The sequence below is a fragment of the Neovison vison genome, chromosome 11 (genome assembly GCF_020171115.1).
Source record: "Neovison vison isolate M4711 chromosome 11, ASM_NN_V1, whole genome shotgun sequence".
Lineage (NCBI taxonomy): Eukaryota > Metazoa > Chordata > Mammalia > Carnivora > Mustelidae > Neogale > Neogale vison.
The window spans coordinates 153,220,090-153,292,178 of record NC_058101.1 but is presented as its reverse complement, the minus strand read 5'-3'; the positions used below and the strand labels follow the sequence as shown (position 1 = coordinate 153,292,178).

At 41.6% G+C, this 72,089-nt stretch overlaps 1 protein-coding gene across 1 annotated transcript; it reads right to left on the bottom strand.

Annotated features, from left to right (window-relative positions):
• Positions 1–49,485: 49,485 nt before the first annotated feature.
• On the bottom strand, positions 49,486–69,022 carry PRSS55 (serine protease 55). The gene is made up of 5 exons (XM_044268076.1): positions 68,968–69,022; positions 63,677–63,869; positions 62,073–62,323; positions 60,498–60,640; positions 49,486–49,803 (listed from the first exon to the last, which is right to left on the bottom strand). Exons 1-5 carry the CDS (start codon positions 69,020–69,022, stop codon positions 49,486–49,488), a joined length of 960 nt encoding a protein of 319 aa, XP_044124011.1.
• Between the last annotated feature and the right edge of the window lie 3,067 nt (positions 69,023–72,089).

Here is a 72,089-nt window from a genome sequence, read left to right as displayed (position 1 = left end):
GCTCAGCTATGATGAGAGCTCTATTTTCTAGAAAAGCTTCTAGTCCCCATGAGAGAGGTGGCAGGAGGCAGAAGAGCAGTTTCCTGTGGTTGCAAGATTCAACCTGATTTTCCTACCGCAGAATTTAGGCGGGTTTTCTACCACACACTGAAGCTTGTATAGATGCAGTGTGGACACTCCCCTTCTTTTGAGCTCTTTTCTGAGAGGACACATGTAAGTAATGAAGGTGAAAGAAGCAGGCTGCTTTGGTCCTTAGGGAAAATTTTAGAAAGATTTCCCAGGAAGTATCTTTGAAAAACTGGAATGGGAGATCTCTACTCCCTTAACTGAAGTGCCTATGACTTCTGGGAAGCCTGTTTCCTTCCAGAGCTGAGTCTTAGCTCTGGCTGCATAGTAAAGTCATATGAGAGGAAAAGGCAAATATCAGACAGCCACTCTGGAAAAGAGTTTGGTGGTTGTTTCTTATAGGACCAAACATGCAACTACCAGGTGACCCAGCAATCTCAAGCCCTGGGTATTTATCCCAGAGAAATGAAAATTTGTATTCCCACGAAAACCTGTTCGTGAATGCTCCAAGCAGCTCTATCCATCATAGCCACCAACTGGTAACAATTCATATGTCCTTCAATAGGGGAATGGTTAAGTGAATGGTATGTCCACACCATGGGATACTGGTCAGCAACGAAGACAGTGAGTTATCAACATAGGCAATGAAATGGAGGGATCTTAAAGGAATTATGCCAAATAAAAGAAGCCCATCTCAAAAGCCAGTCTCAATAGACTGTCTTATTCCATTTGTTTCATTCTTGAAATATCCAAACGATAGAAATGGAGAACAGATTTGTGGTTACCAGGGCGAAGAACAGGGCGGGTGGGTGAGGCTGCAACGGGATGGCATGTAAGAGTCTCACAGGGATGGAACGGCTCTGTGTCTTGATTGTGGCGGCGGTCATGCACGTCTACACGTGGCTAAGACTGCACAGAACCACACACACACACACACACGTGTACAATAAAACTAGTGAAATCTGAAGAAGTTCTGTGGATTATAGCAACGTCAAGGTCTTAGATTTGATATTGTCCTGTGGTTACGATGATGTTACCCCTGGGGGAAACTGGGTGAAGGGGACCCAGGACCTCTTCTACAGTATTTTGCAACTTTCTGTGAGTCTATAACTGTTTCAAACTAAGAAGTAAAAACCACAATCAGAAACGAAGCATTCTGAGCTTCAGCTTCACCGTCCAGTCGGATATTTGTTAAGCAGACACATAAGACAAGGTCAAGACCTGTCTAATACAATGTGCCATCAATAATGGTGAACAGTTATATCTTAGAGCAAAGTGAAAGGAAGAACAGATAAAAGGTGCCATCTCCTAGAGAGCCCTGTCCCACATGCCAGAAGGACAACATGGTGACAAAAGGGGCCAGATGACTGCAACCAGGGATGTGGGACAGTCTCACACCAGCTCCTTCCAGGCTCCCACCTCTGGACTGCCATCCCATCACAAGACATCTTGCCAAGACTCAGACCAGCTGAGCCTCACACCTTACCTGCATGGCCTATGTGGACCTGTGCAAGGTTGCCAGGGTACCTCGGCAAAGCCCTTTTTCCACTACTCTTTCAAAGTGGGCCTAGGCACCCAATAGTTTAAAAAGCCTCCCTGTATTCTGCCAGGAAGCTGGGCTTGGAAGCCCAGATGGAACTCTGTAAGCAGAGGCCCAGAGGTTTACCTTCTGGCTCCATGGGGGCCAGGGTCTCAGGCAATTCATTCTCTGCTTGGACCTCCTCACCTGTAAAAGTGGGGATGGCTCACCCTTGAAAAGGAAAGCCACTGGTTGGAGCATTAAGGACTTGCTCCTTGGGACACTCCAGTATTTGCTGTTATGAGCATAGCCTCCTCAGTGTCAGAGAAATGCTTAGGAGAAGAAAAAGGCATCCTCAGTGAATGCAGGTGCCAGTGAGGCTTTCTCCCGGACAAAGGCAGAATAATGACAGAACAGGAAGAGAGGGGGTGCTTTGGAAAGAACAGGGCACCTGCCAACATATGCCACATCTGCGTGTCCATGAATAGAAATTTCCAGAGTAATTCTTCTCTTATACCAGGAGAGTCTTTGCATACATACACATAGATCTGAAAGAAAAACATCATGGTCTTCACCTACACTTGGAAATAAATTGGAATGAAAACCCAGATCCCAGCTTATAAGCTTTTTCCTTTATTCATTCAATGGATTCATTTGTTCATTCAATCATTCATTCATTCTTTCAATCCACAAACACTTTAAATGTGTCTCATAATTATTTGGTACTCTTAAAGCAATGTTCAACTTCTCATTTGGAACTGCATGCTCAGGCTTGAACTCTGGGCCCTCCAGACAGCCCAGATACTTACTTGATATGAATTATCAAGGATCTGAAATATATGGAAATAACCAAGGGCACTAACGATTCTGGGGGCCCTGTGAAGGAGAACGAGGAACTGGGCCTGGGTTATCTAGGGAAGCCTGGGTCCTCCTAGTTGAACAGTAGCCCTTGTCTAGGACTCTCCAGAGCCTTTTCTGTGCTAACATGCATTGTGTATCCCTAGCACAGAGATGTAGCCAGAGGAATTCCCTAAACCCGCCTGAACACAGAGCATGTCATGAGACACTTGGAACACTCCTTGGGAACTGCTATCTGATGCCAACGACAAGATCTGTTGGAAAAGGGAAAAGATGGGGTCAGGCAGCAAGGTGAAAGGCAAGGGACATGTAAAGGAGGACAGAGGGTCAGTTGGGAGATTTTTATAGGATTTGCAACAAGTGACCTAAAAGCAACAGGAAGATGTCCTGTCTGTTTAGAAGAGGAGACTGTTTCTTCCCCCTGGGGCCTGGAAGACTTGGGGACATGGGTTAGAAAGAAAGACTGGCTTAGAAGGGAGGTCAACTCAGGAAAAACCAGAAAAGGAGTGTAAATGTCACAGCTATTGGATTGAGATCCTGTGAGAGAAGGGACAGCTCCAGAGGGGCTACAGAGGCTTCCTCAGCTGAGGAGCTCCTAGACTTAGCTCAGGTGCCATGAGGCCTGACTTCCTCTGAACCAGAATGCTCCCTTCCTGGCAAACCCCATTCTCCCCGGCAGTCCCGCAAGCACGAACATCTGCCACCTAGTGGCGGAGAAAAATACTGCATGACAGCGGATTTGCATACTGCAGATAAACATTTTCTCAGATTTCATGTGGGTAATGGAATCTTATTTAGTGCAAGGCATCTGCTGCATAACTATGAGTTGCTGATCTGTTCCAGATGATAACATCAGTACATTTGCGAATAGGACTGCTTGTTCCCAGAGCTGAACTCCCCCATTCATCCTTCTGTGTTTAGGCCCTTGGATTCCCAGGAATCCAAAAACCCTCAGAAAAGGGTAGTCCAGGAGTCGATGTCCCAAGCTGCCCCACCAATTCTGGGGTCCACTCAACGAGTATCTTGTGTCGTGTCTTTGTTGTCCTCCAAAGCCCTCCTGCATGGTAAGAATCTGCTCCTAGTACAGGTGCCTGAGTTAGGGAAAGTCCTTCTTGACTCTGAACTCTCATTTCTTCATGAAAATTGCCCAGTTATAGAACTATCAAATTATATTCCACTGTGGAATGCTAGGATACTTGAAGGCACTTCAAGTTTCTAGTTCCTGGGTTTTCGTTTCATTTTTTTGCCAGCGTATTGGGAGCTGTTCTTTGTGGCCACCGGAAACTATGGTTTCTCTCCTTGGTTTTCTCACTGGTGAAAGCACAGCATGAAATTCAAGCCAGTGAGGAGAGTTTCTGCCTCTCTCTCCTCTCAGAATTTTCCTCTTCTGTCTCTCCTAAAAACGTGTCATTTGATTGGCCTATAAAATCTTAAGGAATAATCCATGGAACCACCTGGAACAATCCATGATTATGAATCAAGGCCTTATCAATGTTTTTTTTCCTCTATAAATCTTTCCCTTCTTCCCTCCCCCAGCAGCAGAAGGCTTGGTCCAGGACACCATTATCACACTCGCCAGCCTCCTGCATGGTGTCTCTGACATCCATCCCTTTGCCAAGAACTTTCTGTAGGGAGCAGGGCAAAGACACCCTGTTGGGTGCTGTGGAGGTGTGGAGCATAACAAATAACACGGAGGACATGGGGAGATGGAGAGGAGAAGGGAGTTGAGGGAAATTGGAAGGGGAGGTGAACCACGAGAGACTATGGACACTGAAAAACAACCTGAGGGTTTTGAAGGGGCGGGGAGTGGGAGGTTGGGGGGACCAGGTGGTAGGTATTGGGGAGGGCACGTATTGCATGGAGCCCTGGGTGTGGTGCAAAAACAATGAGTACTGTTATGCTGAAAAGAAATTAAAAAAAAAAAAAAGAAAAGAACTGCAGTCGAGAAACTGATGTCTCTCTGGTACACACACACTGCACTCCAAGAGGCTGCGAGACTTCGCCTTCCCCTGCTAGAAGAGCAGAGAGCTTAGGCTTTCCAAAAGCAACCTAGCACTCTGCACTGGTGGGGGCTGTGTAACAGCAATGGGAGCAGAAATCAGATCCCTGAGAGGCAGGATCAGGTTGAATGGTTATGTACCACAGACCTGCCCCACATGAAGCCCAATGGCCATTTCATGCTGGCCTCCCTACCAGCTCCAATACTCTGGCTCTGGATATGGCCAGCAAGTGGAATAATGGAGGCAGTCAGAAAGCTTATGGCTGAGGACCAAATCAGTCTGGGAAGTGAGTTCCTGCACCCAGATATTCTCCAGGGTGAGCCAGAGGAGCATGAAGTAGAATAGCTCTAGATAATCAGAACGGACAAAAAACAGTAGACACTCCATCTAGAATCCCAGGAAGGCAGCTGGCATTAGGGAAGTTTGCTAGAAGGACATGGAGGATATGGATATGGAGGACCCACTAGGGACAGAAGTACTTGGACAGAAGAACCAAGACATCTCTAGGAGGCTGAGTCCGGGGATCATTTGGACCCTAGTCTCCTCATCTGTAAATAAGGATAATGATTGGATAATTATGGGGGTTAATAACTGTAAATGGGGATAGTGATTAAAAGAGTTCAGGCACATGGAAATATCTTAAATGGGTGTATGAATTTCCTATGGCTGCTGTAACAGATTACCACAACTAGGTGGCTTCACACAATGGAAATTTGTTCTCTCGCCATTCTGTAGACCAGAGTCTGAAATCTGTAACCCTGGAACAAAGGAATAAACAAACAAATAAGCAAAAGGGGGAAGTGGACCCATAAGTACAAAGAATAAACTGATGGTTGCCAGAGGGGAGGGGGATGGGATGGGCAAAATGGGTGAAGGAATGTGGGAGAGGCTTCAGGTTATGGAATGAAGAAGTCATGGGGATAAAAAGACAGCATAGGGAGCACAGTCAGTGATGTAATGGCATGGTATGGTGGCTGATGTCAGCTACACTGGAGGTGAGCACAGCGTAACATATAGAGTTGTTGAATCACTATGTTGTACACTTGAAACTAATGTAACATTGTGTATCAATTATACACACACACACAGACACACTTTATATATATATAAAATCAAGTCAAATCAAATCAGTACCTGCACGGAAATCAAGGTGTCAATAGAGCTGTTCTCTCCCTGGAGGCTCTAGGACAGCTTCCATTCCTTGCCTCTTCCAGTTTCTGGGGCTGTGGGCGTTCCTAAACTTGTGGCTGCACGACTCCAATCTTCAATGCTGGCATCTTCTCACCTCTCTCTGTTCTGTCTTCATAACAACCACTCCGTTGTGTGGTCAAATACTCCCCTGCCCCCTCTTATAAAGACACTTACGGGTCCACTCTGATAATCCAGGATAATCTTCCCACCTCAAGATCCTTACCTTACTCACATGTACGAAGACCCATTTTCCAATTAAGGTTACATTCATAGGACCCAGGGATAAAGAACTGATGTCTTTGGGAGCCACTGTTCTCCTGACCACATGGGGATGATTCTAATTCATGCTGGCAGAAGTATCACAACAATATCATTGTTGTGAAGGTTAAATAAGACTAAGTTCTTGAAAGTGCCTGGCACTATGCAGGGTACATAGATGGCACCTAGGAATTGCTCATTGGCTTTAAAATGCAGGCTGGGGGGCGCCTGGGTGGCTCAGTGGGTTAAAGCCTCTGCCTTCAGCTCAGGTCGTGGTCCTGGGGTCCTGGGATCGAGCCCCGCTTCGGGCTCTCTGCTCAGCAGGGAGCCTGCTTCCTCCTCTCTCTCTGCCTGCCTCTCTGCCTGCTTGTGATCTCTGTCTGTCAAATAAATAAATAAAATCTTAAAAAAAAATAAAATGCAGGCTGGGACGAACATGGACTGGCCACCCCTTACAGAAGGACACAGAGCACCAAAAGGAGCCCAGTGTTAGGATTAGGCCTGCACAGGGGATAGGATAGGAGCTAGAGAATTAGCCCCCAGTTGGTGCTACCTAGGAAGTCAGTGCAATGGCTCAGTCCAGTTGGAGACAGATAGGGCCCACAAAATGACAGGGGCATTGCAAGTTCCTGAATAATGGCCCTGCCTGGCCACAAGTCTTCATTTTCCAAATTCAGATTTGAGCTAAACAAATAGTTCCTTCTTTACAACCATTTCAGAGCTTGTCAGGACTTCAGGTGGAATTCAGGTATAGATATTACTTTGAATCAGACCCCAGAAGACTTACAAAGTTGGGAGATCCGGGCATCCACTGGAAGCCAAGATGCTAGGCTGGGAAAGCTAACCTGACCTGTTTCTTGTAGTGACCATGTGGCCAAGTTCTTCCTCAAGAAGTGGTGACCCCTGGCTCTGGAACTCTGTCTCATTCTGAGCAACTGGGGTGCTAGCAAGATGTTGGGCTGCTTTTTTTGGATCTCAAGGTGGAGTATAAGGCCGAAAACTCAAGCTCAATTTTATGTGCTCCTATTATGGACTGAATTTGTCCCCTCCTCCCACCAAATTCATATGTTGAGGCCCCAACTCTCACTGTGACTGTATTTGGAGATAGGATGTTTAAGGAGGTAATTAAGGTTAATGAAGTCATTAGGGTGGGGTTCCAACCCAACAGGACTGATGTCCTTATATAAAGTGGAAGAGATACCAGGGGTGTATGTGCACAGAGGAAAAGCCACGGGAAGACACAGTGAGAAGGTGGCCATCTACAAGTTATGAAGTCTCACCAGAAACCAACCCTACTAGCACTTTGATCTGGGACTTCCAGCCTCCAGAACTATGAGAAAATAAATTTCTATTGTTTAAGCAACCCAGTTGATGGTATTCTGTTTAAACAAGCTAATCCAAGCCTCCTTCAGGAACCAGGGGTCACTCAATCCTCTTGTTACTACAAAGCCTACTTCCCACAGTCTGGTTGTTGACGCTGTTTCTGGTTCCACCCCAATGTGGCCTGTGTCTGGCAGTCTCCTTCTCCTCCATGGTTGTGAGTCTTTGTGGATCTCCTCAGCTCAGTGTCAGTTGTTATGTAAGGTGTGTTACTTAACTCTGGGGTGGGAAACCCTCCTGAGCGAAGAGGAGGTAATTAAAACAGGAGGTGGCTCACAAGCCAAGAGGTGGAGGTAGGGTGCACCAGCCCCTGGGAAAAAGTAGCACTGGTTTTCTCCTGGAGCTGGGGTGGGCAGCACTCACTTGCTTTGGGGGGCTCTTTCCCAGCTTTCTCCAAGTTCAGGTAGGCTGTGGAGTTGGCTGAGCTGGCTGTAGGTTTGGCCTGACCACAGCTGGGATAGAACCCCTTTAGTCCTGGGCACCTGGCAAGGGCCAAGCCTCTGGCTATAGGGCCCTCGACTTTGGATTTGGAGCCTTCAGTGAGTAGAGCATTTGATGTGCAGTGGTCATCCTAGCTTGGGTCCTTGTTGGGACTTCTCTCAGTCAGGACAAGTTTTTTGTTTTTTGTTTTTTGTTTTTTTAACCAGATTCTGGGCTTTCTACTAAGCCATAGGCCTGAATTCCTCTAGCCTATGAAAAAAACTCTTAGAAATGGGTGGAAGAGGGGAGGAGGTGGACCCAGTAAGATTTACCTTTGGTGAGTCAGGGAATTAAACTGACCCTATGGCAGGGCTCCATGACACTGGAGGTTCTAGAACTCAAAATTAGCTGAGACCTCATTGCTTAATTCTGGTGGGGACCCTAGAATCTGGCTGGCAGCTCTGGAGGTGTTGGGGAACATCAGGCCCCTAGACACAGTTGAGCCCAGGTATGGTTTCCTGGGTCAAATGCCCTCAATTCCGAAATTTTCAATCTCAACCAGAAGCTCCCACAGCAACCTACAGTCAGCACCAGTCACCCAGCTTGGGTTCTGCATTTTCTTGGTCTTTCAACCCCGAGAGAAACTGGAGGCATGGGATTTTAGATAGATTTCAATGGAATTTGTTAAGAGTCCAGAAGTTTTCCAAAACCATAAGTTTCTATGCTCATAAGAGGAGGGCAGAGCTTGATTATGCCTTCTTGCCTGCTCTGCCTCCGCCCAGCTCTCCATCCTGGCCACCACCACAGGTGCCCTCAAGTTCTCTCTCCACAGCTACCTGACCTCTTTCAGACTCCGAGATTCACCATATTCTTTCTTCCTGAGCCCTTTGCGGAAAGTTCTTTCCTTCATTATTCTCTGACTCATCCCTTTCTATCTCAGTTTCAATGTCACTTGCATGGGAAGCCTTCCAGGATATCCCACAGGCCAGATCCTCCTCTGGTCTCCTTCCTGTCACCGGTTCTCTCTCCAGCACCACATTTATTGCAGCTGCAACCGTTTTGAGATGCCCACACCCATAGATGCAATGCACAGAGTAATGGCTGCTGCTTTTTGCTCACCACCTAATTGCCCAGCACCTAGCCTGTGGAAGGTTGCTCAGCAGGCATCTGTTGAATGGGTGAAAGACAAAATGGAGGTTCTTAAGGACACACAAAATGGGTAGTGTAGGCAGGGGTGAGCATTTAGAGTGAAAGAGATTATAATTAGAACTTGTCCCTCCCTTAGATCCTTTTTAAAAATAATTGTTGGTTTCTTTTCCGGATGATGCAGTGATACATATTAATGTTTTTCAATGTGTGCATCCTAGTTGGAGGAACTGGAGGCTCAGAGGATGCCATGGGGACAAAAACCATGAAACAAGGCAGGAGGAGACTTCAGAGCCCCATTCCCTAGGGTGGGAGACTGCTTGCAATTCTGAGCCAAAGGTTGGTTGGCTGCACCGGGCTTGCATTTTACTGGGTAGTTCTCAGCAACCTCATGGGGATAGCCCAGGAGTGTCAAGTCCAACTTGCTCTCTGTGCCCTTGGATGCATTATGAGACCTCTATGTGTCTCCTTTTCTTCATTTGTCAAATGGATATCAATAGTAGGGCGCACATCATATGGAGTCATATGGGTCATATGGAATTCTGAATGAGATTTTATAGCACACATGGTGTTTAACAGCACAGGTAATCTGTGTTCAGTAAGTCCCTTTATTACACTAATCACTATCCAAAGGTTCATTGAAGCAGGCTCCTGGCTCCCTCTCTTGCCATAGACCATAACCAATAGAGTCATAATCGTGAAGAGACCTAATTCTCCTTATCAGTGCAACATGTTCCTTTTCCAGGTAATTGTGTGAAGTTTCATGATTTAGGCAGGAAAAATGACCCCATTAAAACATTATGAGGCTCCTTCCATCACAAATCACAAGTATTACCAGAATGGAGAGGCTTTACTTGATTTTTCCATTCCTTTAGAAAGAAGAAGTTCTTGAAGATTTTCAATTTGAGACTATGCCTAAGAAATGTGTTTTCTGCCTGGAAAACTGGCTTCTGTTGAAGAAGAAGAAAACCACAGAATTTGCAGATGAAAGGCATGGGGTCCACATCGCCCTTGTTTGCTAGCTTCCTGGGTTCAGATCTGGTGAAGTGGGAAAACAGCTTTGAGCTTCCAAGCTAATGTTTGGTAGATTATAGTAGGAGGTATGTTCCCTGGACTCCCTCCAGCCATCACCATCCTTGCCATTATTAACACTCTCATGCTTTCACTCTCTCAAAAAAAGGGATTTCTTAAAAGTTCCACCTTTAGGACATCAGTAAGCTGGAAATGGGATCTCTGAGTTAAATCAAACAGTTCCTACCCTTTATATGAAGAGGAAGATGAGGAGCTTCTTCAGGAGCCTCTAATACCTTTTCTTCTAATGCACGAAGATATTCCCTTTTGCACAACTCACATTAAGGCTTACTGAGGCAAGTCAGGAGAAGGAGACTTTTTTCCCCCCAGTAATCTTCAGCCATTTTCTCCAGTGCTCCACCAGTTTGTCGCTCCATACTGCCATTATCCAAATGTGCAATGGTTCTGTTGTTTAACTGTCCCTCTGGGCAAGAACATTGGAAGGCAGGGATTTTGCAAAGTTCTGCTTGTGGAAGTTATTCGTTGGCATCTACCAAACAAACACATGGAAAGAAAAGGGAATCTGGAATGCTCTTTAGTGAGGACAGTTGGAGACTTGACCCAGAACAGAGCAATATGCAATTATTTGTTTGCTTTCTGAGAGGAAGGGATAGGGATTTTGTTCTAATCACTGAGAGCTTCTGGGCCAGGGCAGGATGAAGAGACACTGTGTTCCCTTCAGGTCCCCTTGTTGGTTCCTTGGTCAACATTGCTAGGATTAGGAAGTGAAGATCCTCTGTGCCGTCCTTGAACAAGATGACCTAGGCAAACACAGTCACAGGAGGACCTATTCTCAGTCTTCTGGGACACAGGACCCTCAGTTCATGCCTCAGGTTTGGTGTTTCTATTATTGCATCCACTGACTTGTGACGCTGACAGGGACTCTGCCTCTCCCACCAGACGTTGAGCTCTCCCAAGACAGTAATCATGCACATCCTGTCATTTTGTTTCCCGCACAAAGACACTTTACACTCTGATGCAATAATATAATGAATGAAAGAAAGAATGAGTGCATTTTAGTGACAAAGGTATTTCTGTCTCACCAAGTCATTGTCTTATGAGGAAAGAAAGCAAATGAGAAGGACACCAGTAAGAAGTCCTGTGTGCAGGATTGCTTCCTGTGCCTTTTGACCTTCAGTTATGAAGCATGACCTTTATGGCTTGTTGAGCACAGACTGCTTTTAAAGGATATCCTCCCACTGCCCTCCCAGAAGGAAGGGGAGATTGGATGTTTCTCAAAGCCAACCACTTTCAGGGCCTTCTCAGTGTGCTCTGAAATAAGAAGAGAGTAAGGGAAGATAGCAGCAGTGGGAAATTTCAAAGCAGTTCTAGATGGAGGCTGGGCCCATTTTGGCTGATGGGGTAGGAAAAAGTCTTAGTGGAAGTAGCTGATTTACTGAAAGTCAACTGAATGTGAAAGAAGACAGGATAACCAAGCAAATCCTCTTCCCTCAAGCTCTCCCTACACTCCCATATAAATGTGTGCACCTGTGTGTTCCTATGTGTACCTGTGAATGGATACAAGCACACACACACACACACACACACACACACAAACATAAATATATCATGTCCTTTGAGAAGTAGATCATGTAGACACAGGCTACATGGAATGGACTGAAAAGCTATTTCTTCAGAAGAGGTTAACAACATTAAAAGTCCAAGATAACATAGCCTAGGGTGACAGGAATTTGGATATAACAAAGTCAACATCAAATATTCTCTTAGAGGGGCAGGCTGGGATGAGAAGGAAAAACTGGGTGGACAAATTGTAGGTAATCTGATTTAGAAAGTGAAGAGTCAGATGATAGTTCCCTGTGCCTCAATTTCTCCAAAAGGGCCAACAAAATGGCACAAATTGGAGAATCCTGGGATCTGCCTGTATCTCGAAGTTCTCATCAAAATTCCCAGGACCCCAAATCATTGTTGATATTGAAGCCAGAGCAGACAGCTGCCATCAATGATGTCAAACCAGAGCCTGGGCTAGGACAGACTGCACAGTGTCATAGATCGGAGGCTCACCCATTCATTCATTGACTTTGCAACATCTCAGTCTTCTAGGAACTTGGATTTCTCAGCTTCCATTTATGGTTTTGGGTCAGGGTTTCTTTGAATGATTCTCTGTAGGATAATCATGATCCTTTGCATATCTAAAATGCCTTGTAGTTTAACAAGCGCTTGCCTTTGCTCTACCTCATTTCAAGAAGACAGAGAGCTAGACATAAGGGGTTCATCATATACCCACCAAGTACCAAGATGGTACTTCTATCTTATAGGCAAGAAAATTGTGGTTCATAAAATTCACAGAGAGAAGGAAGTGGTCGGCTGGGCTTCAGCCGCTTCACGGCCCTGAGCATTCTATCTGTCTCCTCTTTATTGATCTGAGGTGTATTTGCAATGTGTAAGGCTCTGTGTCAGGGGCTTCAAGGGACCTAGAGGCAAAAGAGTGTGTCCATGCTGTCATGGAATTTGAGCCTGATCACTTCTCTGTCCTTCCTCCATCTTCACTGCTGTATCAGCACAAAGAGTTGGGTCCACTCTCTTCTGGGGCCTTGTTCCTCTGCAGGCTGCATTCTCATTGTCACACCCCAGATCCAGGCTTTTCAAAACGAGGTTCCCTTACCCGGTTAAGCCAGGGACACCAGGAGCTACAGAATAAACCTGCATTTTCTCCTGAAACATCTTAAAACATCACTGTTACTCAAGAAGTAATTTAAAAATTCCATCTCTACTAAAATGCAAAAGATATAAAAACAACTGAATTTTAAAAACAAAAAACTCCTGAATTTTAAAGAAAACCTGAGACTCCAGAGACCCCCATACTTGTGGAGCCCTTTGCTTACAAACCCCAAGGTCCATCTGTTAGTTAGCTTTCCTGGGCCACTGTGGGAACCCTGGGGGAAACGGGCAACAACTTCTCTGACTTTCCCTGCCTTTCTGCACCTGGCCTTGGACTGGAATATGCTGGGTTTTCAAGGCTCCTTGAAGTCACACAAAACCTGGTCTCACCCACAGAGCATCCTAACAGGTCTATGCTACTGTCATTGGTTAGGAGAGTCCTGGAAGATACTGAGCACCCAATCAGGTAGACAGAAGCAGCCACAAAGGAAGCATAGAACACTGAAATTGGCTTCAGGATGCTCCTGCCTGACATTTCTAACATAGCCAAAGAACAGCTGGAGAGCTGACTATAGACCTCATTGCCCCATCTTTGAATGAGGATCTTCTCTTGATGACCCACATGGTCACATCCACTGTTGCATTTGGCAGGGCTCGGTGAGCTCTTTTGTGACCCCAGAGTGTTGGAATGCAGGCTGAACACTGATTCAAGCCTGACCCTCCTTCACCCTCCCTTCACTCAGATGCTGTTACCTAGTCTTCGAGATCCTGCCACCATTGGCTCCTCCAACCCTACAGCTCCTTGTCCATGCAGGCCCTTCTCTTCTCCCTCCTGGACCATCACAACAGTCTCTCACTGGGCCCCCTGGCTCTGCTGCTGTCTTCCTCCACTTCCCATTCAATAGTTCCGGGATGTGATCATGTCACTCCTCCTGAAGACCTTAAATGGCTGCCCATGGCTGCTTCAGGGAACATTTGGGGCCCTAAAGGTTAGGGTCTCCGGGGCCTTCTTCCACACTCTGGCCCAACTTTACCTCTCACCTGCCCACCTCCAACATAGCACTTGTTGTAATGATGCAACCATCTGTCTACTTCTCTGTCTCTTCCTCCAGACCAGGATTCAGCATTCATGTTCTCTTAGGGGCCAGATAGTAAATACTTTCAGATTTGTTTGCCTTGTGCTCTCTGTTACAACTTCACAACTCTGCCTTTATAGCACAAAGCAACCATGGACAATATATAAGCAAATGGAAAAGGCTGTGTTCCAATAAAGCTTTATTTATAAAAGCAGGGATGGGCTGGATTTAGCCCCCAGGTTGCCGGGCACATGTTAAAACATATTTGAATGAATGTATGACCAAGAAGGCTTTGTGGAGGGGACAAAAGGGCACAACATGTTTTTCCTGGGGATCCAAGTCTAATACTACAGCACCGTGAGCAGCCTCAAGCTCTGGGATTTGACTCTGTGCTGCCAAACCAGGCTTCTGCTTCCAGCATTGGATCTCAGGAGGAGAAACCCCAGGCTTCGTGGATTAGCATTTGGTAAGCTATAGAGTGAGATTCCTGGGTCACTAGTGCAGAGGGACAGGAAAGCCCCCAAATGACCCAGCCATCGAGGAAGAGAAACCACTTACTAGCTCTCAATACTGAGCAAAGCCCCAAGGGGCCAGTCTCCCTCAAAAATATCCATCAGCTATGAGTGCTCTGGGCCCAGGGTCTCATAGCAACCATTGGGAGGGTAGGGGAATCCACTGACTCCCAGAAAGCTCCAACTAGTTGTGAGGCAAGAAACCTCTTCTCTCTCACCCTTCAAATCTGTATCTGTGGCTCTCCTGCCTCTGGGATACCTTGAGGCCTGTCCAAGCACTCCTCATTTGGAGGAAAAAAGAACTTTCTTGACACCTGGTAGACCTTTTGTTTGAAGTCATTCTACCACCTGGTGGCAATACCTGGGAATTACATCCCCATCCTGGCCAATCCCAGAGAAGCCTTTTGGCTGGGTTGCCCCACCTGCAAAGCCCATCCCAGCAACCTAGTAAGACTCCATTCATTCTGCAAATTCTGTGGACCTCTATTTTGTAAAGACATCCATTAGAATCAATTATGCTTTTTCCCCATGCAGTAGCATGGCTTTATCCCTGACTTTTTCTAGGTCTGAGCTCTCAGTGAGTTCCTCCCTAATAACTGCTATAAAGGAATACCATCCGCCTCCCCACTCAGAAGCTTCTTATCCTCTCCCCTTGTTTCCTTTCCTTCACTATGCTGTCCCACCTGTCATTTTCAGTAACATCTGTTTGCTTATTGTGTCTGTCCCTGCACTAGAATGTGGGCTGAGGGCGTGCTGTCTAGTTCCAGTTTTTATCCCAGTGGCTAGGACAGTGCTGGCACAGAGAAGCCCCTGGTAAATGTCTCATGAATGAGTAGACAGTACCAAGTACACACGAACCCATGATTTTGCTTTCTTTAAACACTTGATCTCAGTTTTGTGAACTGTATTTCATTATGTGCCATTGTGTACATAGCATTAAATATGTAATCTCATATTCCCTTCTGGACTACAAATTCTAGAGAGGATTATGTTTGCATTTTCTAACTGAAACCAAAGCTCAATAAATGTTTCCTTTTTTACTATGAATACAATAATGTTAGTATCATTAATAATAATCCCTCACATTTATCATCTGTTTTATAGTTTCTATCAGTTTCTACACTTAATCTTCTTGACAAGTCTATGAAAGATTAAAAACAGGAACTATGAATCCTATTTTTATATGAGGAAACTAGGGATCCTCATCATATGTTTAAATGACTTGCCCAAGATCACACAATTCCCGAGTAAATGTGCTAGAACTTCAACAGCACACTGAGCATTCTGTTCTCTGCTTTTCTTGATTCGCTTCCAAATGGGGAGACTGTTCCTCAGATGAGGTTGTTGGGAAAATGTGACATCACAGTGAGGGTAGAGGGCATCTGTACAAAGACCCTGTGATCTGCAGAAAAGCTGATTCTGCAGCATTCCTTGCCCCTGCTCTACTAATCTGCTGCTGTAACAAAGTACCTGAAACTGGGTGGCTTAAACAACAGACATTTATTTTCTCTTAGTCCTGGAGGTTCGAAGTCTGGGATCAAGATGTCAGCAGGGTTGGTTTCCCCTCAGGTCTCTCTCTGTGGCCTGCAGATGGCCACCTTCTCCCTGTGTCCTGACGTGGCCTTTCCTCTGTGTGTGTTTGTGTTCTCATTTCCTCTTTTCATTAGGACACCAGTTATATTGGATTGGGGCCCACCTAATGACTTCATGTTACCTTAATTTTCTCTTTAAAGGGCCAATCTCCAAATAGAATCGTATTCTGAGACCCTGGGAGTTAGAACTTCAACATAGGAAGTTGAAGGGACACAATTCAACCTGTAACACTCCAATTCTCCACTTGCCTCCATGAGACAAATGCCACCTTCTCTCCCCACAGGCCTGTGCACTCCTTGGAGAGCCTCTGGATACCTTCCTGCATGTTCAGAATTGCCAGCTGGTTGGCTAATTACTGGCATGTGTAAGGACAAGGTCCGAGGCCACCAGTGACTGAAAGGATGGAAAACCCTAAAAGCCATAGAGACCCCTGAAGGAAAAGCAGCTGTTATAAACTATGACCACTTTATTAACATCCCAGGTAACAGGAGATTTCCTTCTAAGAGGAATGCCTTATGGCCAAAGTCTAGGTGAACATTCTGTGCACATAGACAGAGGAGGAAAACACTCAGAGTTCAATTTCAGAGACCTAAGAAGCTCTTTCAATTTGTCCCAGTTAACCAACACCTGAAATTTGTTCAGCTCATGTTGGAGCAAACCTCTTTGTGACCCTAGACCTCAGCTTCTTAACCTACAAAATAAGGGACTTAGACTAGATCCAACAGTGAGATTTAAAAGGAGGGTTTGGGCCCCAGCTCCAATACCACCTAGCTGCGTGACATTGGTTAAGTCACTTAAGCTCTCTGCAACTTAGTATCCACATCTCATAAATAAAGAGTAGGGTCAGGTAATCTGTAATTCAGTGCCATCTAACATTCTGTTTTAAAATTTTTTTCAAGCGCTTATAAACTTACAGAAAAGTAGGAAGTACAGATCATTTGTAGGGTAAGTTTGATCATTTGAGGGTAAGTTGCTGGCCTGATTCCCCATCAGTATTTGTTTCTACAAATGAGGACATCTACCTGTATAACCACAACACAACCGTCAGCATCAGGTGATTGGCACTGATACACTGTTATCATCGTATTCTTCAGACCCCATCGACATTTTTCCAATTGGCCCAGTAAGTTCTTTCAAAGCAAAGGGTTCCATTTGGAATGATGTTCTGCCTTAGGCGGTCACTCTTATTTAGTCCTCTTCAGCTTGGAATAATTCCTCCATTTTTCCTTGGTTTTTATGACCTTGATACTATGGAAGATTGTGGTCCATTTGTTTTGTAGATATTCTTCAGTCCCAGGCTCCTTTATAGGGATACCTCACTTGGACTCTGACTTCCCACATCACTCAACCTACCGCATGGATAACCTGTTGCCCCATCCAGGTTCTGATTCTCATTCTGGGCCACCCCCTCCTCAAGGATGTCCTCTGCACCGGGTTTGGGTTCTACCCCCAGGCCACCTTTCCTTGCAGATGTCTTCCTCAGTGCTCTCATGCAACTCTGAGACCGTGGCTCTCCTATCCCTGAACTAAGGACACAATAGGTGTTCTACCATACATCATGGCTTCAGGACTGAATAGTTCTGTGTGAAAGGGAAGGGAAGGGAAGGTGGTAGCTGATGACTTTATAGTCATTTTATTTTATTTTTTTTTCAGTGTTCCAAGATTCATTGTTTATGTACCACACCCAGTGCTCCATGCAATACATGCCCTCCCCAACACCCACCACCAGGCTCACCCAAACCTCCACCCCCTCCCCTCCAAAACCCTCAGTTTGTTTCTCAAAGTTCCCTGTCTCTCATGGTTTGTCTCCCCCTCTGATTTCTCAATTTGCTTTTCCTTTCCTTCTCCTTATCTGTGTTATTCCTTATGCGCCACAAGTAAGTGAAACCATATGATAATTGACTCTCTCTGCTTGACTTATTTCACTCAGCAAAATCTCCTCCAGTCCCATCCAGGTTGATACAAAAGTGGGATTCATCCTTTCTGATGGAAGCATAATACTCCATTGTATATATGGACCACATCTTCCTTATCCATTCATTTGTTGAAGGACATCCCGGCTCTTTCCACAGTTTGGCCATTGTGGCCATTGCTGCTATGATCACTGAGGTACATATAGGCCTTCTTTTCACCACATCTGTATCTTTGGGGTAAATACCCAGTAGTGCAATGACTTTAGTCCTGAGTGTGTCCTCCAAGTGTGGATGAGTCTGCTAAGTGGAAGTCAATAAAAAGGAAGAGAAAGACCATGAGGCCCCAGGATTTAAGGAGAGGCAGTAGTGGGGTCAAGAATGAAAAACAAAGAACTTGAGGGTACTGAGACATGTTTAGCACATTCTAGAGCTCAGAAAGATTGAGTATGAGGTACAGTTTTGGGGGTCACAAAAAGAACCTCACAAAGCAGGATGGGAATGGGTCTCACTTTGGGAGGTTATCTCTTGTGCTCATTTGTTCCAGAATGGTGCATAGCCAGAATGGTGCAAATTATAAAACTATAAATAGGAGATGTGATAGGGAGCTGGTGATGTACAGCTTGGAGAAGTTGAAGTTCTGTGAAGCCAGAAGCATGGTCTTCAAGCATACCCACAATGTCTGCATGGCCCCCAAGGGGCTGCACCAAGTTCATGAGCAAAAGAGCTATAGAGAGGCTGAGGGAACTCAGCATAGGACTTTGTTCAAAGCTGTGCAAAGCTGAGAAGGGCTGTCTATGGGTGGTGAGCTCCCTGTCATTTCTGGCATTCAAGTTGAATAACTAATTCAAGTCTAGACCAGGAATGGAGTGTGGGGAGGGGAAAGAATTAGGGTACATCCCAATATGAGGTCTTGTCACTCAACTTGCCCTTATGACAGGCGTTTGGTTCTACTGAGTGTTAACTATGTGCCAGGCTTTTTCATCACTTCATCTGCGTCATTATACCCTAGTATTGGCATTATTCAGTCCATGTGACAATTCTCCCCATTTTACAGGCCAGGAATGTGGGGTTTAGATGCTCATGTTCTTGGGGTAAGCCCTGAGTCTTGGCAAGTGTGATTCTGGACCTAACCCCATAGCTCAGGTCCACTGCCCCCCCACCCCGTGTTCTCAAGGCCAACTCAGGACAAAGGAGCCCAGGCCTGCCTGCTCCCCTGGGTGTGGGTCACATTGAAGCTGGCTCTGCTCTCCACATCTGTGCCAGCAGCTGCTCACACAGCATCTGAGCCCCTGGGTGATGTGGGGACAAGGCTTTGGAAGGATGCTCCAAAAGGAGGGGCGGCCCATTCACACACGCAAGCAGGGAGAGATGAGCCAGGAACCAAAGATAGAAAGTGCCTCTTATTGGGCCTGTTCTGATGTAAAAATGCAGAACTCAGAATTAAACAGGCATTTTGCATTGCAGAGCAATAGTGCCTAATTAAGCTATTCTCGGGCCTGGGGGCACTTAGGAATTTTGTGAGTTTTTATTGCTCAAGACAATGAATAATACATAAGTCTGTACAGTCTCAATTCAAATGATGACTCATCAGTCACACCGAAGGATTCGTTCCAATCCTATCCATATTCTGATGTGATCTTCCTACACTTCTGAAAGCCTAGGCTTGGCAGCTGGGGCCCCCCTATTTCTTGGTGATTAAAGTTTGGCTTTTTTTGGGAAATACTTTGCAAAGCTAAAACATGGACCATTGCTGGTCTGCAAACTGTTTATTTCTGGTCCATGAAGAGATAAGCACAGAAATGGAGAGAGTAAATGCTTAGACGCCTTTATAGCAATTCAACCGTGTGACTTCATGTGGGTGGAATCTAATAATAAACGTTTGGGTTTGCATTTTATATGTTCATTTTTTAGTTCACTTTTCTAGTAATTTAATTTTATTATGTTTTATGAAAATATTGGTTTGCAATAAGTTAGCAATTTAAAATAAAAAACAAAAGCCCTTGTTCTTCTCCCACAAATGGTCTGAGAAGTACAGGTCCAGGCCATGATCCTTCCTGCTCATCACATGGGTCTGCAGAGCACATGGTCAACTTCATGACCCTCAGGTCCAGTTACTGCAAAGCACCAGGTTCAAGTACTTGGGGAAGAAGAGCATGCCCTGAATTCGCTGCAGGGCTCTCTGTGCTGAGCTCCAGCTGTGTGATCCCTTAGCTCAAGACCACAGCTGATCTTCCTGGAGCCACAGTACCCACCTGGGGCTTGTGAACCAGTGACTGAATCAGGACAAGTTCATACCCCAACTTTGCAGGGAAGTAGCTGGGTGACCTTGACCAAGTTGCTTCTCTCTTTGGTTTTAGGTCTCTTGTTTGTAAAATGAAAACATTTTTCATTTCAATGGTCCTTCCAGTTCTTTCATTCAATGACTCCAACCTCTCCTGAGAACGACTAAGATGCCCATTTTAAAACAAGAAATTCAAGGCCATGTCCTAAACAAGTCTTCATAGCACACTGAAAGCAATTTCTTAATCTAGATCCAGAAAAATCGCTGTCATCCAACATTCATATTTTCTTACACATCTATTAAGGTTCAGTTTAATACAATAAGCAGCACATATCTGAAAAGTATATTGTGTTGTGTTTTGACATATGCATTTGTCTGTGAAGTTATCTTCTCAACCAAAATATAGTTGACCCCTCAACAATACAGGAGTTAGATGCACCAACCTCCAAGCAGTTGAAACTCCTGTGTATAACTCTGTAGATAACTTTGACTCCTCCAAAACTTAACTACTAGTAGCCTACTGTTAGCCTTACCGATAATACAAATAGTTGATTAACACATGTTATATGTATTATATACTGTATTCTCACCTTAAAGTATGCTTAAGAAAGGAAAGTGTTGTTAAAAAATCATAAGGAAGAGAAAATACATTTATAGTTATACACTGCATAAAGCCCTCATATAAGTGGACCTGTGTAGTTCTAAACCATATGTTGTTCAAGGACCAATCATATTGATCATTCCAATCATTTCCAAAAGTTATCTTGTGCCCCTTCAAATTCTTCTTTCCCCTTAACTCTGGCCCCCAGCCAACCCAAGACCTGCTTTCTGTAACTACAGATGATTGCATTTGATAAAATTTTATATGACTAGAATCACACAGTATGCACTTTTTCTGTCTGACTTTTTTCACCCAGTTTTGAGATTTATCCATATTGCTCCATGCATCAATCTCTTTTTTAAAAAGATTTATTTATTTATTTGAGAGAGAGAGAGAGAGAGCACAGACAGAGAGTGAGAGGGAAAAGCAGACTTCTACTGAGCAGAGAATCTGATGCAGGGCTTGATCCCAGGACCCTGAGATCATGACCTGAGTCAAAGGTAGATGCTTAACCAACTGAGCCACCCAGGCACCCTGCATCAATCCTTTTTACTGCACTAATTGGATATACCACAACATACTTATCTGTTTAGTAGTTAAAGATAAAATATAATTGATTAAATTTGGGCTGTTTCCAGTGTTTGCTATTACAAATATTACTACAAATATTCACATGGAAAGTTTTTTGTGTGAGCATGTGCTTTCATTCCTCTTGGATAAATATGTAGGATTTGAATGCTGGATCATAAGGTAGGTATATGTTGAACTATTTTAGAAATTGCCAAACCATTTTTTTAGTGAGTTGTACCATTTTACAATTCCACCACATATGTGTGAGAATTCTACTTGTTCTATAATCTTGTCAACACTCAGTACTGCCAGTCTTAAATTTTAACTGTTCTAGTGAATGCATAGTAGTATCTCAGTGTGGTTTTAATTTACATTCGGTGATGACTAATGAGGTTGAACATCTTTTCATGTGCCTATAGATCATTTGTAAATATTCTTTTGTCAGGTGTCTGTTAAATCTTTTCCCCATTCTTAAATTGAGCTAATTTCGTTGCAAGAATTCTGTGTATATTCTGGATAAAAGTCCTTTGTTTGATGTACGTGTTGCAAATATCTCCCAGTCCCAACACTTGGCCTTCAGTTTTTTGATTGTATACAACTTCAAGGAGCTTTATAATTCTATATAAGATCATCCATGTGCCTGAGTCCTAGTCATGGTCCCAGGTGAAAAACATTGGCTCTACGGTTCCAGTCTTGCCCAAAAGATGGTGAAAGCTGGTGCCAGTAGAAGAAATAAGCCCAGTGAAGGTAGAATACTTTGTGAGTAGGACCGGTATATGCATAGTTTCAGGTCAACTGAATTTTAGAGGATGACAATAAAGGTAAGTGGATAAGTTTAGCAGAATATGGACAAATGAGATTCATACTATCCCTACCAACTGTCCAGAGAAACTACAACCAAGGAAACAGATTTGATGAAGCAGTCAAGGAAGACATTGGTGGACATTTCTGTTGCAAGAAATACAGATCAAGTTGCTGGAGCTGGGAGGCATTCCTGGTTGAGAGTAGGACATTGAATGAGTCCTCTCATGTAGAGTCTTAGAGGATATGAAAAGAGCCAGAGATCAAGGACTGAAGAATGAGGGAGTGAATACTCCCAGCTTGAGAAAGAGGAAGAAGAGGAGACATGGAAGATTGACGGGAGCCCAAATTATTGTATTTGGCTTTTGCAATGTTGGCCAGGGAGATGCGTGCATAAGCAGATTTGGACAAAATGAAAGATTTAAAATGATATGCATAACAAGGGCTTGTAGACACCAGGGGAGGAGAAGAGGGTGGGGAAGGATATTTGCCAACAGAGGAGAGGCAGAAATGGGGAGGAAAACCAAGCAGGCCAAGAACTTGAAGAGGAGGAGGGATGAATTTGAGCAGCTGTTATGAAACGTGCATTTGTAGGGGAGAGAGCTGAAACGAGAGGGTTTGTTTTTAGGTTTTGATGTATGCATACAGCGTTCTACCTTCTTTGTCTGCCTTTCAAGAAACTTTCCAGTGAAGACTTCTGATGCACTTCAGAGTTTTTGGAGTCAGATTTGTATTTATTTTGAACGCAACAGTGTGCTGAGGCTGGCCTCAAGGCAGTCCCATTTTATTCAGGTTACAAAAAGCTTCAGTGATGGATGGTGAGTAGTTCTTGGCTCAAGGCAGGGATTTTGTCTGTCTTGTTCTTTGTTTTGGAAGTGTTGGCACTTTCTAAGTTCTCATCAAATGATGGTTGAATGTTATTGTGAAAAGCCTATAATCATATATTATATATTGCCTGGGAGATAAGTGTAGGGGAACCAGGTATTTCTTTTTTTTTTTTTCCCAATTTATTTATTTTCAGAAAAACAGTATTCATTATTTTTTCACCACACCCAGTGCTCCATGCAAGCTGTGCCCTCTATAATACCCACCACCTGGTACCCCAACCTCCCACCCCCCCGCCACTTCAAACCCCTCAGATTGTTTTTCAGAGTATTTCTAAAGAAAGCATTGAAGAGTTGGTCTCCAGGTTAGACATCTGCTCCCCATCTTCATCTTTTCTTCTCTGTGACTACATGCCTCTCCCTATGTAGATCATTCTGTCCTCTCACTCTCCACGTATTAGCTTATATACTCATTACCCTGTTCGCCCCAGTAAACTTAGAAAATAGTTCTCATTGTTAACCATGCTCAGGGACATGACTACAGACTGCAAACAAACACCTTTAAACACAAAGACTTCTGGAATGCTACAAGGATTGGAGGTAACAGTAAGTTCACTAGTCTGAAGAACACCATGTGTGAATTATGGCCAGGTGAGGAAGAAAGGTTCTTCCCTTCAGAAATTGTCTTACTTCTTAATCTTTCAGATTTGGCTCCCCTAACCTTAGAATTTGTTAAATCTGCCATCAACACTGGACTTCCCTTCAGTGAGATTTGTCATTCTGTCATTGCTTGTCCAGCATGGTCTTTCCATATCACAATGCAAGCTCCAGGAAGGCATTCACCAATGCTTACCTTGATAATGGTGATATGCTTATACCTAGGGACATTTTAAGTGTTTAATAAATGTGTGCTAACTGAATAGCTTATTGAATGAGGCCTTCTATGTTCCTGGCAGAAGAACTATAGAGAGGAACGAGGAACCTCCCGCATCTCCCGTTGCTCTTCCTGGGAGCCAGGAAGTGGCTTCCCACCCAATAAAGAGCTGAAGTTTGCCTCAACATTTTTTCAAATGTAAAGTCATGAATTTTTATTTTGTAAGAGGCTCTTAGAATTTCTCTAGAGATACTTTTACCTAGGAGGACACAAAGTTTGAACAAGTTTAACCAAATCCCTCAGAAAGTAAGTGATACCTGAACCCATGTATCAGATCCTCAGGCTAGATCCTCACCTTGAGCAGTGTCCAGAAGTGGTGTGGCCCAGTCATTAAGTCTACCTCCATTAGATCAGTCTGTCTGGGTGTGAATACTAGCTCTGCCACCTCTTAACTGCATGACATTAGACAAGTCACTTCACCTCTTTGAGATTGTTTCCTCAATCTGTGAACAAGGTATGATAGTAATACCTACTCCACAGGAATGAGGACTGATGGGAAGGATCTTAACACATATAAAAGTATTTATAAGTGTGCTTCACATGCAAACATTAGCTGTTATTAACAAGGAAGGCTGCATGGTATTTCTTAGCCTGCTCAGAGCCACTCAATCCAGGGTATGGAGGGTATGGAATCTGAGACATTCCTGATTTCCACAGCAAATGAGGGGTTGAATTAGGACTCAGGACACTGAGGCTCCTGGGGTGTTTTCAGAGCTCCAGTATGGTTTTCCCTCACTAACCCTGATTCTTGACACTTTGTGCTGAGTGAGTCCCTTCCATCCCATGAGCCTTAGTTTTCTCATTTGAAGAAAGGAAGTGGTCATCTCTGTCCTGCTACCTACAAGGTCAACAGAGATGGATAAGAAGGTGATTTTAAACAGGAAAAATGAAAGCTTTCACAATTATTTCCCAAACAAGTGAGTTGTGGGGGCAGGGGGAGGAAATACCAAGAGTTTTGAGTCAGAAATTCTCCTCCTGAAAGAAATTGCTGAGAATCTGCTTCTTAGGAAACGAGGTGACCTCGAGTGGCAAGTTAACAGTTCATTTCATTGGTTACATCTGTTCTCAGGGTGGGTGCTGCCAGCAGAAATGGCAGAGTGCCCAGGCGGGTGACACCGACATTGGGCAGCAGAGAAGAGGCAGTGACATCTGTGTGGGGGCGGAAGCGGATGCATTTGTCAGGGTTTTGCTCTTTCTTTTCTAAATTCAGAACATTTGGGGAGAGAACAGGAGTGAGGAATACTGATTTCCCCTCCAGGAAAGGATGAGGGATGGCAGGAGGTGGTAGAAAACACGGCCACTTCCTCTCCCCATCCCGTCCCATCTAACCCATCTCCATCTCTTCCTCAAAGGCGGTCTGCTTGTTGTCTCTCTCCCTCCTCCTCCATTACCTCCCTAGGCTACCACACTCCTACTCTGCTTCACACTCTCTTCGCTCCCTGACCACACATGCCGCCTAGGTTCAGAATTATACCACGTGTCTCAGAAGAAGTTATTTTCTGTGACTGTTATGGAATCTCTGCAACAGGAGAGGTTCAGACCCCACTTCAGGTCACTTGTGAGACCTGGCAGCAGGGTGAGTTTTCCCAGGGGGCCAAATTGTCACAGCTGTGAGCAGCAGCAGAAGCTGGACAAAGGCAGTATTAAGTTCATCCCTAACCGTTGGTGGGGAGAAATACATCTAGGAAGAAGAAAATGTGAGGGTTGAAGGCTGTTAGTTGGGGGCAGTCCAACAGATAAGAGACAGTACAGAGAAAGAAAAGGTGACATTGGGGAGAGGGGTTCCTAGAACAAGGGCTGGCCTGGATGTCAGGAGCCAGGACTCTGAATTCCAAAACTGACAGCACCTACCTGACTTTGAAGAGCCACACTGCCAACCTATCAACCAGTTAAGAGAACACAGGATTTATCAACCTTTGCACTATGGATATTGGGGGCCACACAAATCTTTGTTCTGGGAATTGTCCTGTTCATTGCAGCATCCTTAGATAGATACCATTAGTATCCCCACCTCAATTCCCAGCTGTGACAACTGAAATGGTCTCCAGACATTGCCAAGTGTCTCCTGAAGGCAAGGGCAGCTGTGGGTGGTAGTGTTGGGGGAGATATGTGCAAAATCCCAACTGGGCTGAGAATCACAGAAAAAAATTGCCCCCCACAGTGGGACAATGGACCTTTAGGATTTTATCAATAGGCATTCAAATCCTGATTCTATAAAAAATAATTCTGAGATTTCTGTTGACCTTAACTCTGCAAAATGGTGAGAGATTTGGCACTGGGCAGTACAGCCAGCTTATCATTAAAGGTGATGGGCCTCCTGAGTGCCCACTGGACACCATGACATATGGTTAAATCCATATAGATTGGGCTGCATAGGCTTTATTTTGTTTTGTTTTCTTTCTACTGACAGTTATTTTGGAGCTAATTGAGGAACTCCACTATAAAACCCATGAAGATAGGATGTTAATTCAAGTAAATTGAGGCACACACACACACAAAAAAACCCCTAAAGTAATCCTAGTTAGAACTAGCTCTGGGTTTCTGCCACAGATATCAGCTCATGTAGTGAGAGAGGGAGGAATGCATAGAAGACATCCTCAGAGTCCTGTCACACAAGCCAAAGAAATTAAGATACCTAGTTTCCTATAGTCAATAAAAATGGAGCAGGAAGAGAGTAGGAATCTGGGTTTTTAGGCTATACCAGACTTTCTTTATATCAAAGAATAAATCCTTGCATGTTTACCAACTGCTTTTTCAATTACTGTAACTCTTGGTAATTAATCCAATCATAGAAGCTCACCTCAGTCTTTGTTGCTGATCTTCCAGATCTTGTTCAAATGTTACTATAAACCAACTAGACCTAACAACCATTTATTGAATGCTCCACCCAATAGTAGCAGAATATACAGTTTTCTTTACAGTACAAGAAACACTCTTTGAGGCAGATATATAAGAATCAGCTAAAGTAATACTTAGAGGGAAATTTATAGCTATAAATGCTACATGTATTAATAATAAAGAAAGGTCGCAAAACAATTGTCTAACTTTTCCCTTAAGAAACTGGAAAAAGAGGAGCAAACTAAAACTAAAGGAAGAAGAGGAAAAGAAATAATAAAGAGTAGAATGAAAGTGAATGAAACAGAAAATAGGAAAAAATAGAGAAAACCAATGAAAAGATCGTTGAAAAGACAAAAAAAATTGATAAGCAATATTGACAAAGAAAAAAGGGAGAAGACTCAAATTTTAAAATCAATAATGAAAGATAAGACATCACTATTATTCTTATAGGAACAAAAAGAAACATAAATAAATACCCTAAACAACCACATTCCAAGAAATTGGATAACTTAGATGAAATGGAGAAATTACCAGAAAGACACAAACAACCAAAACTTTTTCAAGAAGATACACATAAACTGAACAGGCCTATAACAAGTAAAATATTGGAAGAGTAATCTTAAAAATTCCCACAAAGAAAGACCTGACCCAGATGCTTCATTGGTGAATGCCACCATTTTTTAAAAATTCAGACCAACTATTCACAAACTCCCCCCAAAATTAGAATCTTTGTAATTAATTCTATGAAGACACTTTACCCTGATGTCAAAACTAGACAAAGACATCACAAAAAAGAAAAAAATCTGGAAAAAAACACAAATACATGGAGGTTAAATGGCATGCAACAAAACAGTGGATTAGTCAACCAAAATAATTAAAGAGAAAAATTTTTAAAAATACATAGAGGTAGGTGAAAATGAAAACACAAAGCTCCAAAATCTTTGACATGCAACAAAAGCAGTTCTAGGAGAACATTTATAGAAACACAGGCCTACCTTAACAAGTAAGAGAAATATCAAATAAACAACCAGAATTATACTTAAAAGAGCTATAAAAGAACAAAAAACAAACCCCAAAACCAGCAGGAGGAAGGAAATAATAAAGATTAGAGCAGAAATAAATGAAATAGAAACACACACACACACACACACACTAAAACAGATCAGTGAAATCAGAAGATGATTCTTTGAAAAGATCAACAAAATTGATAAACCTTAAAACAGACTCATCAAAAAGAGAAAGAATGGGGGCTCAAATAAGCAAAATTAGAAATGAAAGAAGAGAAATAACAATACCATAGTAATACAAAGGATTATAAGAGAATATTATGAGAAGTTATATGCTGACAAATTGGACAACCTAGAAGAAATTGATACATATCTAGAAACATATAACCTCCCAAAACTGAATCAGGAAGAAATAGAAAATTTGAGCAGACTAATTACCAGCAATGGAATTAAATCTGTAATAAAAAAACTCCCCAAAAACAAAACTCCAGGGCCAGAAGTCTTCACAGACAAATTCTACCAAGCATTTAAAGAAGAGTTAATATTTATTCTTCTTAAATTATTCAAAAAAATAGAAGAGGAAGGAAATTGTCCAAATTCATTCTATGAAGCCAACATTACCCTGATACCAAAACCAAATAAAGACACTGTAAAACAAGAGAACTACAGGCCAGTATTTCTGATGAACATAGATGCAAAAATCCTCAACAAAATATTAGCAAACTGAATCCAACAATATATTTAAAATAATCATTCACCATGATCAAATGGGATTTATTTCCAGGATGCAAAGGTAGTTCAGTATTTGCAAATCAATCAATGTGATATATCACATCAATAAGAGAAAGTATAAAAACCATATAATAATTTCAATAGATGCAAAAAAGGCATTTGACAAAGTACAACAACAATTCATGATAAAAATCCCCACAGAGTGGGTTTGAAGGAAATATTCCTCCACATAGCAAAGACCATATTTGAAAAACCCACAGCTGACATCATACTCAATAGGGGAAAAACTGAGATCTTTTCCCCTAAGGTCAGGAACAACACAAGGATGTCTGCTTTCACCACTTTTATTCAACATAGTACTGGAAGTGCTGCCCATAGCAATCAGACAAGAAAAAAAAATAGAAGTCATACACACTGGTAAGGAAGAAGTAAAACTTTCACTACTTGCAGATGACGATACTAGGTACCTAAAGACTTCACCAAAAAACTATTAGAATTCATAAATGAACTCAATAAAGTCACAGAATAAAAAATCAATGTACAGAAACCTGTGGCATTTCTATACACTAGTAATGAAGCAGCAGAAAGAGAAATTAAGAAAATAACCCCATTTACAATTACACCAAAATAATAAAATACCTTAACCAAGGAGGTGAAATACCTGTCCTCTGAACACTATAAAACATTAATGAAGGAAATAAAAAATAACTCAAAGAAATGGAAAGATATTCCATATTCATGAATTAGAAGGACAAATATTGTTACAATGTTCATACTACCCAAAGCAATTTACAGATACAAATCAATCCCTATCGAAATGCCAACAGCATTTGTCACAGAACTAGAACAAACAATCCTGAAATGAATTTGGAACCACAAAAAGAACTCAAAGAGGCAAAGCAATCTTAAAAAAGAAAAACAAAGCTGGAAGTATCACAATTCCACATTTCAAGTTACACTACAAAGCTGTAGTAATCAAAACAGTATGTGCTGGCACAAAAATAGACACATAGATCAATGAAGAATAGAAAGCTCAGAAATAAACCCAGGATGGGGCACTGGGGTGGCTCAGTGGGTTAAAGCCTCTGCCTTCGGCTCAGGTCCTGATCCCAGGGTCCTGAGATTGAGCCCCACATCGAGCTCTCTTCTCAGCGGGGAGCCTGCTTCCACCTCTCTCTCTCTCTGCCTGCCTCTCAGCCTACTTGTGATCTCTATCTGTCAAGTGAATAAATAAAAATCTTTAAAAAAAAAGTCTGTTTCTAAAAAGAAAAAAAAAAAAGAAATAAACCCAGGATTATATGGTCAATTAGTCTTCAACAAAGGAGGCAAGAATATGCAATGGGAAAAAGTCTCTTCAACAAATGGTATTGGGAAAACTGGACAACTATGTACAAATCAATGAAATTGGGCCACTTTCTTACACCATACCAAACAAACAAACAAACAAACCTCAAAATGGATTAAGTACGAAAATGTGAAACCTGAAACATGAAAATCCTAGATGAGAGCATAGGTAGTAAACTCTCTGACATAGGCTGTAACAACATTTTTCTAGATATGTCCCTAAAGCAAGGGAAATTAAAGAAAAAATAAATTTGGGGGATTACATCAGAATAAAAAGTTTCTGTGCAGCAAAGAAAATTATCAACAAAACTAAAAGACAACTGAATGAGATAAGATATTTGCAAATGATGTATCCAAAAAGAGTTAGTATCCAAATTATATAATTAATAAAACCCAACACACACACAAAAACAAATAATCTGAATAAAAATGGACAGAAGACATGAACAGACATTTCTCCAACAAAGACATCCAGATGGCCAAAAGACACATGACAAGATGTTTGACATTATTCATCATCAAGGAAATGCAAATCAAAACAACAATGAGCTACCATCTCATACCTGTCAGAATAGCTAAAATCAAAAACACAAGGAACAAGTGTTGGCAAAGAAGGCGAGGAAAAGAAACTCTCATATATTGTTGATAGGAGTGTAAACTGGTGCACCCGTTGTGGAAAACAGTGTGGAGGATGGATGTTACTCAAATAATTAAAAATAGACCTACCATATGATCCAGTAATCACACTACTTCATATTTACCCAAAGAATACCAAAACACTAATTCAAAAGTATATATGCACCCCTGCTTATTGAAGCACTATTTAAAATAACCAAACTATGGAAGCAGCTCAAGTGTCCATCATTGATGGATAAATGGATAAAGAAGATGTGATATACATATATATATGAATATGTGCATATATATATGATGAGATATATATGATATATATACACACATACATATATATGATAGTATATTATTTAGATATAAAAAAGAACAAAATCTCACCATTTGTAACAACATGGATGGATCTGAAAGTATAATGCTAGGCAGAATAAGCCAGTCAGAGAAAAACAAATCCATATGATTTCACACATATGAGGAATTTAAGAAACAAACTAAAAATAAGAGACAAACCAAAAACAGACTCATAACTATAGAGAACAAACTGATGGTTACCAGAGGGAAGGCGGGTGGGGGGATGGGTGAAACGGTTGAAAGGGATTAAGAGTACACCTATCTTGATGAGTAAAGATTAATATATAGAATTGTTGAATCACTGTATTGTACACCTGAAAGTAATATAATATTGTATTTAACTGTACTAGAATTAAATTTTTTTAAAAAGACACTGCAAGTAAAGTGAATTACAGGCCAGAATTCTGTATGATTATAAACATAAAAAATCTTCAACAAGATACTAGAAAAATAAGTCAAAGGACATACAAAAAGAATTTTACACTATGACAAGCGGGATTTATCCCAGGAACGCATGGTCACTTTACCATCTATCAATTAATGTAATACACCATAGTAATAGAATAAAAGGCAAAAACAAAAGAGTTATTTGACAAGATCCAATACCCTTTTTTTCTTGTTTATTTATTTATTTATTTATTATTAACATAGAATGTATTATTTGTTTCAGGGGTGCAGGTCTGTGATTCATTTGTGATTCATTCACTGTAATTCACACAATACACAGCACTCACCATAACACATACTCTCCCCAATGACCATCACTCAGCCACCCCATCACCCCACCCCCTTCTTCTCCAGCAACCCCCATTCTGTTTCCTGAGATTAAGAGTCTCTTATGGATTCCTGTCTCACATTGAGGTCTTTTATCCATTTTGAGTTTATCTTCGTGTACGGTGTAAGAGAATGGTCGAGTTTCATTCTTCTACATATAGTGTCCAGTTTTCCCAGCACCACTTATTGAAGAGACCGTCTTTTTTCCACTGTATATTTTTTCCTGTTTTGTCGAAGATTATTTGACCATAGACTTGAGGGTCCATATCTGGGCTCTCTACTCTGTTCCAATGGTCTATGTGTCTGTTTTTATGCCAGGACCATGCTGTCTTGGTGATCACAGCTTTGTAATAAAGCTTGAAATCAGGTAACGTGATGCCCCCAGTTTTATTTTTGTTTTTCAACAATTCCTTAGCGATTCTGGGTCTCTTCTGATTCCATACAAATTTTTGGATTATTTGCTCCAGCTCTTTGAAAAATACTGGTGGAATTTTGATCGGAATGGCATTAAAAGTATAGATTGCTCTAGGCAGGAGAGACATTTTAACAATGTTTATTCTTCTGATCCAAGAGCATGGAATGGTCTTATTCTATTTCTTTCATGAGTGTTCTGTAGTTCCTTGAGTACAGTTCCTTTACCTCTTTCGTTAGGTTTATTCCTATCAGAATCCTAGAGGAGAACATAGGCAGTAACCTCTTCGATATCAGCCACAGCAACTTCTTTCAAGATATGTCTCCAAAGGCAAAGGAAACAAAAGCGAAAATGAACTTTTGGGACTTCATCAACATCAAAAGCTTCTGTACAGCAAAAGAACAGTCAACAAAACAAAGAGGCACCCATGGAATGGGAGAAGATATTTGCAAATGACAGTACAGACAAAAGGTTGATATCCAGGATCTATAATGAACTCCTCAAACTCAACACATACAAAACAGATAATCATATCAAAAAATGGGCAGAAGATATGAACAGACAATTCTCCAATGAAGACATACAATTGGCTATCAGACACATTAAAAAGTGTTCATCACCACTAGCAATCAGGGAGATTCAAATTAAAACCACATTGAGATACCACCTTACACCAGTTAGAATGGCCAAAATTAGCAAGACAGGAAACAAAGTGTGTTAGAGAGGATTTAGAGAAAGGGGAACCCTCTTACACTGTTGGTGGGAATGCAAGCTGGTGCAGCCACTTTGGAAAACAGTGTGGAGATTCCTCAAGAAATTAAAAATAGAACTTCCCTATGACCCTGCAATTGCACTCCTGGGTATTTACCCCAAAGATACAGATGTAGTGAAAAGAAGGGCCATCTGTACCCCAATGTTTATAGCAGCAATGGCCATGGTCGCCAAACTGTGGAAAGAACAAAGAAACAAACGAATGGATAAGGAAGATGTGGTCCCTATACACTATGGAGTATTATGCTTCCATCACAAAGGATGAATACCCAACTATTGTAGCAACATGGACGGGACTGGAAGAGATTATGCTGAGTGAAATAAGTCAAGCAGAGAGAGTCAATTATCATATGGTTTCACTTATTTGTGGAGCATAACAAATAGCATGGAGGACAAAGGGAGATGGAGGGGAGAAGGGAGTTGAGGGAAATTGGAGGGGGAGGTGAACCATGAGAGACTATGGACTCTGAAAAATAATCTGAGGGTTTTGAAGGGGTGGGGGGTGAGAGGTTGGGGGAACCAGGTGGTGGGTATTAGAGAGGCATGGATTGCATGGAACTAGGTGTGGTGCAAAAACAATGAATACTGCTGAAAAGAAATAAAAATGTTTTAAGTGAAAAAAAAAAAAAGAGTCTCTTATGGTTTGTGTTCCTCTCCTGCTTCATCTTGTTTCATTTTTCCCTCTCTCCCCCTATGATCCTCTGCCTTGTTTCTCAAATTCCACATAGCAGTCCAACACCCTTTCTTGATGAAAACACTGAACAAACTAGAAATAGAAGGGGACTTTCATCGTCCGATAAAAGACCTTTACAAAACCCCACAGCTAACACAATATGTAATGGTAAAAGACTGGGTGTTTTTCCTTTTAATGGTAAAAGACTGGGTGTTTTTCTGTTGTTGTTCCCCAAGAACAGAATAAGGATGTTCATTCTTACTACTATATGCCCTGGCTCTAGCTGGGTAACTTAATAAAAATAGGAAATAAGAGTCACCCAGATTGGAAAGGAAAAAGTTATAACTATTCCTATTTGTAGATGACATAATCTTGTATATAGAAAATCCTAACAAGTCCATTTAAATACTATTAGAACTAATAAGCAAGTTCAGCCAGTTTACAAGATAATCAGTACAGAAAAATCAGTTGTCTTTCTATACCCTAATATGAAAATTTGAAAATAAAATTAAGAAAACTATTCCACTTAAAATAACACGAAAAAACAAATACTCAAAATAAATTTAACAAAAAAGTTCAAGACTGGTGTGCTGAAAACGATAAACCACAGTTAAAAGAAATTAAAGAAAAGCTGAATAAATTGAATGGCATACCATGTTCATAGAGCAGAAGACTTAATATTGTTTAAGCTGGCATTATTCTACCACAGATTTGATACAATACCCCCCAAAATCCCAGATGCCTTCCTGCAGAAATTAACAAACCAATCCTAAAATTCATATGGGAATGTAAGGTACTCAGCCAAAACAGTCTAGGAAAGGAAGGACAAAGTTGAAAGACTTACACTTCTTGATTTCAAAACGTATTGCAAAGCTAGAGTAATCAGTACAGTATAATACTGGCATAAGGATAGATACATAGATAAATGGGATAAAACTGAGAGCCTAGAGAGGCACCTGGGTGGCTCAGTTAGTTATGCAATCCACTCCTGATTTCGGCCCAGGTCATGATCTCAGGGTTCTGGCATTGCCACATTGGGTTCCATGCTCAGCAGGGTGTCTGCTTGAGGATTCTCTCTCCCTCTGCCCCTCCATTGGCATGTGTGTATGCATGTACACATGCTCTCGCTCTCTCTAATAAATAAATCTTTAAAACTGAGAGCCTAGAAATAAACCCTTACATTTGTGTTCAACTGATTTTTGAGGAGGATGCCAAGACAATTCAATAGGAAAAGGACAGCGTTTCAACAGATGGTGCTGGGACAACAGAAAGGAATGGAGTTTGACTCTTTCCTTATACCATACATAAAAACCAACTCAAACCAGGTATATATATCTACATGTAGGAGCTAAACTAACTAAACTTCTAAAAAGAAAATGAGGGTAAATCTCTCTGAATGGGGGTTAGGCAATGATTTCTTAGATATGATACATGGTTTCTTAGACACTAAAGTGACTAAAGAAAAGAAAACAGATAAATTGAACTTCATTAAAATGAAAAATTTTTGTACTGAAAGTGATGCCATCAAGAAAGTGAAAAGACAACCTACAGAATGGTAGAAAATATTTTCAAATCCAGCATCTTATAAGAGACTGGTTGGGTATAAAAAGAACTCTTACATCTCAGTAATAGAAAAATACATAGCCCAACTTAAAAATGAGCAAAGGGGGGCACCAGGGTGGCTCAGTGGGTTAAAGCCTCTGCCTTTGGCTCAGGTTGTGATTCCAGGGTCCTAGGATCGAGCCCCACATCGAGCTCTCTGCTCAGCGGGGAGATGGCTTCTCCCCCACTCTCTCTGCCTGACTCTGTCTACTTGTGATCTCTGTCTGTCAAATAAATAAATAAAATCTTTTAAAAAATGAGCAAAGGATCTGAAAAGGCATTTCTCCAAAGAAGAGATCTAAATGAGCAATAAACATGAGGAGAAATGCTCAACATTATTTAGTCACCAGGGAAATGAAAATCAAAGCCACAGCAAGATACCACTTACTCACACTAGGGTGTAGGATCAAGAAGATGAGCAACAACTGTGTTGATGAAGATGTAGGAGAATTAGAACTCTAATACATTGCTGGTGACGATACAAAATGGTCACTTTGGAAAAAAGTTTGGAAGTTCCTCAAAAAATTAAACATAGACTTGTTATATGGCTCAACAATTCCTCTCTTGGGTATATACCCAAAAGAAATTTTGCCTACGAATGTTCATAGAAGTATTATTTGCAATAGCCAAAATGTAGAAACAACCCAAATAAAGCTCTGATGCATGCTATAACATCATTAAACCTTGAAAATATTATGCTGAGTGAAAGAAGCCAGTCCCCAAACAACACATATTATATGATTACATTTAAATGGAGTGCCAGAATAAGGAAAACCTATAGAGACAGAAAGATCCCATTTAGTCATTGCCTAGGGCTGAAAAGGGAAGGTGGCTGGGAGAAATGGGGTGTGACTGTGATTGGGCATGCGGATTCATTTTAAGGTGACAAAAATGTTCTAAAAATGGATTATGATGATGGTTGCACAACTGTGTGATTATACTAAAAATCAGTGACTTGCACACTTTAAAAAGGTAAACTGTAAATATAAAGAAAGATACTTAAAAAAAATCCCTCTGGTATGTAGCAAATGAAAGGCAAGAAAGGAGACCCCCACCCAAACTGGAGTGATCCAGGCAAGAAATAATGGCTTAACTTAGGTTGGTGATGGAGGTGGAGAGAAAAGGAAGAATTTATTTTGGAAGAAATAAATGGGGAAGTCACATGGGGACTGAGATTTTCAAGAATGTTTTCCAAGTTTCTGGCTTGAGCAGCTGGGTGAATGATAGTGCCATTTACTTATCTTGAGGAGACTCGAGGAAGAAACACATTTAGTGGGAAAGTAATGGAGTGTTGTATTTTATTGCGGAATTTGAGATACTAGTTAGGTACTTACGTTTATACACCTGCCTTCTGAATCTTGGTGAAAAAAAAACCTCACACAGACTCACTGAGGTGAGTTTCCTACTTCCACTGAATGGTCAATGGTGCCTAGAATTTCTGCCTTTGTCTGCCAGCCAGTTTTCTGTTCCAACCTCTGCAGTAACTTTTTCAAAACCTCCCATTCTCCTAGAACTTCCTTTCCCTTCACTCTTAAAGCTGAATCTTGACTCTTATTTCACCGAAGATTAGAAGCCAATAGATGAGAATTCTATCAACTTCTGGACACATTAGCTACTGATTTCTCTCCCCAGGTGCTCTTGAATTCTGCCTCTGCATCCAGCAGTGTGCCAAGGCCAGCTCTTACAAGCCTGTGAAAGTCATTTGTAAAATAGTCAGGAATTTTAAGAGCTGGTCATTTCACCAAAGATTGCTTGAAAATTAGCCAAGGGATTGTATTTACATAACAGAAGTCACCATATGCAACAAATCATGTTTTTTTTTTTTTGTTCAGAGGGAACGTTTATTAGAATGCCACCTGCACTCTTGTTCCATCCATTATACCCATTCTGATACCTTTAGCCTCTTTCCTACTGACACATTCCCATGAGCATTTAAACATATTCTCCAAAGGGGAAAATGCTCTTCATTCTAAAATCTCTCTCTGTCACTATGCTGTTTTTTTCCTACCTTTTCCAATCAAGGTTTCTGAGTTGCCCACCAATACTGTCTCCAGTTGTTCTATTTCTAGTCACTCCTCAATCTACCACAGTCTAGCTCTGTTCCCAAGGTCATGAGTGACCTCCTTACTAAGTTCAGGGGACATTTTCCAGTCCTTATCTTCTGTGACCTCTCAGCCACATTGGAAGGTCATTGAAACCCTCCATGTAGCTGCTGGGACAGCACATTTTCCTGGTTCTCCTAACTCTATGGAGACCACTTCTCACTCCCCTTTACCAAGTTTTCTCATGCTGCTGGTCCTTCAAGTGTTAATTTTTCTTTAGAACTCTGCCCTTGCTCTTATTTCTTTTCATTTATACTGGCAATATCTTTCACTCTGTTAGCTAGAAGCTGGAATCCAGTCTTCCCCTTACTGTGGGGATACCCTGGGAAAGAAAACTGCTCTTGTCAAATCCCCTTGTAAACAGAGTAATGCCAGGACTCTTGGAAAATATGCTAATGATACTAGTGCGATATTTTCTACTAAATTCATTTGTCAGGTGTACCTGGTATATCTTGTATTCCTTACAGTAAATAAACCTATAATCTATAATCTGGAAAATATCATGTCAAACACGGATCCTGCTGAATAAAAAATGGAGAAATTTCTTAAAGAAATAGTTCTTTAGTTGTAAGTGATGTTCCCACAGCCATTATTTAGAGACCTTGTATGCTAAACCCAAGCCAGAGCTTATCTCATGGCAACCAGAAAAGATCTGGCAAGCAGCCTCAGATTGCCATATTTTGCCTGTGCCCTTCAATTGTTCAGATCCTTGATATTACTAGTAAAACTTGTAACTTGTTACTGGATAAAAGATCTGATTCATGAATCTGATTTGACAATCTGTCTGTCGTTGTGATTTCAATTAACATTTTATGTGAAGGACTCTAAAATTTCTTTTTTCCTGCTCAATCCTCTCACCTGAACTCCAAACCATATAACCAAATGCCTATTTAACATCTCTACTAGAGGTCCCACTGAGAACTTAAATTCAACCTATCAAAATATGAACTTGACTTCCATCTCCTCCCCTCCCTTTCCCCTTCTGCCTTCCCACTCACATTCAGTTAGTGGAAGGGGAACTTCAATTACCCCACATGCTCAAACAATAGCCTGACACAGAGCCAGCAAAGGGCCTGGGGCTGAAGATGCCACAGCTCAGATTTTAAAGCTAAAGGCTCCTACATCTTGCCAGACTTGTTTGTCATTATCTCCAGACTAAAATTGCCCCTGGGACTTTCCTATCTTATCTGTCCCTGTTGTTCAGTGTGGGAAACAGTGTTCAGTGTTGTTCAGTGGGAAAATCGTTTGAGTTTGAAGTGTGCAGATTGGAAGAATTAATATTGTTAATTCTTAAATTAATTAAATTAAAAATTAATTTTATTATATTAATATTAAATTAATTAAATATTAAATTAATATTAATAAATTAAATATTAAATTAATATTGTTAATCCATTTTACTCAAAGTGATTTTTAGGTTTGATGAAATCTATCAAGATTCCAATGGCATTTTTCACAGAAATAGGAAAACCAACCATAAAATTTATATGGAACCAGAAAAAAAAGCAAAACAGAAAATAGCTAAAGCAATCTTGAACAAGAACACAGCTGAAGGCATCACAATTTCTTACTTCAAGCTATATTACAAAGCTATAATAATCAAAACAGTATGGTGTTAACATAAAAACAGTCACAGAGACCAGTGGAATTCATTGGTCCAGAAACAAACCCATGCATATATGATCAACAAATTTTTGACAAAGATGGCAAAAATATATAATGGGAGAAAGGATAGTCTTTCTCAATAATGGTGTTGGAAATACTGTATATCTACATATAAAATAATAAAATTAGACCCTTATATTATACACAAAAATCAACTCAAAATGGATTAAAGACTTGATCATAAGACTAATTTTATAAAAATTTTAAAACATTTAAGGGGAAAGAAAAATTCAGCCAGTAGGACTACATCAAACTAAAAACTTCTGCAAAACAAAGGAAACAACTAACAGAATGAAAAGGTAAATCAGAGAATGGAAGAGAATATTTCCAAAGCATATATGCAATCAAAAGCTAATATTGAAAATAAATAAGGAACTCATACAAATCAATATCAAGAAACAAAAAAAAATTTAAAAATGGGTGAAAGAACTGAATAGACATCTAAAGAACACCTACAAATGGCCCACAAATTTATGAAAAGACGCTTAACTAGTTACCGAATCATCAGGGAAATGCAAATCAAAACCACAAGGAGATATCACCTCACACTTGTTAGGAGGGATATTATTAAAAATTCTAAAGATAGCAAATGTTGGCAAGAATGTTGAGAAAAAGGAACCCCTTTGCAGTGCTGGTAGGAAAGTAAAGTGGTACAATCACTGTAAAAAAATAGTATGGAGGCTCCTTAAAAAATTAAAAATGACCTAGCAATCCAATTCTGGCTATGTATCCAAAGGAAATAAACTATTTCAAAGAGATACTTTCATTGCAACATTTTTCACAAAAGCCAAGATATGGAAACAACCTAAGTGTCTATTGACAGATAAATGAATTAAGAAACTGTGGTATGGGCACCTGAGTGGCTCAGTGGGTTAAGCCACTGCCTTTGGCTCAGGTCGTGATTTCAAGGTCATCGGATCGAGTCCCACATAGGGCTCTCTACTCAGCAGGAAGCCTGCTTCACTCACTCTTTCTGTCTGCTTGTGATCTCTCTCTGTCAAATAAATAAATAAAATCTTAAAAAAAAAAAAGAAACTGTGGTATATGCAGTGGAATATCATTCCAACTTTAAAAGGAAGGATATCTTGCTTTTTGCAACAACATAGATGAACTTGGAGGTCATTGTGCTAAATTAAATAAGCCAGGCATAGGCAAATATCACATGATCTTACTCCCATGTGAAATCTAAAAATCTAAATTAAAATTAAGTCAAACTCTTAGAAACAGAGGGTAGAATGATGATTTCCAGAGGCTGAAGCTTGGGGGAAAGGAGAGATACTATCAAAGAACACAAAATTTCAGTTACATTCTCACCACTCATCACACACATACACACACACACACACACACTCACACACACACATTGATAAAGGTATGTCAAAGGGACACAGAAAGAAGCAGGAAGTACCCAATGATCACAGCTGGAAAACTTGAGCAATAAAATGAAAAAAAAAAGTTTTGGATTAAATCCAAAGTAAAAAGTGGATCCGTATTGGTATACATAAATGACTAAATAAAGTAGTAAATGGGGTACAAAAGACAAATTTCCTGTGCAGAAAAATCCCAAATAAATATACTCTGCATTCAAGGAGGTGGAATATAATTCTCCACTACTTCAGAGTGGGCTGTGTATTGTGACTTCCTTCTGTAGAGTACAGTATGGAAAGGAGGGGGGAAAGAGTAACTTCATAGTAGAGAGGCCTGACACACATTGCCTCAACTTTCGATTAAAATCAAGATTAACAGTCAAAGATCATGTAGATAGTATGAACTCTTGTTATAATGTGACAAAAATACACTTAACCTCTGTGATCTTCCTCCCCAAAAGTTCCAGTCTAATCATAAGAAAAAGATAAGACAAATTCCAACAGAGTGGCATTCAATAATATACTTAACTAGCATTTTTTAAAAAGATTTTATTTATTTGACTAGAGGGAGAGATCACAAGTAGGCAGAGAGGCAAGCAGAGAAAGAGAGAGAGAGAGGAGGAAGCTGGCTCCCTGCCAAGCAGAGAGCCCGATGCAGGGCTCGATCCCAAGACTCTGGGATCATGACCTGAGCCGAAGGCAGAGGCTCAACCCACTGAGCCACCCAGGTGCCCCTTAACTAGCATTTGTAAAAACAATCAAGTTCATAAAAAAATGAGAGTCTGAAAACCTTTTCACAGTCAACATGCACAATATTACTAAAACAGCCCACACTTTAAATGCAAAATATTAATAAAACACTACATCAGAGGTTCTCAAACTTCCTCAGTTCATAGACCCTAGGTGTCTTAGTAATTTTTTTCACAGCACTCCCAGACCAAAAAATACCTAATGACTGCATTTATTAAGTAGTTAGGTCCAAATAACTTACTAGCAGTAGCCCACTCAAATGTCCAGCAGTGGTTGCTGCTTCCCTCTATGTCAGACAGATGTCTCTTGTGCTTCCCTTGAGTCCCTAGAAGTTTGTAGTAGTGCCCTGAAGCACCTCAGTGTAGTTTAGGAATTACAGCTCTAGGTATTAAAATTCTGATGGGACATACATGATAATCATTTGGCACAACTAATCTTAAGTCAACTGACTGGATAACATTTAAACTTAAAGTTTCCATATCATGATAAAGCATTGCATTGGTTAAATGTTGAATGGCAACATTGCTTCCACATCATTACCTTAGCAGTCCCTTTCAGTATGCTGATGATATTCCTCACTGTATTAGTCAGGGTCATCCAGAGACACAGAAACAAAAGGAAGTGCATATATATATATAGAGAGAGAGAGAGAGAAAGGAAGAAAGATTTGTTATAGGAAAATGGTTCCTCTGACTCTGGAGACTGGCAAGTCCAAATCCACCATGGGAGTTGGCAGGCTTAAGGCTCAGGACAGCTGATGGTGCAGTTGAATCCCAAAGGCAGTCTGCTGGTGAATCTCCTTTTGATCAGAGAGGCCAGTATTTTTCTATTCAGACCTTCAACTGATTAGATGAGGATCACCCACATTTTGAAGGGAAATCCAGTTACACAAAGTTCATTGATTTCAATGTTAATTTTATCCAAATATCCTCCAAACTGGCATATTAAATTAATCATCACAAGTTCACCCTTTGTCACCCACACACATTTCCTTAAATCATACTTAATCTCCAAATAAAGGCAACAACAAGGTCATACTTCTATATAACATGATACAACAATTCTATATACAATGGAAAATCCACTAACCCTTTCTCCAGAAGAGGATGCAATGTTTTTGTAATGTTTAGTTTTCTCTTAATGTCTTGTAACTTAAGTACTGTTTTATATAAAGTTCCATATAAAGTTAACAATACTTAAATACTATGATATAAAATAAACACATCTTATGTTACATAATAAGGGGATAAGAGCGAAGAAAACATAGATATTTGCTCAATATATACATAGACAAATATTCATAACAAAATAAGAGAAAAATATGACAATTACAGTTCTATTTCTGTGTCTAGTCACATGGTCAGAGATGGTATTTGTAACTACCTTCTTCCACTACCCATTCTGTATCTCCTTTGCCCTCAACAAGCACTTCAGCTGATGATGGTTCTTTACACAGTGGGGTGACCTAATCTTCATTCCTGAAAGGTTTGGGCCATTAGCAGCCTTGTCTGGATTGGATTGTTTTAGTTTTCCGTTAACCTTAATTTCAGGTATTGCTGGGGTTCCAGACATACTCCTCCTGACCTCCATTACAGAGTGGTCATTCAAGTTTCCCTTGGTAATCAGGATTCATTACCTCAGCCAACACAGTAAGGTCCCTTACTTGTCTGTTGTTGATTCAGAGGCATAAGGAATCCAAAATGGTCAGGTGGCAGTCTTCTCTTCCAGTTCAACGAAATCATTGTTATGTCTCCTATTGGAAACATTCCTCTAGTTAGAACTAAAACCTCTAAGTATAAGTTGTGTGGACAGGAAGCAAAAATTTTACTAGCAGGTGAGTAGAGCTACTCCTCCTATTTCTAGTCCTAGATTCCTAGACCTGTGAATCCCCGCTTTGGAAGAAACAGCATCATATATTGGTTGACTCAGAACATATACAACCTCCTGCAAAGAATTTTCCTAGTCTTACAAAGCATTTCTATCTGTCTGGCACTGAAATCAAATCCTCAAAGGCTAGTCCGCTATTTTATAAAGCCAGATGCTTCAGGATGGTAGGAAACAAGGTTAGACCAGTGAATTCCATAGCATGAAGCCACTGATGCACTTTATTTGCTGTTAAGTTAGTTCCTTGATCAGAAACAATGTTTTGTGGAGTACTATGGATAATACATTCTGAAGGTACATGGATGATATTTTTGGTAGAGGCATTGCATACAGGAAAAGCAAATCTGTATCCACAATAGTGTCTATTCCAATAAGAACAAAATTCAGCACCTTCCATGACAGAAGTGGTCCAATGTAATCAACCCAACACAAGTAGCTGGTTATCACCCTGGGGAATGGTGCCATATTGGGAATTTATTGTTGGTCTCTGCTGTCGCAGTTTGGGCACTCAGCAGTGGCCATAGCCAGGTTGGCCTTGGTGACTATGAGTCCATGTTGCTAGCCCCATGCATAACCGCTATGCCAGCCACCATGGCTGCTTTGTCAAGCAGTGATTTGGAGATGACAGGGGTGGCTAGGAAAAGAAGCTGATTGGTATTCACAGAATAAGTCCTTCTACATACTGCATTATTAAAATCCTCTTCTGCTGAGATTTCCTTTTGGTGGGCATTGACATGGAACACAAGTATCTTCACTTTTTCACTCAATCAGAGAGGTTTATCCACACATTTCTTCTCCAGACTTCCTTGTCACCAGTTCTCCAATCATGTTCCTTCCAAGTCCCTGATCCTCCAATCAAATGATTGCCCATAGCTATGAATCAAAATATAACTGTACATGTGGCCATTTTTCCTTCTAAGCAAAATGAACAACTAGGTGCACTGCTTAAAGTTCTGGGAGGAAATCCTCTTCCTCACATTCCTTCAAGGATTCCCCAAGAAGGAACTATAGTGCTACCACTGTCTACTTTCAAATAGTGACTGCATACGATACAGAACCACCTATAAACCAGGGCTGAGTTTCCTCTTCCTTGGTCAATTGATCATAAAGAACTCCTCCTGAGTCCATAGGTGAAAACTGGGAGATAGAAGGTGGTGTGGCTGGGTTGGAGTGAACCAAGGGCATTGCGATACTTCATGTATTTGTTTCTTCAGGGCCTGCTTGAGCCCAAACTCATATATACTAATGTCCATAGGATGATGGAGTGCTGCTGTATGTACATGCTCAATTTTATGTTTTGGTATATCAGATAACACTCAGTTAATGATGGGCAGCTCAGGTCATATGGTAACTTGGTGGCCCATGGTCTAGTGGTCAGTATCTACAAGTTCCAGCATTGGGCCAGAAACTGCTTCTCAAAAGGAAAATAGTTCTCTACCAAGGACGGAAGTACTTTGTTCCAAAACCCTAAGGGCCTATGCTATAATTTACATTTAAGGGCCTGCCACAGTCTCCCAACAGCATCCCTATCTGCCACTGATACTTCAAACTCCTGCTGGATCATATGGCCCAAGTGGCAGAGAAGCTTATATAGCAGGCTGGACCTATTATAGAGCCTTCTGTCCTGGGATACATGTAGCAACTTTTTGGGTCACTTAGTAAATGGGCCAGAATAGCACACTCAAATGGGGAATATGTTGCCTCCAAAATCCAATGAGGCCCACTAGGTTATACCTCTTCTTTGGTTGCAAGAGGTAAAGCGACAATTTATGCTTTACCTTAGAAGGGGTATCTCAATGTATCTGACCTACTGAATCCCTACAAATTTCACCAATGTAGGAGGCCCCTGATATTGGTTAGATTTTTGCTCATTGCCTAGCATGTAAATGTCTTACCAATAAGTCTAGAGTAATTGATTTCTCTTGATCACTAGGTTCACTCAGCACAATGTCATTAATGTAATGGAATAGTGTGATATCTTGTGGAGGGGAAAGTGATCTTATGATCAAGATCCCCATGAATTAAATTATGACATAGGCCTGGAGAGTTGATATATCCCTGAGGCAGGGCAGTAAAGGTGTAATGCTGGCCTTGCCACTAGAAAACAAACTGCTCCTGGTGGACCTTATGAATAGGGATGGAGGAAAAGGCATTTTCCAAATCAGTAGCTGCAAAGCAGATACCAGGCAATGTGTTAATTTGTTCAAGTAATTAAAGTACATCTGGTAGAGTCACTGCATTTGGAGTCACCATCTTGTTACGCTTACAATAATCTTCTGTTGTTCAGTGTTCTGTCCAGGCCAGACAGAAGAGTTGAGTGGGGATGTGGTGGGAATCACCATCTCTGCAACCTTCAAGTCTTCAATGGGGACCTAATCTCTGTGATTCCCTCTGGGAATGCAGGATTGCATTCAGTTTACTATTTTCCTAGGTAAAGGCAGTGCCTCTTGGCTTTTTCCACCATAATATCCCTTACTCCATAGATCAAGGAACAAGTGTGATATTCTGCCAGCTTCTCAGTATGTCTTTTACAGTTATTCATTCCAAAGCTGAGGAAACAACCACATGGTGGATTCAGGGATCCACCCGACTTCCTGTGAGATGGACCTCAGTTAAAACCCCATTGATCACCTGACCTCTCCATAAGCCCCTCCTCACACTGGAGGACCACAGTTGTGTTTGTGTCTCCTGGAACCACTGTCCCTTCAGAGTCAGTGTCTGGTGGTCCCCCAAAATGTTATTTTCCTTTTCCCCAGTGCACGATTATCCTAGTATAAAGCTGTAGGTCCCTTTAAGGAAGCCTTGGAAAATTAACAGTATAAATATTTTGTGTGTACTGAGGTACTTCCTCAAAGGTACCCAGCTTCCCTTTCTTTTTTTTTTTTCTTCAGCATAACATTATTCATTATTTTTTCACCACACCCAGTGCTCCATGCAATCTGTGCCCTCTCTAATACCCACCACCTGGTTCCCCCAACCTCCCACCCCCTACCACTTCAAACCCCTCAGATTGTTTTTCAGAGTCCATAGTCCCAGCTTCCCTTTCATCTAAGTAACTCCGGGTTTGCAAACTGGCTCAAGTTTGAGGAGAAGCCATGACTATTTTTATAATTCAGATTAGACTTTTGTTCACTTGACCTAGAACTTCTCTGCTTATCCAGAACAAGTAAGAATTTCATAGGCTTCCTATCTGTTTCACCTCTAGGCACACTATGACCAACAGGCCAACACCATGATCCGTGCATGTCAGCCTATCCCCATCACTATGCTAACTCTGCTATCTATTATGGTATGCAGGCTCTCCTTGCCTTAGGCAGTTGAGTGCCACAATTAGATATTTAACACCCCCGAACCCAATTATTCTTATTGTGATTAGGTTTCCCAATTCAGAGACTGCAGTTCTTCCTGAAAGGTCTAACATACAAAGAATGATCATAGTGCTCTTCAAAGATTCTAAGATTCTCCTCACAGATTTACTTCTTACAGTGGTGGGGATAGGCATGTCTTCTGGACTCTTCCAGGGTGGGTAAGTGGGTCTCAAATGACAACCCCACTCCAGCATCCCACCATCCCTTTCTTTGAATCCCTTTCTTCACATGAAATTGAGGGAGATCCAGCATTTCTCTCTCACTCACTGTGGGCCAACTTTTGGCCCATGCTTCAGCCCACCAACCAACCAAAGTGTTAGACCCTTTCTAACTCCCCAGGATGCAACATTAAATAAAATTTTTTTTAAAAGTTAGCCCATATCAACAAATTCTGCCTGATCCAACATTATGTTTCTTCCATCATTATTCAACACCTTTAGTATCCATTACCACAAATATTCTTTCTGCATGAATTAGAAAACTCAAGTAGTTCTTTTGAAGTATAGCACACCACCTCATGGGTCATACTTTGTACCTCACCTTTAGGGTCCTGATGAGAACTGAGTCTACATATAGGTCTAGAGGCAAAGAGGGGTGGTGGGGGTAGGTCTTCAGAGAATCAGCATCGTCTTGCTTGGTAGTGGGGGAGGTCACTGCCCTCTCCTCAGGCAATGTAGGCTTCAGACAGGGTTAAAGAGGTCACTTTTACTGAGGGTAGAGAAACTGCTTCCACTGTCAAAGATGATTTATCAGAATTTAGGGGTCTAGTGCTCCCAGCTCCATCAGGGTCTTCCCTGATCCCTTTCAGGATTCTATTCCTTCCCAATCAATGCCTTTAATAGTAGACACTCCATGAGGTTAAGAGTTCAACTCACATTGTATTTCAGCCAGATACAGAATGAGATTGTGAGTTTGATTTTTAACAATTTCAGCCTTGTGGTCATAGGAAAAAGGGTTTCTTTCAGAAAAAAATGTAGACTTCAAGCTATTTCTGGGACTCTTGAGCTGGATATTTGAACCACGAACTCATTCTTTTCTTTCCCCACTTTATCTAGCAACATTAGGAGCAACCAACCGATCTCATTATACTTACTAGTTTGACAAGAATGTTTGAACATATCATAAATATGGTCATCCTGATCTTAGTTTCTTCTAAGTTTTGGAAAGGAATAAACAATGGTGATATTTTGCTTATCCCAATTGCCCCATCACACCATGGACTATCACTGCTCTCTACACTACTAGAAATCATTAGTGTCTTTAAATCTAATCAGATTAGAAAACGAATTCCAGAAACCCCAGAATGAATTCAGAAAATTCCTCCTTAAAATTTTGTTCTTCTAGAAGCACTCTCAGGGTGCCTTGGTGGCTCAGGTGGTTAAGCGTCTGCCTTCAGCCCAGGTCATGGTCCCAGAATCCTGGGACTGAGTCCCACATTAGGCTCCCTACTCAGCGAGAAGACTGCTTCTCCCCCTGCCCCTAACCCCTGCTCATGCTCTCTCTCACTCATGCTTTCTTTCTATCAAATAAAATCTTTAAAAAAATTAGTATCATTATCCATACCAAAATCTGTACAACTCAGAATTCCCCAGAGAAAAGTGTGTGTGTACGTGCATGTGTGTATGTATGTGTATAATAAGAAATTGCCTCACATGATCATGGAGACTGGTAAATTCTAATCCACTGTGTGATCTATCAGGCTCAAGACACAGAAAAGCTGATGGTGATAAACTCTGAGAAGACCACCCAGGAAAGGTGATAGTGCAGATGAAATCCAAAAGCAATGTATTGAAGAAGGTCTCTCTTTTATGTGGAGGCTAGTCTCTTTGTTCTATTCAGACCTTCAACTAATTGGATGAAGCCCACCACCTTATGGAGAGCAATCTGCTTACTCGAAGTTCACTTATTCAAATGCTAATCTTATCCAAAAATCATCATACTTTCCAAGTTGAGATATAAAATTAACTGTTTTAGTCTCTCAGGTATCTTTCACATAGTATTTTGTTTTTCCCATATGTTAGAACTAATAACTTGCCAATACTTATCCTTACTTTGAGGACAACTCATTTTTACCTCTTTCTTGAGCAATGTTAATTTTTTTTTCTCAGGACCCCCTGCTTAAACATCACACTTTCATTCTCTACCTTAGAACTCTTCTCTTTGGGGACAAAAGGGTTTGTTCTCTTTCCCCCTTGCTTTCATCTTATTACCAACTTTCACTTCCAGTTTATTCTTTAGTCAAATTGATGATGTTCATCTCCAATTAGTCCTTTGTTTGTTCTCTTTTCCACACTTGGAAAAACCTCACTTCTACCTTCAGTAGATTCTCCTCCATGTTTCAGTCTCTCTGAGGAGACTTCTGGGTCCTGCCAGCCCATGAAGATGGTCCCCTCTGTACTCTGCAGGATTCCTGGGTCCCAAACCCTCTAGCACTCTGTTGGAAGGGTCAGGTGTGGGACATATCACTGTTTGCCAAAAAGCTTCTTGAGGATGGGATCTTGTCTTCTGCTAAATCCTCCAGCATCTGACTCTGTGAGCTATCAGTGTAAGACCAAATTACTGAGTGTTGCCATGTGACTCTTTTCTTTGGCTTCAGTCTCCATTGGATTCCTGGGCCACACTAAAGAAGCAGTGACAATTTAGGAAATGCAAAACTTTAAAAGGAACCTGGGACTTTACTCATGACCTACATCATGGCTGATGCATCTTCAGAAAAAGATGGTGAGACAAAGCACTTCCTAGTTCTTTTTCCCCCACTCTAGCCTTGCTGTCCCAGTGGTTCTGAAACAGCAATTTCTGGACATATTTTTCTTCAGAAGCACCTGGGAGCCTGGAATTTGGCTATCTTGGAGGCCAGCCAACCAGAATGTCCACCATCAATGGACATCTTCAACACACAGTTCCCTTTTCCTGTTCATAGCATTTTTATTTCTGTGTAGGGTACCACCTGCACCCACTATCAGTTCACATAGTTCTAAATGGATGGCCCTTTGCTGGCTCCTGGAGTGGACTTCAAGCCTCACCTAGAAGAATGCCACTGTTAGCCATAGTGACTGGGGCAGCAATGGGCTGTTGGCTTATGAGCTATGAGAATTAAGCCATAGACTTTTGCTGAGATTATCAGGAACAAGGCTCTCTCTTTTTACTGGGGCTATTAAACTGGTAGGATGCAAACTGGAGGTACTGGTAGTCATTATGGTCACCACTTGGAAGCCTTTTTTGAGGGTGATAACTCTAAAAAAAAAAATAGTCCCTGTCGACATTTGTTGAGCCCCTAGATTCAGCCATGCCCAAAGCCAAATACCACTCCTGTTTTTTTCTGCTATGTACATCTACATCTATAAATAAGTTTTGATTTTAGATAGTTTGAGATAGATAACTCACTTGCATTGGAAAGAGTCCTGACTAATGGAGGACCCCAAAACCTAGTCCGCAAGGCAAGGCTCCACCCTGCCTCTCTGGTCTTACTATCTATTGTCACCTTCAGTTCCTGGCCCTTAGATCTAATCTGTAGCCAATCTGTCTGTTGGTAGTACATTTTCACACAGCTTCACTGGTTAAGGAATAGCATCTGCTTTATTATCAGTAGAAAATGTCCCAGCATATCACGTAGGACAGAAGTGAAATCAGGATCCAGAATCTGGGGCTTCCTGGCTCTGGAAATTCTGCAGCATGGGACCTCATTTGTTTCCTATTGGGAGGAGCTTTCATTTCCTCAGCATCAAAGGGCCTTCCCTCTATCTCAGTCACTTTCTTAATCCAGAGGTTGTAATTTTCTAACAAGGTGTATATTCCTGGTGTGTTTTTCTGTCCACAGCTCTTGCCCCAGCTGATAATGCCCACCTGATACCAGGTCTTGTCCGACTCTGTGGTGCAGACCAGAGGGCCCCCACTGTCACCCTGTGGGCAGAGAACACGGTTCAATAGTTAGTCCCATTCTAGACTGCTCATTTAAGACAAAGCATAGGTCACTCATTGAGACAATGCACTGATCTCTCCTGTTCCAGGCTGCCAAAAGAGATGTTGTTATTGCTGACCATGCCCACCCCTCTCCTGGGTCCACAGAAGCAGTATGCTGCTGTCAGGCTAGCTCTAAGAGTTATAGACAGTGGAGAGGACAAAACTGAAGAGGGAGGAGAGAGAGAGAGTTGGTGAGAAAATAACTGCATATAGCACAGAAGAGGGGAGTTGGAGGAGAGAGCAAATGCTACACAGACCAAGAGGAGCGGAAGCTAGTTTTTTGGGCCTTACCAAATGAGAAGCTCTGGAAAGGGCTGTAAAAGAAAATAACAAAAGCAGGATATGAGAAGTATTGTTAGAGTTGGTAGAAATGCATTGAATCTCCTTTCGTGTTCTTCTAGAAGCATGAAGGAGAATGATGTTCCTTTTTAATTCTTTGGTGTGGGTGTCTGTCTGCAAGACACAGCGACCTAAAGCTTTTCTGAATGCGTGACGCATCTGGGATGGAATCACAAGGGCCTATGGCTCCCATGATTACATATATAGAAAATATATACCAAGTCCTCCCATGTACCATCTATCTATCTATGTATCTATGTATCTATCTATCTATATGTATATATATGTATGTATATGTGGCTTTCTTCTACCCATTTTAATATATGCAAAATTAAGTTTAAGGAGGCTTTAAAAGCTTGATCAGAGCTACACCATAGCCCAGCCAGAACTGGAACCAGGACTTCCTGATGCCAAAGCACACATTCTTTCCACCTTGTTACTTCCCTTTCATGGAAGTTGCTGAGTGTCTACAATCATTCAGGAGTCCTTTCTGCAATGGAGAAATAGCCTCTTTTTCCAAGATCATAAACAGGTGGCTAGAATGAATGGAATCTTACAACAAGCTCTAACAGAAGGAGGAGGATTACCAATATTTCCTGGACACGATACGTTGAGGCACAGTGTTAGCCCCTGGATTTTTGTTTCTCATCAATCACACTATCTCAGTGAGGTAGGTATTTTTTTTTAAAGATTTTATTTATTTACTCGACAGACAGAGATCACAAGTATGCAGACAGGCAGGCAGAGAGAGAGAGGCGGAAGGAAGCAGGCTCCCCGCTGAGCAGAGCGCCCGATGTGGGGCTCGATCCCAGGACCCTGCAATCATGACCCAAGCCGCAGGCAGAGGCTTGAACACACTGAGCCACCCAGGAGCCCCAGTGAGGTAGGTATTTTGATTCCCATTTTATAATTCCAAATTTGAAGGTCAAAGAGGTTTGATCACTCTCATTTAACAAATCTTCACTGAGGGAAAAACTAATTGTCAGGCCTTTGAGATACAAGACCTTACGCTCTATTGGAAGAGATCATAAAGTAAGCAAAAAGGATCAACTGTGTTTGATGGGACAGGAGTATGAACACAGTAAAGGAGGAGTACAAAGCGGGGAATAAATTGATTCTGTTGAGGGAAAGTTCTCAGGGTAGACTTCAAAGCATTTAGTCTGAAGGGTAAATAGGAATTTGACAGGAAGAGTGTGTGTGGCAGGGGACTGACTAGAGAGGAATCAGACAGGAAGTAGAGAAACTAAGATGAGGACATAAAAATGAAGAAGATCTGAACCAGGGATGACTTTGGATATAAATGATTAACTAGTTCCCAGGTCATAGAGTGTGGATAGCAGAGATAAAGTGTAGAGGGGAGATAATGAATAAATGTGTTCAAATGGAGTTTGGGTTGACTGAGGGGTGCATCACCAAGCAGAGGGATACACAGAGCAGAATTACAAAGAGGTCATGGCTCAAGGACATCCAATAAATGTGGTACAAAATCAAAATTGCCCTTTCCAGTATAAAATGTTGTCTCTAACACTTGTCTGGTTTTTGTGGGTGTTTTTGTTTGTACTGGTTTTGTTTCAGTCATTGGGAAAGAACCAAATAAACAATCTCCACTCTACTAACTCCTTCCATAAATTTTGTTTTTATAATGTTCCTCATTTTATGAAGGGATGAATGTTATTAAAAATCTCATTAGGGGCACCTGGGTGGCTCAGTGGGTTAAAACCTCTGCCTTCGGCTCAGGTCCTGATCCCAGGATCCTGGGATCGATCCCCTCCCCACCTGCTCCGTGGGGAGCCTGCTTCCTCCTCTCTGTCTGTCTGCCTCTTTGCCTACTTGTGATCTCTGTCTGTCAAATAAATAAAATCTTTTTTAAAAAATCTCATTTTTCTGTTGCCTTGATTATTCGTTATTTTCTTATACAACAGGGAGAGAACTGTCCCTGGGCAAGTAACTCTTCTAAGTTGCAGTTTCCACATAGTTCAAGTGAAAATAATACCAAGTACTTGCCAAGACTGTCGGCAGATAAAATTTTAAGAATCTATGAATCACTCAGCCCAGGGTAAATGCTATGTAGTAAAAGCCCTAGAAATATATTAATATTGTTATTTTTACCCTTATGTGTTACAAACATTGCTTGTATATTTAGGAAATAGAGATTCTCCTCACAGACTGCTGGGACCAAAAAGGACGTCTGTAAATACATGTCCTTTTCTACATGAACCTTTTTTTTTTTCTTTCTGTTGGAAAGAAAAAGCACACATTGCTTCAAAGGAGGGTCTGGCCTCAAACAGTTAAGGACCTGGGGCTGATGACAACCTGCCTAAGTGGGACTTTCTTCCAAGGATGAAGTCTGATAGCCAACTGTCTGTCTGATTAGAAACATACTGACCATGAGAGCCTGGAAGTTCCCTCTGTGAGACAGTTAATTATACCATGTCATTACTCCTCTCTGTTTTGGGGTAGAAGCAGATGACTCAGCTTCCAGCCTGGCACCGCTACCACCCGGACTTCACGCAAGTCGCTTAAATTCTAATCCTTCTTTTCTCATCTATTAAGCAGGGAGAGTGAGAGCTGCCCAGCCCCTTGTTCAGGGTAGTGGAGAAAATGAAAATATTGAGTATGTGTAAAAGAGCTATGAAGTTATTACATTGCTTTGGATCCAATCAGATAGTGAAGGGAATTATAGATGATTAAAATAAATATTATCTCACCTGTGAAGCAGAGTCTTGATTAAATATTTCTATATATTTCTTCATAGTTTTTAAATCTGTGATTCTAGGAGCACCTGGCTGACTCAGTTGGTAGAGCATGTGACTCTAGATCTCAGGGCTGTAAGTTCGAGCCCTATGCTGGGTATAGAGATTACTTAAAATAATTTTTTTAATTAAATAAAAATAAAGTGTCTGTGATTCTAAAAGTCAAAGAATCTATGGAGTGAAATAAGACATCTGTGAAAGCAGCAGGGATGATGAGCTCAAGATAACACAGGGCAGTGGAACTACTCTGTATAATACTATAATGATGGCTATGCGTAATTAGACTTTTGTCTTAACTTACGGGATTCATAACACCATAAATGAACCCCAAAGTAAGCTATGAACTTTTGGTGATAGTGATGTGTCCATGTCAGTCCATAGGGTGTAATAATTGTACCCCTCTGTTGGGGGATGTCGACAGTGCAAGAGGTTAGACATGTGGGAACAGGGGTAAATGGGAAATCCCAATACCTCCCTCTCAATTTGTTGTGAACCCAAAACTCTCTAAAAAAATAATGTGATAAAAAAAATAAATAAAGTGATTCAGGTCTAAATCAAGTCAGCTTGGCAGTCCCATAACCAGACTTCTCAGCAGCCCAGTTGGATGCCAGTTCTTAACCTGCAGACTCTTAGCCTCCTTGAGGACCTCTCTCAAGTGTCCCCTCCCCTAGGGCCACTTTATGGACAGATAGTTGTTGGCTTACTTGGAAGCTTCATCTATTTGGCAAACATTTTTTGAGGATTTTTCATGTGCCAACCACTGTGCTAGGCAGTGAGAATTTACACACGAGTAAGACAACATTTCTGTTGGAGCTGAGAAGACAGACCTGAAAACAGTTATTTCATTGTTATGACTGTTGCTCTGGAAAGCTGAAAGTCCTTCACAAAAGTATTGAATTACTAGCTGGGGATAAGTTTGATTTTATATTTTGTTTGACTATGCCATTTAAAAATTAGTTTTTAATTAAACTTTTTAATTTTCATAGTGTAACCTGAGTAAGGGTATTACAAAGAGGAAAAGTGTTGGGAAATGTTAATGAAAAATCCATTTTTCCATTGTTAACACTTAATTTAATTTGTATTTTAAGTATAGCATCATCATATTGTTATTATTTTGAACATATCTAAATGTTTTCATTATAAAATTATCATTTCCCTGAATTATATGATGACATGGTTTGTAGAAGTTTGCTAAATTTAAAAGCATGATTTTATTTTTAAAGACAGTTATTTTTGAACCCAGGGAACTACCTGCCTAGTTTATCTGTTTTAAAGTGATGATAATATTAAATAATTTCATAAAAATTTCCTTGACTGCATCACTGTCAGCTTATTGTTAATGATAGAAAGCTGTCCAAACAGAAAGCAAAGATTTTCACTTCACGATTTTATAAAAACAGGCCTAAAATGATAACCACACCTTAATTTATAATATTCTTAAGTAATAGACAATTAATTTTAGAAGTTTTCACTACAGTACATGAAGACCTCTTTATGGGAGAGGTCTTAAAGAAAAAGTCCTAGATTCTAGATAGTGGATCCAGCCACTGCTTGAAGCAAAGGGTACATAAAATGTCATCAAAGGTGACCCTTGATTCCTTTGAAGTTTGCCACAGTTGGCTTTGGCTGTTTGAATGTGGGACAGTGTTAAATCAAAGAGATTGAAATGGTCCAGAGGGAGTGCCCATGGGGCCTGATTGTTATATTCTTGGGTGAGCGGTGGAGATGACAGCAAGTTTTCCATGCCTGGCACATACCTCCCCTGCTGATCTTGTTCTGTCCAGCTCTCCAGACTCATCTCTTATAACTTCTAGCTTCCGAAATCCTGGAGATTCCCTGGGCCCATGATGCTGTTTCAAGCTTTTGTGATTTTTCCCACATTTTCCCCAACTTCCCTCTCATTCCAATCTTATCTGTTAAATGTTGTTTCCCCTTTTCTATTGATCTTGGAGCCCTTTGGCTCATACTTCCATATGAAATGGTTGCTCCCTGAGTCTGTGATAGAGCTAGGATCTGAGATCTTTCTGTAACTGCTATTATTGGGAAGCTTTGTCTTCTTTTTATTATTTAATTTTGATATAACTGTGGTTGTATAAGGCAGTGACTATAATGTTGTAATTGTATAATGCTGTTGTAAGAAGTATATGTTATAATGCTAAAATGCAGTTGTAAGAAGTAATACAAAGAGATCCCGTGTTTTCTCCAGTAATAACATCTTTATATGTTTCTTCCAATAACAACATCTTACAAAACTACAGTACGATCGCACAACCAGGATGTTGGCATCTACACAGGGATCCCTCATGTTGCCCTTTCTGGGTTGCCTCCACTTCCCTCCTCCCTGCAACCCTTCCTTAATCCCTGACAACCACGAATCTCTTCTCCATGTGATGAACATTTTTCCATGTGTCTGATAGCCATTTGTATGTCTTCATTGGAGAAGTGTCTGTTCATATCTTCTGCCCATTTTTTGATATGATTGTCTGTTTTGTGTGTGTTGAGTTTGAGAATAATAATTCTGTCATTTCTAGAATGTTTTGTAAATGGAATTATTCTCTGTGGGACCTCTGGAGATTGGCTTGTTTCACACAGTGTAAGTCTCATGAGATCCATCCACATTGGTGCATGTATTAACGGTGTGTTTTTGTCATAGCTGAGTGGTATTGCATGGCATTGATGTATTATTATAGTTTAACCATCCACATCTTTAAAGAAATTTGTTTCCAATTTTTGTCTATTATGAATGCTATAAACACTCCTGGGCAGGTTTCAATGTGAACACAAGCCTTCATTTGTCCAGACTAAGTGCCTAAGAGTGGCATTAGCTGGCTTGTATGGCAGGAGTGCATTCCATTTTTCAAGAAACTGCCAGTTTTTCCAAAGTGGTTGGACTATTTTACATTCCCACCAGGAATGCATGAGTGCTCCAGTTCCTCTGCATTTTTGTCAGCATTTGGTGGTGTCACTCTTTTTTTTTTAATTTTATTTTCAGCATAACAGTATTCATTATTTTTTCACCACACCCAGTGCTCCATGCAATCCTCTATAATACCCTCTATAATACCCACCACCTGGTTCCCCCAACCTCCCATCCCCCCACCACTTCAAAACCCTCAGATTGTTTTTCAGAGTCCATAGTCTCTCATGGTTTACCTCCCCCTCCAATTTCCCCCAACTCCCTTCTCCTCTCAAACTCCCCTTGTCCTCCATGCTATTTGCTATGCTCCACAAATAAGTGGAACCATATGATAATTGACTCTCTCTGCTTGACTTATTTCACTCAGCATAATCTCTTTCAGTCCTGTCCATGTTGCTACAAAAGTTGGGTATTCATCCTTTTGATGGAGGCATAATATTCCATAGTGTCTATGGACCACATCTTCCTTATCCATTCATTTGTTGAAGGGCATCTTGGTTCTTTCCACAGTTTGGCGACCATGGCCATTGCTGCTATGAACATTGGGGTACAGATGCCCCTTCTTTTCATGACATCTGTATCTTTGGGATAGTTACCCAGTATTGCAATTGCAGGGTCATAGGGAAGTTCTATTTTTAATTTCTTGAGGAATCTCCACACTGTTCTCCAAAGAGGCTGCACCAACTTGCATTCCCACCAACAGTGGAAGAGGGTTCCCCTTTCTCCACATCCCTTCCAACACATGTTGTTTCCTGTCTTGTTAATTTTGGCCATTCTAACTGGTGTAAGGTGATATCTCAATGTGGTTTTAATTTGAATCTCCCTGATGGCTAATGATGATGAGCATTTTTTCATGTGTCTGATAGCCATTTGTATGTCTTCATTGGAGAAGTATCTGTTCATATCTTCTGCCCATTTTTTGATATGATTGTCTGTTTTGTGTGTGTTGAGTTTGAGGAGTTCATTATAGATCCTGGATATCAACCTTTTGTCTGTACTGTCATTTGCAAATATCTTCTCCCATTCCGTGGGTTGCCTCTTTGTTTTCTTGACTGTTTCCTTTGCTGTGCAGAAGCTTTTGATTTTGATGAAGTCCCAAAAGTTTATTTTCGCTTTTGTTTCCTTTGCCTTTGGAGACATATCTTGAAAGAAGTTGCTGTGGCTGATATCAAAGAGATTACTCCCTATGTTCTCCTCTAGGATTCTGATGGATTCCTGTCTCACGTTGAGGTCTTTTATCCATTTTTAGTTTATCTTTGTGTACAGTGTAAGAGAATGGTTGAGTTTCATTCTTCTACATATAGCTGTCCCCGCCATCTTGTCCCCCTGTCACTATCACTATTCTTTTTAAGCCATTCTGAGAGGTATGGATTGATAGCTCATTATACTTTTAATTTGCATTTGTTTAATGGTTAATAACATTGGACTTCTTTTCATGTTCTTATTTGCCCTCTGTATATCTTGTTTAGTGAAATGTCTGTCCATGTCTTTTGCCCATTTCCTAACTGGATAGTTTTTTTTTCTACCATTGAGTTTGAGAGTTCTCTATATGCTCTAGGTAATTCCTTTGTTGGGTATCATCTCCCAGTCCATAACTTTGTTTTCATCCTTTTGTAACAGCACTCCAATCAGTCTTAAGTGTTGACTTGCTTCATCTTAACACACTCCTTGCTTGCTGACCTGAGTCCCCTGATCTGTAACAGAATGAACTTACTTTCTTTGAGGTTTTGTAGACCATGGGCCTTGAGGAGTGAAGGACTAGAACTTTCCCATGCCACAGAAGCCAGCAAGTCTATTTGAAACCTCCTCAGCTTTCTGATTAGCTAAAAAAAAATTTTTTTTAACAAAATGTTTTTTTTAAGGTCATACAAATGATTTTACTGTCCTCTCTTCGTGCATCTGTAGACCTGGAACACCTTTGCAGAAAGAACAGAGTACTCCCAGTATCAGATCCCCTTACATTGGAATAATGCTTATAGCTGGCATCATCAAGTCTTCATGTAATCAAGAAACATGGCTGCCACTTCCTTTGCTGATTAACCACACTAAACCCCTTTAAAAACCCCAGACCAGGCAGAAACATCAGAGTTGGCTTTTGTTCAAAAGTCCATCTTCTCCCTGAATTGCTGGTTTCCTGAATAGAGCTCTAATTTCTTTCCAGTCAAAAACTTGTCTCTTGAGTAATGGCCTTTCAAGTGACTGGGCAGCTGAACTTGGATTTGGTTAACACTCTTAATGGGGTCTTTCACAGGACAATTTTTTTTAATTTTGATGAGGTCCAGTTTATCAGTTTTTCCTTTTATGAATTGTATCTTTGATGTTATTCTATGTCTCAAGGATTGCCTGTGTTTTTGACTAAACTTTTTATAGTTTTACATTTAAGTTCATGATACATTTTGAATTGTTTTTCTTTAAAGACTATTTATTTGAGAGAGCATGAGCAGGAGGGAGGGGCAGAGGCAGAGGGAGAAGTAGGCTCTCTGCTGAACAAGGAGCCTGACATGGGGCTCCATCTGAGGACCCTGAGATATGATCTGAGCCAAAGTCAAATATTTAACCGACTGAGCCACCCAGGCACTCCTTGAGTTAACTTTTAATTGAACTTATGCTAGGAATTAATGGTTCTCAATGAAAAAGATAGATTTATCCTAATTTTTGGCTTTATTTTTCCTTATTTTCTTTATCCTATGATTATCAATAAATTAAATCCATCCCTCTATTCTAGCTATGACAGATCCTACCTAGAGTATTGCCTGGAGTATTAGGTTATGAGACTGGTTGGTATGTTTTAAAAGGTTTCTTTGAAACTGGAGTCAGGGAGGGGGGATAGCAACTCTTTACCATGGGATTGGGGTGGAAGCCCCGATTCCCTAACTCAGGCCTGTGATGACACCTAGGGGAGGAGCAGGAGTGCTCAGTTATACCTAGGTGGGGTGAAAGTCCAAGTTTCTCAGGTGCCTCCACTGACATAAAGGGGGGCAAAGGATAGCTGGTTACTACTAGATGGTAGTTAAAGTCCTGATTCTCCACATAGCTGCTTCTGTAACCACCACCATGGGCTAGAAGGAAGTCGAGGCTGTCCACTTGATCTTGGTTGATGGGTTGGGGGAAATCAATTTTTTTCCTGTTCTTTTGCTTGAATACAATGTTTAATATCTGTTGTCAAAAAGTTTCTGCCTTCCTAGGTTGCTCCTTTCCTAGTCCAAAGAGAGGGAAATCTTTCTTGTTTTGTTCATTTTCATCTGCGCTCATTGACATTCTGAGATGCAGTCTCGTCTAGCATCCAGTCTGGGATTTACAAGAAGCAAAAAGAAAAGCCAAGGAACTCACTGCTGGGTCCTTCTTTAAGTGCTGGATATCCAATCAGTCCATATCTACCTTTCAGAGCCTTTATTTTTGTTCTATAATATAATGTCCAGTAGTTTTAGCTGTACTTAGTGGGAGGGATTGGGGGAACTATGTTTACTCCATTCTGTCTAGAACCAGAAGTCCCAATTCTCTTTTTTGTTTTATAATGTTTAAATTGTCCATAATGTGAAGAAAACACAAGGTTGACATGATGTTTGATATGATCTCTGTTTTTGGTCCGCACAATATTCACCACATGTGACTCCTGCTAAACAGAGTCATTCTTTCTCATGGACAGCGTCCATTCTTTCTCACCTCAGAGCCCCTCCTTTTCTCCCTGATTCCTTCAACCCCTATCCCAGCAACTCTCTTCCAAGACCTTATCTCACAGCCTAGCAGGAGAAATTATCATCTTCCAACAATGAACAATAACAGACAATTCTGTAGATAAACACTCTCCCCTTCCATGAGATAGCTTTTTCATTACTCTACAGAATATTTAACATCTGCATTCATAGTCATAGTTTTATGCCAGTGACCAGATCCATTGCCCAGCAAATGAGTAGAGCTAAGTGGGCTCATTAGGATGATGATGAACAGAGCATCTCCAAAGACAAAGAGAATGGTTTTAAAGACAACACCCATAATTCATCCTTAGAGCCACAGGAAGCTAATTCCCAAGGTTTTTCCCCCCTATTTTTTCTAGCATCAATCAAAAATGTTTTTCTTTTTAAATTGTTGTATTCATTTTATTTAAAACTAAGATACCAGTCTTTTGTCCCATGAAATCCATATGTATTTTCCAAATATTATAAGTCTTTACTCAATGGCCTGCCCAGGAGTTTGTGGACTCCTTTAGGTTAGAAACTGTGTCTTATTCATTGTTGGATTCTCCAGGGTTTAATGTGCTCAACAGTAAATTAATGAAATAAAATTATTCCTTCTATGAATCTCAAATCCTGCTTGGCTTTCTGTTTTTTAAGAATTCCAAAAAATGGGAAAGCAGTGGAGCCCTGTTTATGTAGTATATCTAAAGAAGGGTAGAAATATTTATACAGTGTTGCTACATACTGACTCATGGACATGCACTGACATTCCAAGAACCTGACAATGAGTACTTCCCAATTCATGTCCCCATTCCCATGGTGGAGCCCTGAATCCCACACATTTTACAGACTCTTAACTGTCTATTCTTTGTGAAGAGTCGATACCCTTGCAATGGCAGCCCTGAGGTGATAGGAGTCTATAGGGTGAAGTTGGGGATACCCCTTAGTTACCTGGCAAGCATCAAAACTCTCATTCTGATAGCCAGCACACAGCATATTCTTGGTAAGTTTTGGAAATGCTTCTGAGCATTTCTCCCAATCCATGATGATCATTGGCACTTTCATCAGATCAGTTTTCACAGAGCTTTTATCATCTAGAAAGCACATTAGAAAAGTCACTAGATAGCAGTCCCAGTGCTGATAATGCACCTAGATCACCCTGTGTATTCCTGTGATTCCATCAGCCACTTGTCTACTTTTCTTCATATCCTCCACTCTCCACTTCCTTCCAGTAATCCCATGCTATTTACTCATTCTAAATCCCAGGCTTTTCTAAACTATTCCCCACCTCCTTGGATTATTCCTCTTATTCCAAATCATATTCCTGCTTCCAAGCAGACTTCCTCCTTGACTCCAACCAGCCCTACAGACTTGACTCCTTGAAACTGTCTATTGATCATTTCTCAGCATAAGCCTGCCTCTTCAGCATGTATATCTATTGCTACTTCTTTTTTTTTAGTTTTTTTTCAATTTATTTATTTTCAGAAAAACATTATTCATTATTTTTTCACCACACCCAGTGCTCCATGCAAGCCGTGCCTTCTATAATACCCACCACCTGGTACCCCAACCTCCCACCCCCCAGCCACTTCAAACCCCTCAGATTGTTTTTCAGAGTCCATAGTCTCTCATGGTTCACCTCCCCTTCCAATTTACCCAAATTCCCTACTCCTCTCTAACTACTTCTTAGTAAATTTCTAAATTCCTCTCCTTATTGAGTAGTTTTAATTGCATAGGTACCCATCTGCCTCCTCCTCACTTCTAACTCTCCAGTAGTAGCCCAGAAACAGCGTTACTCTAGTTGTCTTCTCGTTACTAAACTCCTGAAATACCTACCATCTTCCAGACCCCAGCTGGTTGTAAAGCTCCCCATGGACCTAGGGTCTTGTTCAGGCCTGAGACAGTGCTGTGCTGTTCCCATCCGTTCCCCAACCTATTTTCTTTGGGGATAGTCCAATGGAGCTTTCATAATCCCTTTCTGCCCTAGTACAGCTCTTCCTATCTTGGCCAAGTAACAATGTAACAACAAGTAACAACAAATTCATTTCTAAGAATGGCTGGGCAACACTCCAGGACCATCAAATATCTAGGCTGGGACAGGCTTCTTGAATGCCTGTAGGAACCAGGTGGGAAACATCAATGTGTGAATCAAAGGAGATGCAAGAGAATAAAGAGTATGGGGGGGCCCCCCGGCAAGCTGGAGAGTTTAAATTCAGTTAAACAAACAAACAAGAATGCTCTGTGCTGGCTGAATATGACCACACCTGGCGACTGGTTTGGACCTGGCATCTCAACTAGGGGCCTTGAGGAGTTGTTTCCTTGGCACTGGGAAGGGGCTGAGAGTTGGCCTCTGTGAGCCTCAGGTATGCAGGGATTTGCTCTAATGCAAGTCTTTTTCTCCTTCCTCCTTCCTTCACTCTCTCTCTTTTCATGCTCCTGCCCACATCTTTAGATTTACTGGCCTCAGATGCCCATGATGTGACTCCTCCCCCAGCAGCTCTCAGGAGATGCTGAGTTAACACATACCACTGTTGGTCTGACCCCATCCTGCCACCCAGCATTTGTGCCACACAGAAGGGCTGGGCTTTCCGGGTATGCAGATGGGCTCTGTCAGTCCATTGAACCTGATGGGTGAGTCCAAGAGCAGCAAGGCGATATCATTGTCCATGTTGAGTCTTCGAAATTCCTTGTGAAGAACTATGCTGGTAACCCCCTTTATTTCCAGGGGTGAGCTGCTTAAGTCATTGCTTCCCAACACAACGCTCAAGTCTGTTGGACTGGTGGCACAGAAACAGAGAGGAGGAAGGAGGCAGGGAAGAGGAGTCATGAAGAGCACATAATTTATGCTGCCCCAAACCCCTAAATCCGCTATAGTTCTAGGGACCTTTCAGACTTGTCCTACTGGGGCTGTTGCTCAGAAGATGTAAGAATTTGAAAAAGGTAGAGGGAAGTGAAACACCAGGGGTGTCAGATTATAGCCACATTGCTGCTCCAGCACAGTCCTAGAGATGTGAATGAAATACTCCTGTCTAATGCTACCGAGAAAGTACTTAGCTTTGGGTATTCCAAAGAATACACAGGAGGCCACTTGGCATGGCTCAAACTCACTTCAGATAGGTAAGGTGTTATTACATTGATTTGCCTACCAGTCACTCAGAGACTCAGGCACAGAATTGAATCTATACTTACTGTTGATTAAGCATAAAAAATCTTTAATAATAATTTAAGCATTCCCTCAGGGCAAAATGGCCAGAAACTTCCCAATAGCCAATCCTTAAGTATATAATGGAAGCATATGTGACAAGTTTCCTTGGATATGCCATGATGAAACTTTCTCCTGTTTTTTTATTAATTTTTAAAAAGTTAGACTTTCCGTGTATCTTCAAACTTTCTTGAGGTGGTATAGCAGGTATAGCAGAAAGCATAGGCACTGGAGCCAGGATTTAAATCCTATTTTTGTTTACTATGTGTGCATCAAGGGTGAGTCACCCAGTCATATTGGGCCTGTTTCCTTCTCTATAAAAATAGTATTGTTCATTCTACCTGCCTCAGAGTGTTATTGCAAGATTGAATGAGTTAAAATGGGATTATTCATCTACCTTGTTCACATAGCTGAATGTCAGAATGAATAAGTTAATCCAAGTAATTTCTTAGCAGGTAACTGATTCATGATTAGTAAACAGTAAATGCTAGACTTACAACCAGTCTCTTGGAGTGCAGAGAAAACTCTCCAAGGAGCAAGTAAATATGGTGTCAGATAGCCCAGGATTCCTGACTTCCAGAATTAGCAGACTATCCTCCTAGAAGGTCTTACAAGTCCTAGAAGAGGTGGATGGAACAAGCCTTTGACCCTACAAAACCATGAATGCTCCTGAAGAGGACAGTGTTTGACCTCAGGGAAACAATAGTTATTTGTCCTGGGTGACAGTGAAGAGGGCATAGCAGATGCCACCTTCAGGTTCACTGCCTCCTCCTTCCTGGGGCTGGAAGGGTTGGGTGGTAGTCATTCCTGTCTGGCTCAGGACTGACCAGGTCTAGGATTTCCCTTAGCAATCAAGTTTTGCTGAGTGTGGGAGTGCCCTGGGAATGAACAGTGTCAGAAGCAACAAGGATGGGCTCTTGATACTTACAGTAGCTCTTCAAAAATTAAACAGTGAGCAGCAGTGACAATCCACCACTTGTTGATGATTGAGCCGCCACAGAAATGTTCATTTCTTGCCTGAATACTCACCTGCCACGGGAACTCACCCACCTCAGCCTCCATCCCCCCTATGATTTTGGAATACTGAGCTCCTTCTTCAAAAATTGGTCTTTTACCACATTCTGGTGGATGAAAGAGAAAAAAAAAAACAGGAAAAGATGCAACATGTTGTCAATGTCCATGAAGGCTTATAAGTAGCTATTATTACACCTTTTCCAGAGATGTGGAAACCGAGGGCCGCAGTGAAGCACCTTTAGGAAGACAAGTAAGCCAACAGATACTTTATTTTGCTGCACGGGGTCTGGGACAGAAGTGTTGACTCTGTCCCCTCTCTAGCATTGTGATCTCAGAAAAGTCACTTCTTTGAGCTTGTTTCTAAGCTCTAGCCAAAGAAAAATGAGGGAAATATTTGTCCCAAAAGTTCATTTTCAGGAGTGTTAGGCAGAATAATGACCCCACACCCAATAGTTGTCCATGTCCTAATGGACTATGCCCTGGAACTTATGACTCTGTTACCTTTCAGGGAAAGAGGGACTTGGAAGATGGAATTAAAGTTGCTAATCCGCTGACCTTAAAATGGGGAGATTATCCTGAATAATGTGAGTGGGCCCAGTGTAGTTACAAGAGTCCTTAACATGGTGAAAGGATGCAGGAGATAGATATGACTATGGAAGAAAGGCATGCAGAGATGCATGCTGCTATCTTTGAAGATGGAGGGACTACCAGCCAAGGAATATAGATACCCTGTAAACCTAGAAAAGGCAAAGCTAAGATTCTCCCCTAAAGCCTCAGGTTAGGAACAAAGTCCTGCTCACAGCTTGATCTTTGCCCAGTGAGACCTGTGCACACTTTTATCCTACAAAAATGAAAGGTAAGAAATGGGTGTTAAGTTTGTGTTTGTTTGTTATAGCAACCATAGGAAACATACATGCAGGAAACAAGATGACCCAGAAAGGGTGTGGACCTTCTGCAAGCCCTGAGCCTAAGCCATTTTAGGTTAAAACATTCTATTCCAGGCAGAGGAGCTCCATGCCCTGAGAAGCTGAGAGCAAAGGCTGTGGCTGCTCTTGCAGAGAAGAGATATTCAGCTCTGGACAGAGTACAGATCCAGCACCTTGCCCACAGGAGGAGAAGCCTTTCCATTTATGTTGGTTGGCTTGAACATTGCTTTGTACTCTGGAACAAGGAAAGAGTTTGACTTTAAGGAGCCTAAGATCACCTCTTGTCTCTTTCTTGATGCCACTTTTGCAATTTTTCAGTGAATTGCTGCCTTCCAGATTTTGTAGTGTGGGTTGGATTGACCAAATAGTGGTCATGTTTTGCTTAAAAAAAAAAAAAAAAAAAAGAACAACTAGAGTGAAAATTCAGCAATTTGCATCAAAAGACTTCAACTGTCAGTAATCTATAAAGGCTCTTTTCAGAACTTTTGGATCTATACTCTTTTTTTATTTACCAAACACAGAGTGCTTACTAGGTGTCATGCATTGTTACAAACACTCTACAAAGACCAATTTACTTAATTTTCATAATAATTCTGTGAGATAGGTACTATTATAATCATCCCCACTTTACAGTTGAGATAGCTGAGGGACAGAGAGGTTAAGTAATTTGCCCAAGGTAACACAGCTAGTCATGGCCAGACCAAAATTTGAACCTAGGCAATCTGACTTCACAGTGAGTGCTCTTGGCACTACTCAGAGCCCCTCTCTGTCTGGAATATTCTTCTCTCAGATGGTTGTGTGGCTCACTTTGTTTAAGCCTTTGTTCAAGAATCACTTCTTTGGAAAGTTCTCCCTAACCCCTCCTGTCCTGGTCCCTCTTTATCTCCTACCCTGTATTATATTTCTTCATCACTTTATCATTAAGTTGGAGATTATTCATCCCTTTTTGCCTCTGATATCAGAATGTAAGCTTCATCTGGGGAAGAAGACATGTCTGCCTTGTTGATAGTAGAACAATAGCATCATGATGAAGTCCCAAAAGTTCATTTTCGCTTTTGTTTCCTTTGCCTTTGGAGACATATTTTGAAAGAAGTTGCTGTGGCTGATATCAAAGAGGTTACTGCTTATGTTCTCCTCTAGGATTCTGATGGATTCCTGTCTCACGCTGAGGTCTTTTTCCATTTCGAGTTTATCTTTGTGTATGGTGTAAGAGAATAGTCGAGTTTCATTCTTCTACACACAGCTGTCCAATTTTCCCAGCACCATTTATTGAAGAGCTGTCTTTTCCACTGTATATTTTTTCCTGCTTTGTCAAAGATTATTTGCTCGTAGACTTGAGGGTCCATATCTGGGCTCTCTACTCTTTTCCACTGGTCTATGTGTCTATTTTTATGCCAGTACCATGCCGTCTTGGTAATCACTTTGTAGTAAAGCTTGAAATCAGAAATAGTCAACAAAACAAAGAGGCAACGTATGGAATGGGAGAAGATATTTGCAAATGACAGTACAGACAAAAGGTTGATATCCACGATCTATAAAGAACTTCTCAAACTCATCACACACAAAACAGACAATCATATCAAAAAAATGGGCAGAAGACATGAACAGACCCTTCCCCAATTAAGACATATAAATGGCTATCAGACACATGAAAAAATGTTCATCATCACTAGCCATCAGGAAGATTCAAGTTAAAACCACATTGAGATACCACCTTACACTGGTCAGAATGGGCAAAATTAGCAAGACAGGAAAAAATATGGGTTGGAGAGGATGTGGAGAAAGGGAAACCCTCTTACACTGTTGGTGGGAATGCAAGTTGGTGCAGCCAATTTGGAAAACAGTGTGGAGATTCCTCAAGAAATTAAAAATAGAGTTTCCCTATGACCCTGCAATTGCACTACTGGGTATTTACCCCAAAGATACAGATGTAGTGAAAAGAAGGGCAAACTGTAACCCAATGTTCATAGCAGCAATGGCCACGGTTGCCAAACTGTGGAAAGAACCAAGATGCCCTTCAACGGACAAATGGATAAGGAAGATGTGGTCCATATACACTATGGAGTATTATGCCTCCATCAGAAAGGACGAATACCCAGCTTTTGTATCAACATGGACATGACTCGAAGAGATTATGCTGAGTGAAATAAGTCAAGCAGAAAGAGTCAATTATCATATGGTTTCACTTATTTGTGGAGCATAAGAAATAACCCAGGGGACATGGGGAGATGGAGAGGAGAAGGGAGTTGAGGGAAATTGGAGGGGGAGATGAACCATGAGAGACTATGGACTCTGAAAAACAATCTGAGGGTTTTGAAGGGGCTGGGGGTGGGAGCTTGGGGGAGCCTGATGGTGGGTATTATGGAGGGCACGTATTGCATGGAGCACTGGGTGTGGTGTATAAACAATGAATTGTTACACTGAAAAGAAATTAAATTTAAAAATAAATAAATAAAACAACAACAACAACAAAAAGAATGATAGCATCACAGCTGGCATGGAGGGGACACTCAACAGGGATGAGGAATCCTCTGACTCAGTGGCTCCACTGCTGGGAACTATCCTAAGGGAAGAATCTGGAAGGCAGCAATTGAAAGATGTTCACTACAGTGATCTCTATAATAGCAACAAATTGAAGGCATCCTCAGTGTTATGACTAAAGTAGGGCACATGCAAATAGCCATAAAAATTATGCTTATGAAGGGTTTTTAATGATGTGAGCCAAATGTTTAAGATACAATGTTGAAAGGGAAAAGTCAGGATAAAAAAAACATATATGAACATACTGTTTTAATCATGTTAACAAGCTGCCCTGATGCTTGTGGGAGGAAATGTGTTATGACACTAAGAGTGATTATGAGCTTGAAGCTTGATCAAATTATGGGTGATTGTTATGGGTAGCAATCCTGTGTCATCTCTGAGAAGCAGAATATCACATTTGCTAAGAGGGTGGGCTCGGGTCCCACACCCCAAGACTGAATCCTGGCTCTGTTGCTTATTGACTGAATGATTTCAGTAAGCATTGGGGAAAACTACTTATCCTTGCTTACTCTCTCTTTCTTCATTATTAAAATGGACCTACCCTATAAAACAGATGTTTTACAGATTAAATGAGATAGTGGGCATTGAGGTGCCCAACACAGTGCTTGGCACAAAGTAAATCCTCAAGCTACATTAGCTGTCAGAATTTCTCATTTCATCTCGCCCCAAAGGCTCCATGGGCCGCATTCTCCATCTTCATCCTGAGAACAACCAATATCACCAGTGTAGAATTGTGTGGACTTGTCAATTAATACTAGAGCATAAAACCCCTGAGCAGTGATGGAGGCAATGCTGAAATGGGTGAGAATCAGCTGCAGTTGTAAACACTGTAGAGGGGCACGTTCTGCTGGTTCTCTTCCAATCCCTGACTCACTCACATTTCAGCCAACACCCAGGCCAGAATCTTGAGGGACGCCAGGTGAATAGGCTGTGTTCTTTTCATGGGGTAGTGTGCGGAGAGGAAAATGCAGGTCCAGAGTCAGATGGGTGCAAAAATCCCTGCCCACTTCCGCACTATGTGACTTGGACAAATCTTCAACCTTCATAAGGCACAGAGTTGGTCACAAATGCATGGGGCTGAGAGTGGAGACCCCACTATAATGGGGTGGAAATTAAACATAGGGAATTACCTTACCCATGAGAGGCACTAAGTAACCCAGCTCCCCTCCAACCTCATCCAAGCCTTAGAGAGAGAACCCATCAAGGAACCAATGGTAAGGAGCTGCCCATTAAGAACAGAAGGCCCTGGCCTTCTATCTGCATGCACACATGTGAATGTGCCCAGTTAGGCTTCTGCTCTGTACCTGCAGTTCCCCAGAGCTCTGTCATGCTTCTGACCCCCATTCTCTTTTTCCCCCGATTTGGAAATCTGATGCTCAGCTCATTCTGGGCACTTACTTCTAGGCCCTCCATTACTCATTTGAGATAAAGTTTAGGATTTCAAAACTGAAATTTAAGATCAGACAGGCTGAACTCTGGGCTGGGGAAGAGGAGAAGAGTGGGAAGTATTTTTTGTGGGGGAGTGGTATGAGGGAAAACATGAAGCTACTACTCTTGTGCCCTTGTGGGCCAGCCTCTTAATGACCAATTAGCTAGTTAATGAGCTCAATAACCACATCTCTCCCTTAGCCCTTAATGCTCACCACTGACTAGATGAAAGTGATGTGAGCAGGGCCACTGTCATGCCCAACCCCACCTGGGAGAGCTGTTCTGGCCACTGGGAAAAGAGACCACATACCAAAATGTACGCCTTTGACTTGGAACATGAGCAGCAGAATTGATAACAGGAGCATGGCCCTTGGCTTTGATGTTGGCCTAGGAGGTGATGGAGGCCAGGGATCAGGGATATGATGCTGATAGAGCCTCCCTTCTTATAGCCAGTTCCTGGTCAATGATGTCACAATAGGCTGTGGAGTTTAAGAACTCAGACAGGTCATGCAGGCTTCTCTTTTTGCCATTTTGTTTCTAAGATGGTTGCTCAGGGGTGGTACCCCATCCTTGAAGGTGTCTAGTCTGAGCTTCCCTTCTCACTGATCTGGTTAGGACCCACCTCTCACTGAGTCCTTGGCAGACACCTTGCTTTTGGCCCTTGTCACTCCCATGTGTTTTAAGGCTCAAATGCCTCCTCTTTCACAAAGCCTGTAATGTCAGGGGCTCTCTGTGAATGTGTGCATAATGCCTAAGGGAAGGGTTGCCAGGCTGGGCCTGTAGATTGGGGAGGGGATCCAGGAGGCCCAGAGGCCTCTCCCAGCACTACTACCCTACCCAATACATTTGCCCTAAGAGTTTTCTGCTCAGACCTCTGATCTTGGGCTGCTGGCATGAGCCTTCTAGACTGGGTTCAGAGGCTCTGGCTTCGCCTCATGCATAGCCCAGCAGGTTAAAATCCTTGCAGCCACCACTTTCTGGGTTGATTATACATGGCCCCCAAATCTTCAGATAATCCCCTGTCCACATCTATAGATGGGAATATGAGACTCAAAGGTGAAAATGCCTGGTCTATGTCTTCTCCTTCTGTCAGCAGCTCAGTCATAGGATTTGGACCTTACTATTTTTTTGCATACTTTAAGCACACTGACTGGGGTGGACTCTACCCAATCAAGCTCAGTACTGCCTTCCTGGCCACTGGCCAGGACCAGTGGTTGGAAGAGAATCTCATTCATTTCAGTTCCCAAGGTGACCATAGTTCATTTTGCAGACCAGAGTGTCTACTCTTCCCAGCCTAGCTCCTGTGGTTTTCTCAGCTGCTGAAAAGGAATAATAGGGTCCATCCGTAAAGTCATTGTGAAGCTCAAAACCAGATTATGTGACTCAGGTGCTGGCCCCTCTTTACTTACCAAGGATGTGGCTCCAACTACTTCCTGAGAGGAGAAATTCCAGGGTAGGTGACTGACTCCTTCTCTTATCCCACGGGGCCCTGGAGATAGCTGTTCTTTGGCACCCAGGGTTCCACTCTGAGTATTAGGCCAGGGCCTGTTGTGTGGTCATGGGGTGGTGTGATCCCCACCTGTTCTGAATAATATGTAATCTGCCTCCTCAAACAGAGGAGGCCTGATGAGTGGCTAACCCTTTTCTTCTTTACTGGCATGTGAATAAAAGTACCAAAGCATACTGGGTCATGGGGCCCTAGTCTGACCACCAGGAGAGCTTTCCCTCTGTTCTTCCTTTAGTCTCAGCTCTCTTCCTCCCCTACATCTGCTCCTCCCACCCCTGCTAAATTCTGGTGGCTTTCCCCTTTGCTCAAGTGCTGGGGGTGGGTTGTGGAGGGGTGGAGCCACCTGGGTCATAGGTCAGTTGGGAGAAAGGAGGATGACTGCTAATCCCCCTTGTGGGGAAGCAGGAATAATAGACAGACCCACACTAAACTGCTGCTCATTTTCTACAGAAGCATCTGGACAAAAGCAATGCTCATGTCTAGGAAGAACCATTTCCTTCTGGGTCTCTATTCCTTCTATTAACACAACTGGGCTCTATTTCTCGTGAAATACTCATACACTGCCCAGCATTATTTTATTATTTTTATTTATTTATTTTTTGTGTGTGCCAAGCTTCTTTACAATAACAATAGATTGCAAAATGCCTGAACCGATGGAGGGGAGAGATGGGTAGGGTCAGAGCTGCCATGCACATCCACATCTCCAGAGGACACCATTCCCATAGACCACAGTGGGATTACCTCGCCCTGGAATTGGGCAAACACAGGGGATCAGGTGTGAAGAGAAACTTCAGTGCTCTATTAGGAATCTAGAGAACTCCAAGGCACGTGACGACACAGGTTGCCCAGGGACGACTGCCTGACTGATGCTTCCAAGGCCCCCAGGGGTCGTCATTATGGTGACTTTATTTATCCCACGGTACTGACCAATGGGATCTCTAACTTCACTGTGCAGCCTGGGGAACTTGTTCAGTGCAGATTAAGGTTACCAGATTTATCAAAGAAAAATACAGGATGGCCACTTAATTTTGAATTTCAGGTTAAAAAAAAAAGTATATTTCTCGTATGTGTGTACCCAATGCAATCTTTAGAACATACACACACTAAAAATATGTATTTGTTTATTTTTTCTTCTGAAATCCTAATGTATTTGGAGTTCTATATTTTTTAAAGATTTTATTTATTTATTTGATAGATCACAAGTAGGCAGGGAGGCAGGCAGAGAGAGAGGAGGAAGCAGGCTCCCCACCAAGCAGAGAGCCCGATGCAGGACTCGACCCCAGGACCCGAGACCATGACCTGAGCCAAAAGCAGAGGCTTAACCCCCTGAGCCGCCCAGGTGCCCATGGAGTTCTGTATTTTATTTGGCAATGGCAGTGGCGATTTCCAGGCTTCTTCCTTCAGTTGCTGATCCAGTGGATTGGAGAGGGGAGAAGAGCCAGATCTAAGTATTTTAAAAGAGGTCTCCAGATGATTCCAGTGGAAATCATCCTGGGTCACTTAGAGAAATGTCAGTCAGGCCTAGGGTAGAGGGTTTCCTGGGGTTTCTGGGAAGGACTGGAGTCTGACTGTACCTGGGAAATCGGGAGAGAAAAAGCATGGCTGGCCAACCACTTAGGCTCTGGGACGGTACTGTGTAGAGGGACTGATTGTTCCCCTAGTTTGTGCAGTGTGGGGTGCAGAGGAGAGAGAGCCAGTCAGGGGTGTCTGAAGATCCACCCACGGAGCTTCCCAGAGGGGCAAGAGGGCCCCACAGGAAAGAGGCTGGGGATGTGCTTCCAGGCCTGGGAGTGGCAGGAAAAAGGAGGCCTTCAGGGAACCACAGAAGAGCCCATGAAAATATCACCCTTATAAGTCAGCGGGAAATTCCTCCTAGGCCCAGAGGTCAGGAAACTGATGTTTGGGCTAGCTCACCTTTATCTGCA

Excerpts from the sequence above, each read along its gene's own strand:
- PRSS55 (XM_044268076.1), bottom strand. The coding sequence starts at position 69,022 with ATGCTCCTGTTATCAATTCTGCTGCTCATGTTCCAAGTCAAAGGCGTA. Across the intron at positions 62,324-63,676 it reads TTAATTTTTGAAGAGCTACT|TCCAACAGACTTGAGCGTTG; the intron begins GTAAGTATCAAG and ends CTGTGCCACCAG. Across the intron at positions 60,641-62,072 it reads ATGGGGTCAGACCAACAGTG|ATGATAAAAGCTCTGTGAAA; the intron begins GTATGTGTTAAC and ends TGTGCTTTCTAG.